The following is a 72,089-nucleotide window of genomic DNA, read 5'->3' on the forward strand; positions in this document are numbered from 1 at the left end:
CACCCCAGTTATTTGAACTAGCTCTATAATGGATATCAAGTGACATTCAGTTAACTATCTTTCTTTGGCAAGGCATTACTTGGACTTCTACCCTCTGCAGAGCTTGGTGCTGGGCAGACTCCTCTGCTAAGGAAACCAACCAACCAATTGATGATATTTATGGAGCTCTTACTTTTCAGCAGAGCCCTGTACTAAGTGCTTGGGAAAGTACAATTACAACCAGAGGAAAAGCACAATTACAACTAGAGCAAACCCAGCTTATTTTTCCAACTTTGGCAACAGCATATACGTACTGATGGCTTCAAATGCGTGCAACCAGCCTTTGAACAAAGTAAGCGGGTAGACCGCTTCCCCAACATCCGATGGGGTTGAGGAGAGGGTGAGGGCTTTATCAGTCACATAAAAGAATAACCGTGGTAGAAAATGGAAACTCTAACACCCTACATCTCCCTCCATTTTCCTTTTCGACTCAGTCTAGGACGCTCCAATGCATCTCTTTCCAGAGCAGAAAACTCCTTCATTCTGGCCTTTCTTTTCTAAATATTAGAGTATCAAAATAAACATCTTACAATGGGATTCTAGAAGGGCCACGGGAATGTGAACTGCTGTATGGAGAAATGAATTACGGACCACAAAACACATGTGGAGGTTTTAATACAAATTAGGACCTATTTATACTATACACAAATCGGCGTGATCGAATACATTCACCGTCTCTTCCCCATTTTGATTTAGCTTCTTTCATCACATTAGTCACTGGGAGGAGGAGCTAGCCGGCTCTGAAACCCTCTCTCCCATTACGATGTTGTTTCGATCGCTCAGAGTTTTGACTACGGTTGTTGCAGGAGACTGGAGCACTTTCCTTGAAAGCCTCATTCTCCCATCGGTGGGATCGCGGCCAAAGTATTTCACCTGCGTTGGACAAAGGAACTCAATCACTTTGACGTTTACAGCAACGGTTGGTTAGGCAACAAGTTAAAAAAACCCAGTATGCACGTCTACCCGACTTGCAGAAGGCAGAGACCGTTTGTTTTATTTGCTTCTACAGCACTTGGCTCAGCACGATGCTTGGTGCTTTAATGCAGTTTTATGGGGACAATTATAAAAATGATTAGCCTCTCATGAAAATGCCCTAGTAGATCATGCACGGGCCCGCAAGTCATAAAGACTTGGGTTCTAATCCCAGCTCAGACACTGCTCTGCTGTGTAATCTTGGGCAAGATACCTCACTTTTCTGAGCCTCAGTTACCTCATCTGTAAAATGGGGATTAACAATAATAATAATAATAATCATGATGGCGTTTATTAAGTGCTTACTAGGTGCAAAGCACTGTTCTAGTCCCTTCTAGACTGTGAGCCCACTGTTGGGTAGGGACTGTCTCTATATGTTGCCAACTGGTACTTCCCAAGAGCTTAGTACAGTGCTCTGCACACAGTAAGCGCTCAATAAATTTGATTGATTGATTGTTCTAAGCGCTGGGGAGGTTACAAGGTGATCAGGTTGTCCCCCAGGGGGCTCAGAGTCTTCACCCCCATTTTACAGATGAGGGAACTGAGGCCCAGAGGAGTTAAGTGACTCGCCCAAAGTCACACAGCTGCCAATTGTCGGAGCCGGGATTTGAACCCATGACCTCAGACTCCAAAGCCCGTGCTCTTTCCACTGAGCCACGCTGCTTCTCTGATTAAGACTGTGAGTCCTATGTCGGGCAGGGACGGAGTCCAATCTGATCGACTTGTATCTACCCCAGTAGATAGTATGGTGTCTGGTATACAGTAGGCAGTGTGGCCTAGTGGATAGAGCTCGGAGTCAGAAGGACCAGGGCACGAATACCAGCTCTGCCACTTGTCTGCTGTGTGACCCTGGCCAAGTCATTGGACTTCTCTGTGCCTCATCTGTAAATGAGATGAAAAATGAGATGAAAAAAAGCCCTAATCCGAGCGCTTAGTACAGTGCTCTGCACGCAGTAAGTGCTCAATAAACACGATTGAATGAATGAATGTAAAATGAGGGTTAATAATAATAATAATGTTGGTATTTGTTAAGCGCTTACTATGTGCAAAGCACTGTTCTAAGCGCTGGGGGGAACACAAGGAGATGAGGTTGTCCCATGTGGGGCTCACAGTCTTAATCCCCATTTTACAGATGAGGGAACTGAGGCACAGAGAAGTGAAGTGACTTGCCCAAGGTCACACAGCAGACATGTTGGGGAGGTGGGATTAGTGCCCAGGTCCTTCTGACTCCTAGCTCTATCCACTAGACTATGAGCCCCTTATGGGACGTGGATTGAGTCCAACTTGATTAGCTTGTGTCTACCCCAGTGTTTAGTACAGTCCTTGGCACGTAATTAGCGCTTAACGAATACCATTAAAAAAAAAAAAGAGTGCTTAAATACCATGAAGAAGAAAAAAATCACTGAATCTTACTTCCCTTGCCTAGTTCTCAAGCCTGGCCTGCCATTATGGGAAGTGAGCCAGAAGAACATGCTAGAATCCTTCGAGGTGGAGGTGTGAAGCCACCCATCCAACAACACCCTTTTCCCCAACTCCAATCTAGTCCATAACCATGCAGCCCTTGATAATAATAATAATAATAATAATAATTAATGCATTTATTAAGCGCTTACTATGTGCAAAGCACTGTTCTAAGCGCTGGTCCTCCCGCGGAGCCACTGGTGTCTCGTGAGGACGGCCCAGTAGAAAACCTCCCTTCCCCGAACCCTGTTCCTGGTTTGACAATGCTTCCCTGGGGCTCTTTCCTTCTTCTCTTCCTTCTGCTGCTAAGCAGGTCCCAGGCTGCCTCTACAGTCTAATGACCATATCATCATCATCAATCGTATTTATTGAGCGCTTACTATGTGCAGAGCACTGTACTAAGCGCTTGGGAAGTACAAATTGGCAACATATAGAGGCAGTCCCTACCCAACAGTGGGCTCACAGTCTAAAAGATATCATTCTTTTTGTATCTGTTAAGCACTTACCATGTGTTCTAAGCACCGGGGTAAACTACAAGTTAATCATGTTGGACACAGTCCCCGTCCCAGCTCTAAGTAGGAGGGAAGAATGGGTACTGAATCCCCATTTTACAGATGAGGAAACTGAGGCCCAGAGAATTCATCATCATCATCATCATCAATGGTATTTATTGAGCACTTACTGTGTGCAGAGCATTGTACTAAGCGCTTGGGAAGTACAAGAATTAAGTGACGAACCCAAGGTAATTTATTTATATTAACCCCCCTCTAATAATAATTACAATAATGGCATTTATTAAGTGCTTCCTATGTACAAAGCACTGTTCTAAGCGCTGGGGAGGTTACAAGGTGATCAGGTGGTCCCACGGGGGGCTCACAGTCTTAATCCCCATTTTCCAAATGAGGTAACTGAGGCCCAGAGGAGTGAAGTGACTTGCCCAAAGTCACCCAGCTGACAACTGGCAGAGCCGGGATTTGAACCCATGACCTCTGACTCCAAAGCCCGGGCTCTTTCCACTGAGCCACGCTGCTTCTCTGGCTCTAGACGGTAAGCTCGCTGTGGGCAGAGAACGCTATACTGTGCTATCCCAAGCGCTTAGTAGAGTGTTCTGCACACAGTAAGCGCTTAATAATTACAACTGACTGACCCAGTAGGCATCTAGCAGAGTCGGGATTAAGAGCCAGGTCCTGACTCTCAGGTTCATGTGCTGGCCACCAGGACGTGTTGCTCCTTGTAATAAATTTTAATTATAAATTACTTATTAAGTATTTATTAAGCACTTACTATATGCCAAGTACCGCCCTAAGTGATGGGTGAGCTGTAAGAGGATCAGTTCAGACTCAGTTTGTCTCACCCAGGGCAACCTAAGAGGCATTTCCTTGGCCATTGCTGCTGCAGACTCTGCAAAGTACCACAGGTCCCAAGCCATGCCATTTCGGCTCCAACTGAAGCTGAAAAGCTGTTTGCCAAAGGCTTCTACGCTGGTCAGGTGACATCACGAAAATGACAAACCCTTCAAGCGCTTAGTACAGTGCTCTGCACATAGTAAGCGCCCAATACGATTGATTGATTGACAAATCAATGTTTCACCAAAATTTCAGGCCCCTATATAACCCCACAGGCTACGCAATAGCATCATTAAAGACGGGCAATCGAGGTGCACACAACACTAATAAAAACTGCATGAACTGGGATTACACAGGATTTTGAGGTTTAAAAAACACACACTTAGGGGTAACGGTCAGCTTTTCAGAATTTTTAAAACGTGAGGCTAAAATTTTTTTAAAAAAATTAAGTGGGTTTTATTTTAGCACATTAAATACGATTCTCTGGTTTAGGAGCCCTTTGAAAAAGGGACGATAGGGGAACTGTGGGTTCTTGAACAACCCCGGGTAACTGAGGGAAACATGACTGGAAAGAGCCCGGGCTTTGGAGTCAGAGGTCAGGGGTTCGAATTCCGCTCCACCACAAGTCTGCTGTGTGAGCTTGGGCAAGTCACTCTTCTCTGAGCCTCAGTTACCTCAACTGTAAAAATGGGGATTAAGATTGTGAGCCCCAGGTGGGACAACTTGATCACATTGTATCCCCCCCAGCGCTTAGAACAGTGCTTTGCACATAGTAAGCGCTTAACAAATGCCATTATTATTATGACCAGAATACATTAGACCTCCCGCTCCAGAACCCAGATAGGTTTGCCATCCCCACAGAAGGAGCCCCCCACCCACCCCCCTCAGCTTCCACCCTCCTTATTTCTAAAACCCATACCTGAATTTCCTGGCCAACTTCTAATCCCAGGGCACTAGGGTGTCGAATCTGAAAGACAATTAGCATTCATCATCATCATCATCAACCGTATTTATTGAGCGCTTACTATGTGCAGAGCACTGTACTAAGCGCTTGGGAAGTACAAATTGGCAACATATAGAGACAGTCCCTACCCAACAGTGGGCTCACAGTCTAAAAGGGGGAGACAGAGAACAAAACCAAACATACTAACAAAATAAAATAAATAGAATAGATATGCACAAGTAAAATAAATAGAGTAATAAATCTGTACAAACATATATACATATATACAGGTGCTATGGGGAAGGGAAGGAGGTAAGATGGGGGGATGGAGAGGGGGACGAGGGGGAGAGGAAGGAAGGGGCTCACTTCTTCTTCACTTCTTCACTTAAGAATCCCAGGAGATGTTCATCACGTACATATCTATTCTATTTATTTTATTTTGTTAGTATGTTTGGTTTTGTTCTCTGTCTCCCCCTTTTAGACTGTGAGCCCACTGTTGGGTAGGACTGTCTCTATATGTTGCCACCTTGTACTTCCCAAGCGCTTAGTACAGTGCTCTGCACACAGTAAGCGCTCAATACGATTGATGATGATGATGACCCAGAGGAGAAGTGAATCCCACCACCCGTTTGAAATCCAAACCCACCCCAGACCAGCTCCCGTGGGCCCCAGGGGTGGGCCCACCGCAAAAGCGCCGGATGCTACCGCCGCCGATTCCGGGATGCCGGCAGCACATCGTCTCCATTAAATTTCTAAAAGTGAATCGGAACCCAACGCCGGTCTTGGAAGTTTCCAAAATGGAAATCAACAGGCCCTCCCCTTGACCCAGGTGAGACTTCAACTGCTCAAAACCCCCCTCATCTGAGCAGAGTGGCTCCCTCAGGAGCGCTGTTAGCTTGAGGAGTGAAGATGGCTAGAGCATGGCTCAATCATCATCATCACCATCATCAATCGTATTTACTGAGCGCTTACTATGTGCAGAGCACTGTCCTCTGTTCAGTCTGGGCCTCGTGGGCTCTTTGGGCAGAGTCCCCTGCTACCCTTACCCAGGTGACAGAACGGCTCTTTGGCCAACCCTGGGCAGGAGATGGGTGGCTCCCGGCTAAGACTACAACTGCAACGATCCAGAGGGAGTCTGATCTGAGTCTGGCTCTTGCATGTACATAACAATAATACTAATGATGGCATTTATTAAGCGCTTACTATGTGCAAAGCACTGTTCTAAGCGCTGGGGTAGATACAAGGTAGTCAAGTTGTCCCACGAGGGGGGCTCACAGACTTAATCCCCATTTTCCAGATGAGGGAACTGAGGCCCAGAGAAGTGAAGTGACTTGTCCAAAGTCACACAGCTGACAAGTGGCGGAGCCGGGATTTGAACCCATGACCTCTGACTCCAAAGCCCGAGCTCTTTCCACTGAGCCAATGGGCTTTCACAACAGGTGAAGGCAGCTTTGATGGAGACCCTCTCTCTTCGGCTAAAAGGGGTCTTTCCGATCTGGCAGCTTCTGAAACCAACGTCTGGTCTCGTCAATCAATCAATCGCATTTATTGAGCGCTTACTGTGTGCAGAGCACTGGACTAAGCGCTTGGGAAGTACAAGTTGGTGACATATAGAGACAGTCCCTACCCAACAGTGGGCTCACAGTCTAAAAGGGGGAGACGGAGACCAAAACCAAACGTACTAACAAAATAAAATAAATAGAATAGATATGTACAAGTAAAATAGCGTAATAATATGTACAAACATATATACATATATCCAGGTGCTGTGGGGAAGGGAATGAGGTAAGATGGGGGGGATGGAGAGGGGGACGAGGGGGAGAGGAAGGAACTGCACAATCCTAACGAAACTGATAAATGATAGCTTTGGACTATTTGTTACACAGTCATTATGTTGCCAATTTGTACTTCCCAAGCGCTTAGTACAGTGCTCTGCACATAGTAAGCGCTCAATAAATACGATTGATGATGATCTAGTGTGCCATCCCTAGACAGAAGTCCCCTGTACTGCTCCCACTTATGATCGGGCTGTTCAGAAGCAGTGTGGCCTAATGGATAGAGCCCGGGCATGGGAGTCCGAAGAACCTGAGTCCTAATCCCGGCTCCACCACTTGCCTGTTGTGTGACCTTGGGCAAGTCGCTTCACTTCTCTGTGCCTTCTCTCGTTTGTAAAATGGGGATTAAGACTGTGAACCCCATGTGGGACAGGGACCCCGTCCAACCCAATTTGCTTGCATCTAGTTCAACGCTTAGTACAGTGCCTGACACATAGTAAGCACTTAACAAATACCACAATTATTATTATTTATTATTATTATCATTCAGAACTCTTGTTAGGAGGAAGCAGGGATATGTAGGTCGAGGGAAGAAAGTAGGGGATGGGTTTCACGACGGGTCCCCCGTTCTCTACTTTCGTGGGTTTTGGTCCCATTTTGACCAGCCTCGTGCAAGAAACACTTAAAGAGTCTTCAGAAGAAGCCGTCACAAAAATACATCGCCCCAAAAGACCCCCACTTTAATTTTACCTTTCTTTGATCAAGCTGGGTGTTGTGAAGTAACACGGGAGTCATGTTTGAATACAGTTTTATCATCACTCCAATATCTCTGCAATTCCAGAAAAGTACTTGGTTACTCCAGTAAATATATATCTGCAGGTCTGTTCATAATGAATATGGCAATTGTCCTCTAAAATTTTTTTAAAAAATTGATCTATGATTCAGATTTTCCTATATTTACATTTCAATGTATCTAGACCCAGGCCCTCAAACTTTTCATTTCTGGTTGAAAATGAAGACTAGCTAAGTTTTCCACTTCAGTCTCTGTGAACCACTGTAGGAAAGACAAACATTCCCTTCGGGAAGAGGGAAATACTGAAAAACCTCCACTTCCTCTGGATTTTCCCTTCTCAATAAAACTACTTTTCCACAGAAAAAATCTGAAAAGGCAACTCTTCAAGAAGTTCCAACTGACAGAATTTTCTATGACCCACTGACATTTTTTGTCATGTGGAGAGTGATGGATGGGCCCGTAATCAATCAATCGTATTTACTGAGCGCTTACTGTGTGCAGAGCACTGTACTAAGCGCTTGGGAAGTACAAGATGGCAACATAAAGAGACAGTCCCTACCCAAACAGTGGGCTCACAGTCTAAAAAGCCTCAGCTCTTGGTCCAGACCACTCCAATTCCTCTGAGGGAGGTTTCCCGCTTCAGAAATATTTACACGTAGTTGGTTTTATGAAAAATATCAAGAGGGTTTTAATTCTATTTCTAGGATTTCTAGGATTTCTAGGATTTGGTGCATTTATAGGATTATGTCACAATTCTGGAATTGTAGTAACTTTCTAAGGTAATTTTTTTGGGGGGGCGGGGGAGAAATTTGCTTTGGATATTCTAAACGTAAACTGGTCTACACATTATATGCTGACTTAAAATGCCAACATTACTCTCAGAAAACACAGAATCTAAGAAGAAACTCCCATTCTGGGGCAAAACAGGATCACCTGAACATTCAAACAAACAGGAATCAGGCTACTCTGGACCCTTCTTTCCTCAGCCCACAGTATATGTTTAAAAATCTCTTAAAATTAACATTCAGTGGAGAAACATTTTCCCGCTGATCTTCTGGGGAAGGTGAGGATTATACAAAATTCTCTGAAAGCTATATTCAAACTATTGCCATTCCAAGGTAATTGAATTGGATTTATAGGCAAACAGCACAGAGCCACATGCTACTGTCTCTATATGTTGCCAACTTGTACTTCCCAAGCGCTTAGTACAGTGCTCTGCACACAGTAAGCGCTCAATAAATACGATTGAATGAATGAATGAATGAAATCACCTCACTTCTCTGCGCCTCAGTGACCTAATCGGTAAAATATAGCTATAATTCTGTTTATTCTGACGGTTGTCATTTTGTTAATACGTTTTGTTTTGTCGTCTGTCTCCCCCTTCTAGACTGTGAGCCTGCTGTTGGGTAGGGACCATCTATGTTGCCAACTTGGACTTCCCAAGCGCTTAGTCCAGTGCTCTGCACACAGTTAGCGCTCAATAAATACGACTGAATGAATGCTACTAAATCTTTTTCCATCATTACAATCTATTGGAAGACAAGAAAATGAAAAGGCAATGGGTTACGAATGATGTCCAAAGAAATGAGCGCCGAGGAGACCGTTGACACCTGGATTTCACGTGTTCTTAAAATAAACCACCCCACATTATAACTTACCTAATTTCAGTTATCGTGGCAGTATAGACAGCACCAAATTCCAACCGCTGCTCCTGCTGTAGAGGGCAAGGCACGGTATCAGTCGCGGATTCACAAAACAACTCACAAAAAGTAAATTACAACGCACACATCAAAGGCAAGGGCTCTTACGTCATCTTTGCAGATTTCATTAATGAACTCTGTCGCTTCATGCATAGCAGTGGGTGTCGGGGCGAAGACAGAAAACGTCTCTTCATCCACTTGACTGATGGTGACACCTTTCAAACAAACGAAAAAACCCCACAGAATTGATCATCACCCTCCACAGGAGTGCCTTGTCTGGACGACTCTTGCTTCTGTCCCATGCAAAGAGCAGAGAGGACGAAGTGAGGGGTGAGTGAAGATCTGGGCTTCGCTAGCTCTCCCCTTCCTTGCTGTGAGCCCACTGTTGGGTAGGGACTGTCTCTATATGTTGCCAACTTGTACTTCCCAAGCGCTTAGTACAGTGCTCTGCACACAGTAAGCGCTCAATAAATACGATTGATTGATTGATTATGGGTAGGCAGGGATCTAGAAGAACCTGGGCACAGTTGGAGCTGCACAGAGGCGGAGGTGGTGGGGTGGCAGTTGCATTCGTACAAAGCTGCTTTCATCTGGCAAACTGAGATGTTTCTATAAATGCGTGCGGTTCTAAGCCTACTCTTGCCTCACACGGGATAAACAGATTCACCCCTAGATTTGGGTCTGAACGGGAAGGGCGCTTCCCTGCCCTGCAAATATCAGAAGGTTTGCACATTAAGCACGGCCCAGTGGAAAAAGCAAGGCCCTGGGAGACAAAGGACTGGAGTTCTAATCCGGCTCTGCAAGTCACTTCACTTCTCTGGGCCTCAGTTATCTCATCTGTAAAATGAGGATTAATACCATGAGCCCCATTTGGGACAAGGACGGTGTCCAATCTGATTAGTTTATATCTACCCCAGCATTTAGAGCAGTGTTCTGCACATAGTAGCTGCCCAACAAATACAGTTGATTGATTAGCAAATACACAAAAAAGACCTTTTAAAAAATGAGTGTATATTCAGTTCTCACCTGTTTCAGCTTGAAGTTTTTTTATATTATATCCACCAGGGCCAACAAATTTAGCCCTTCTTGATAATGGCACCTGAACAGTTTCTGAAATGTAGAGCAGATATAATCACATTTGGGAGTGAATATGAATCTCAATGGTGCCCGTATTCTTGTCAGATATATGAAAGGTGCCTGTGCTATCCACCCCACCCTCAGCCCCACAGTACTTATGTACATATCCAAAATTTATTTCTATTAATGTATATCTCCCCCTCTAGATGGTAAGCTCATCATGTCTATCAAATCTGTCATATTGTCCTCTCCAAAACGCTTAGTACAGTACCCTGCACACAGTAAGTGCTCAGTAAATTAGACTGACTGATTTTAGAAAAGGATTTGGTAAAAATTGCTTTCATTTGCTAATATTGAACTATGAAATAAAGGGTGATGTGGGTACACAATTACCTACAACTGGTCCATTTTCTTTTCTGCTTGCTCGAGGCTTTGAAATGGTCCTGTTCATAATCTGTAATATTTCCCTCTTTGCCACTAGAAGGGAAAAACAGGACAATGAAAATGTATTATCCTGAAAAGAATAATCAGTTTTGGCAAGAATACTTATCTCTATTTTCAGAGCAGGACAAGAAGGGGCAAAGAAAGCTTTGCTGCTTAAAGGCCTAGGTTTGAAAGAAATGGTAATAGGCTGTAGACCACCTTTTTTAAATGGAATTATTTATTCACACTTACCTGTGGCTTGCTGAATAGCTTCCATTACAATTTTGATTGGTATCCCGGGTAATTTGATATCAGCCTGGAGTGGAGTGGAAGAGGCAGAAAAGAACATCAATAACATAACCAGTGACATTGTCTCCATTACCTTTACTAAAATTCCTCGAAGGTAAATTAAAAACATACCTGCAATGCAGTTATTCCCTTATTGGTGCCAGCCAATTTAAAGTCCATGTCACCATTATAATCTTCAATTCCCTTTAAGATCACAAGAAACCCATTATAGTATATTTTATAGAGCTTCTCGAGACTTTTAGACTGTGAGCCCACTGTTGGGTAGGGACTGTCTCTATATGTTCCCAACTTGTACTTCCCAAGTGCTTAATACAGTGCTCTGCACACAGTAAGCGCTCAATAAATACAATTGATTGATTGAGATGAAAAGGCCCACAGAATTTCATAAATTCACCAAGTGTGAAAAGTTTCAAAGGGCTTTTTTTGGTTTTAGCTCTGAAAGCGTACTTCCGAGTGCCTGCAGATTTTGAGTAAAATCTCTGCTAGATTCGTAAACTCCCTGTGGGCAGGTAATGGCTATTGTACTCTCCCAAGAGTTTAGTAAGGTGCTTTGCACAGGGTAGGCGCTCAATAAATACTACTGATTGATTTGCCTTATTTAGGATTTAAGTGCTTCTGGGTCTCTCCAACTTCCAAGTATTTTCCACAGGATAAATTTCCTGGTATTAAAACTCACACTTTTTGAAACTTGGGTAGGTATACCCAGGCAGGGGATGCGTCTGTTTATTGTTACAGTGTACTCTCCCAAGCGCTTAGTACAGTGCTCTGCACAAAGTGCTCAATAAATACAACTGAATGAATGAATACACCCAACTGAGCCTTCCTAGGTGATTAAATTACCTAAGGATGACTTTCTGATGAGAAAAGCAAGGTAAGTTATCTCTGAGGACTAACTAATAAATACATTAAGGTCTTCACCAACATATCTGGGATCTTTCAAGGGACGTTTACCCTTAGCTCTAGAAAAAAAAAAAAACAACACAAAACACTGCCAGGACACTTGCCAGGATATCTGTCATCAAACGGTAATCTTCGATTTCTCCTTTCTCAGAGTTGTTTTTGGCGATCAATCCGATTGCTACACCCGCGACAGCGGAGGAAACTGGAACTCCTGAAATTTGCAAGGGAACGGATTTCTCTCAAAAACTAACTTGGGTTACCTTAAATTTGACTTCATTTTAGTGGCATGAACAAAGCGCGGTTTTGAAAGGACACAGCCCTGCGGGGGTTTCCCAGCAGGGGTAATCGGGTGCAGCCCAGTCTCTGGGGCAGTGGTTTGGAGTTGCTTTTTGCTGGGGTCCCCCCCGCCATGGAAGCAATCAATCAGTTTGTGGCAGGACCTGCTGCTCATGACAGCTCTGATCTGATGAGATTGTGTGTAGATGCAGAGAAAGAAAGAGAGACAGAAATGATGAAGGGTGACGAGGAAGGGAGCCAAGGACGAGAAGGGTGTGAGGTTCTAGGGATAGACTGAGAGCCTTTAGTGGGACAGAGACCCTGATCAGTCGGCCTTTCTTGCACCCACTCCAGCTTTTAGTACGTATTTCAGCCTAGACTACCTAATTTTTCCATATCAAGTGCGCAGAGAATGCTAGATATTTTAAAGAATATACAAATATCTACGTACCTGCATCCATTAATGCTAAACTCCCACCGCATGCAGATGCCATAGAAGAGGAGCCTATAGGAGGAACAAAATGATTACAATATAGCTCTCAAACAATAAGGAAAGGTGTTTAATGTGTTTAGCCTTTTTAATTAGATACAACCACATGGTACAATCAAGGGCAAGTCACTTAACTCCTCTATGCCTCAGTTCCCTCATTTATTATTTATTATTATTATTATTATTTATTTTATTTTGTTAGTATGTTTGGTTTTGTTCTCTGTCTTCCCCTTTTAGACTGTGAGCCCACTGTTGGGTAGGGACTGTCTCTATATGTTGCCAATTTGTACTTCCCAAGCGCTTAGTACAGTGCTCTGCACATAGTAAGCACTCAATAAATACGATTGATGATGATGATGATGATGATTATTATTATTATTTGCAAAATGGGGGTTAAATACCTGTTCTGCCTTTCTCTTACACTGCGAGCCTGAAGTGGGAAAGGGATTGGGTCTGACCTCATTATCTTGTTTCTGCCCCAGTGCTTGGTACAAAGTAAGGGCTTAACAGAGACCACAATCATTGTCATTAACATTACTAATAAAAAAAGAATCATCAGGGGTTAACTTAGCCCCTTAAGTCATTTCTTAGGAAACTGCAACAAAAGTTAACCTGACTGGCTGCAGGAGGAACAAACCGAGAAGAAATCACATATTTACAAAACTCTCTGGGTAATTAAGCCGGGAAGAGAGGGGTTCGGGAATCCGTTGGCATTTTGTCTGTGAAATTAATCCCAGGGCTGAATGAGGAGCATTAATAACGGACAGACTGGAGGAGTCAGGTTTTAAAAGTCAGGAACAAAAGAGCTAGTAGAGGCTCTGGACGGGCTGGACTTGGCCCATACATAAGCCCCAAGTCAGGGTCGGGTGGATGTATTCTGACCCAGATTTAGACGTGTGTCTTGAGATGTGTTTGAAGGGGGCGGCGGGAAGATGGAACAGGATGTAGAGCTGATAAAGCAGCGTGGCTTAGTGGACAGAGCATGGGCCTGAGCATCAAAAGGATCTGGGTTCTAATCCTGGCTCCGCCACTTGTCTGCTGTGTGACCTTGGCAAGTCACTTCACTTCCTCTGTGCCTCAGCTCCCTCATCTGTAAAACGGGGATAAGAGTGTGAGCCCCATGTGGGACAGGGACTGGGTCCAATCTGATTAATCTATATCTACCCCAGTGCTTGGACCAATAACTGGCAAATGATAAGCGCTTAACAAGTACCATAATTATTATTATTATTAGAGCTGCAATTAAAAACTCATCTCCAGGGTGTGTGTGTGTGAGAGAGGGGGGAAAGGGGCGGGGGGCGGTTGGGGAAAGGGAATCAAGGTGGTTGTCCCTTTCAGATTTACCCAGCACACTTGTTTGCAGTTGCTACTAGATCGTCCCATTATGGCCTGGGGGACGGCATCAGTACGCACAACTGCCACTGTATCAGGCCAACGTGTAAGAGGTTTGGCTTATACGAAGCTCTGGTAATTGAGCTGTTGTGGGCCGGGATTGTCTCTCTTTGTTGCCGAATTGTACTTTTCAAGCGCTTACTCCAGTGCTCTGCACCCACTAAGCGCTCAATCAATACGACTGATTGACTAAATGAATGAATGGGCCGATTCGGTCGCTGAGCCACTGAAACAAAAGGCGAAATCTTCCTACCGTTGGACTCCAGGACTTCGGATGTGACTCTCATTGTGAAAGGAAAGTCTCTGGGAACAACTGGAATCAGAGCTTTCTCGGCAAGTGCACCTACGGGAAGCATGCGACACGGTAAGTATAAAATGGATCAGAGGTGTTCCAAAGTCAGCTCGGAAGTTGGTAGTGTCGCTCACCGTGTCCGAGCTCTCTTCTATTTACACCAGTGACTTTTCCAATTTCATTAGTGGCATAAGGAGGAAACTAAAAACCACACGCAAAACAAAAAACACACACACATACAAAAACAGGCTTTCAGTAATACACAAAAGAAGCCTTCGGAATTCGCACAAGCCATTTAATGCCCTCAGAAAGAAAATGAAATAAAGCAAATTGATAGGTTTAATAATGAAAAACCCACATTCTTTTACTTTTAGTATATTCACTGAAACAATTAAAGATGGGTTGAAAAATGCACTGCCAATCACGACGCTTAATTGAAATTTAAGTTTCACCAAGTATGTGTACTGGAAAAAAACCTTTTCCCCTCCCTTTTGATTTTTTTCTTCAAAACTCTGTGTAGCATTTTGGCAGCAATGCAGCCCTCTAGTAATAATAATAATGACGGTATTTGTTAAGCGCTTACTATGTGCAAAGCACTGTTCTAAGCGCTGGACTGCCTCTAGTAGTAGCCCAGAATCCCAAAATAACTCAAAACTCTTACCTCATAATGCAGCATGAAATTTTTATCTTTTACTCCGCTATAAATGAAAACCAAGAGTCTGTCAATTAAAAAGTCACGTAAATGTAACACCATTTGTTTGTAGCATAAACGTAAAGAGAGCCTTGTATTACCTAACTATAAATGAAATCAGCTTGAAACGAACACAGGAAGAATGCGATACTTTCGCTACCCTTTTCTCCCATGGCTGTTTGACATATTTTCCGCAGATATTCAGGAGGGATACGTTTCACTTTGATTACACACATTTTAAATCTAGATTTTTAGCTGTGAGACATTAAAAACAGTTTTGGAATGGGGCGAAAAGGGGTGAGCCTGGAGTTGTTGGGGTCCCGGACACTGGAATGGTCCAGGGGAATGACAGCTAATGCAAGTCGGGATACGATTTACGAAGCAGGAGAAATGCTCTGGACAAAGGACAGGACAATGTCCATTCAAGATTGCTCAGGAAACTACCCTAGAGGTCTCAAGAACGACCAAAATAATAATTATGAAGATGGCGGTAATAACAACAACAATGGCATTTGTTAAATACTATGAACAGGAAACGAACCCCCATTTCACAGGTGAGGAAACTGAGGCACAGAGAAATTAAGTGACTTGCCCAAGGTCATACAGCAGGCAAGTGGCAGAGCTGGGATTAGAATCCAGTTCCTCTGGCTCCCAGGCTCATTTCACCAGTAGGCTAAAGAATTCAGCCATTGAGAGTATTTCCATTACCCATTTGTGAAAAGGTGAATCACAAGACAACAGGGTATAAAAAGGCCCCGGGGTCACTTAATAATGACATGCATTAAGCACTTACTATGTGCAAAGCATTGTTTTAAGCGCTGGGGAGGTTACAAGATGATCAGGTTGTCTCACGTGGGGCTCACAGTCTTAATCTCCATTTTACAGATGAGGTAACTGAGGCACAGAGAAGCCAAGTGACTTGCCCAAGGTCACAGCAGACATGTGGCGGAGCCGTGATTTGAACCCATGACCTTTGTAGCCCAAATAAAATCCCATTATACATCTCTACAAGTGTCTTTTAGAAGTCTCTCTGTGTATTCCTTCATATTAGTCATGAGTGCTGGTGACTGTATCCTTAAAAAACATGAACTCACCTCACAGCAGACGTAATCAGATCAGACTTCAGACTGGATTCCAATGAATCGAAAGTAACAGTACAAAGAACCTAAAATGAGAAAATAGGCATTTCCTAGTATTCATCACCATCATCATCAATCGTATTTATTGAGCGCTTACTGTGTGCAGAGCACTGGACTAAGCGCTTGGGAAGTACAAGTTGGCAACATATAGAGACAGTCCCTACCCAACAGTGGGCTCACAGTCTAAAAGGGGGAGACAGAGAACAAAACCAAACATACTAACAAAATAAAATAAATAGAATAGATATGTACAAGTAAAATAGAGTAACAAATATGTACAAACATATATACATATAAACAGGTGCTGTGGGGAAGGGAAGGAGGTAAGATGGGGGTTCATCTATCAGCCACTTGATCAAAGCACTTAATGGGAATAGCAAGGCAGGAAAGAAATGGAAATATCTACTTATTGTTCCTAGCAGAAGAAGCAGTAGTCGATGGCTTCTTCTTCCATCTTAATCTTGACTCGACATTGAACATCATCATCATCAATCGTATTTATTGAGCGCTTACTATGAGCAGAGCACTGTACTAAGCGCTTGGGAAGTACATGGCTGATCAACCCCTTCTACCCTAGTTCTCTGTCCTAAAAGGATGGTGGAGATATGGGAAACGAAGACAGACCGTACTGTTCTAACTCCAGGGAAAGGGACACAGGTCAACTGCTTAAAAATGATTAAAATATAAAAAACAATCACAAAAATCAACTAATCCCAGCTCTGCCACTTGTCTGCTGTGGGACTTGGGGCATGTCACTTAACTTCTCCATGCCTCAGTTACCTCGTCTGTAAAATGGGGATTAAGAGTGTGAGGCCCACCCAGGACAGGGACTACATCCAACCTGATTACTTGGGATCTATCCCAGCGATTAGTACAGTGCCTGGCACACTGTAAGCAATTAATAAATACCATAAAAAAGCACGTTATGAGACATTATGAAACTAAACTAACAGAGAAGCTGGTGGATAAAGCAGTGGTCTGGGAGCCAGATGACCCGGGTTCTAACTCTCCCTCTGCTGCTTGCCTATGTGACGGTGGGCAAATCGCTTAACTTCTCTGTACCTCAGTTTCTTCAACTGCAAAATGGGGATTCAGTTACTATTCTCCCTCCTATTTTAACTGTGAGAGCCAGGTGCGACAGGGATTATATCCACCCAGTTTAATTTGTATCTACCTCAGTGCTTATAACGCTGCTTGACACATAGAAACCACTGAACAGGAACTGCAGTGCAGAACACTGTTACAGTGCACATTTTATTATTACCGTTAATAATATTTGTTAAGCGCTTACTATGTACCAAGCAATGTTCTATATCCATGAGGGCTTTGAGAGTTTTTAGCCTGGATGAATACGAATTAGTGGAAATGGTGACCGCGTATGATTTTTTAATTCAACGTTTGAAGTATTATAACATTTCGTTTATTATATTTATTATAACATTTCATTGTAGCATGAGAAAAAGCCACTTGATGCTGGCGAACATTACCTGAGTTTGGCCTCTTTGGAACAGCGCTGATCCGTGAAGGGTTTTAAACATGTCCACCTCACAGCTTATATCTCTGAGTGAAGTCAAATCTCGCCCATCACACCTTTAGTGAAAAAACACTGAATTACAGGGTCTTACAAGTAGGAATAATTTCCCATTTGATGCTTTCTGTTTACTAGCTCCACCTCCCCCTCAGTGGATCTCTGATTAGCAAAATAGGAATATTCTCTATCTCTCCCCATGAAAAAGAATTGACTTAACTCGGGCGGGTGGTTATTTTCAAGGCTATTGTAAAATCTAGAAAAGTTCAGCCGGACACATTTTTATGATCATTTTGATCCAAACGGGATAAGAATTACAACCACTGGATTATAAGATCTGAGGGCAGGGGTCTTGTCCTTTGCGTTTATTGAACATTCCCAAATGGCTGTCTCAGGCTATTCACATAATGGGCACTCAAGTAAATACTATGCAATAAATGAATAAATTTACCTTCTGTATTCATTCAGAACAATACTTCTAAAAACTTCCTTTGAAACCACATTGAAGGATTCTATTATTTCAAATGGATCAGCTTCGGGAAATTTTTCTGGATAGTCAAGACATAAGCCAAAAGAAAACTCTTCTATATTGGTTGGACAAAAGCTTCTATAAAGCAGCTACAAACCATTGACACACGCATCCAGGCTTTTGGAAGCACCCTCCGACCCCATGAACTTCTCAGGAGAATGATCTCAGGACTTTTAGTTCCCAAACAAAAGGCAGGTTGAATCAGAACCATGAAATCCTTGGGCAAAAGCATTAAGTGTCTAAGTACCAGGTATTTGTTGTTATTGGAGCCCTGCCTGCCCTTTACATGGACAATGAGGTTGGGAGTGGCTGCCTGTTGGACTAAGCTACTCACCAAACAACTTTGGCTCACCGTATTATGAAAAGGCACTGTTGGCAGCTTGAAAAGCAGCCCACACTCCCTGTCTTGGCAACTTTATCGTAACCTGGATATTGAGGATCAGAGAACTCTTTACTCTATATTACCACTAAACCTCCAACACTTCAAAGGAACAATAAACCTAATTTAAAGTCTTATATAACTTGCCCTCAGTGCTCATTTTCTCCTGAATGAAATTAAAGGAACTGACATAAAATGTTTAAATTAAACTTTTATTCTCTTCACGTGTCAGAAACTAGTTATTAAGGTATGCCTAAACATGAGATTTTTAAATAGTCTCATCACTTTTATTGAATCTTCCTTTTTCTTGAAATTCAGTTGAGAGACTAGGTACTATGAGTAAAAGGAAGTTTGGTTTAGACACATTTTAAATGTTTTTTTCTTCTACAAAGGATCATGTAAAAGGTTTATTTTTATACCTAAAATGTTGATTAAAAACAATTAATTTTGTTCTTTCCCACACAAGATAATAAAGTACCTCATTAGCTTTATTATCTTTAGTCAGAATTAACTCAAACTTTCAGTGTCGCATGAATAGTCTGTAAAACCTTGTATAATGCTATACTCATGTTCTTGGGGAATTAGGGGATTAGGGTCCCGGGAGCTGAGATTTTCCAGAATTCCAGATACTTTTTTTTTCTCTTAACAAGTCCCTATGTCCCCCAAGAGAGACAAAACTTCCTCTATACTTACAGGTGATTCACATCACATTAAGTCCTACTCCATTAAATTTATATGGGAGGGTTTGAACAATGAAGGGTAAACCTAATGATGAAGTCTTCCAAGAATTTTCTTTGGCAGTAGTAGCTTCTCAGCGGCTCAGCGATAGCTTTGTTACTGATTATTAACACATGGAAAAACACCACCAATAATGGCGTTGCTTTCTAAACGGCTAAACGGCATACTGAAACATACTGTCACTGGGAGGAAAATCAACCAGAGATTCATGTTGGATTGTGAGAGATTTTAAAACAGTCACCAATATCCCCATATTCACATATCAAGTCAAATCTCTCCAATCCACATTATGTGTGTTGGGTGAAGAATTAGAAACACCGTCATCACTGGGACAATGAGAACCCGAAGGACCAGTAATTATTAAACCAAAAAGACACAATTACCTTTCAGCTGCTCTTCGGTATCTAATCTGATTTTATTAATGGCTTCATCTCTAGAAATCTAGAGGAAAGTACAGTTGTTACAAGAAGATCAGACATTTCCTCTACTTTCCTTCACCCCCCACCCGGATTTATTATTTAGGTCCAGGAGCCTGGACCCAGTAACCCTGGAAACTCAGTTCTGAATGGCTCCTAAAGTGACATATTTGGGAACTGTCACCCAGGAAGGGAAGAGGCTATGCAGAGAACCGGAGCAGATGAAGCAGGGGATGGTGGTTGTCTCCTCGCACCTGGGCCCTACTTTTAGCCCCATAGCACTATCCTTATGCTCTGCCCTTTCCCCGAGCTATAATTTATTTTAATGTCTCTAGACTCTAAGCTCCTTGTGGGCAGGGATTGTGTCTACCATTCTAATGCTGTCAGCACAGTGCTCTAAACACAGTAAAGACCCAATAAATACCATTGATGATTGAGAGGCGTAAAGGGAAGGAAAATTTTGGAAATTAAAGGAAAAACCTTAAAACCCCCAGAAGAGATAAAAACACAACCTGAGCAAAGTCTGGGGTATTTCTGTCAGAGCAACATGAAGGCAGAAATACAACTTTTAAACCTGTCTGTATGAGTTGTGGCACAAAATAGACTACAAAATACTGCTAAATATGGATTCTTAAATGGTATACTTACTTTATCATGATTAAAATCTGTAAAAACTGCATAGATCTTCTCAGTAGCGAGGCTGTTGGCATAAAGACCAATTAGAAACAGTGTAGCAACTCCTACGACCTTCAGTGTTACAAATTTTTAAGTGATGAGCCCCCACCCTCGATCTATTTAATTGTACTTAAAAAAAAGTAGAAAATTCATTCATTCAATCGTATTTATTGAGCGCTTACGGTGTGCAGAGCACTGTACTAAGCGCTTGGGAAGTACAAGTTGATGTAAAACTTAACTGTAGATCTACTGGATTAAAACCATCAAACATTTGAGGGAGAACATGAACACACTTCAAAACCCGTGACGATGAGAAGACACCTCAAAATTTTGAAAAGGTAAAGGAATTCAAATTTAAAGATGACCAACATCCTGGCTCTCTACCAGTCGATAATCAGAAAATTCAAACAAGGTTACAGTGAACTTTGGAACACTGATGAAAGAGTTTCAGACCAAATGGAAAGACTACAGAGCAGTGCTTAGAGGCAACTCTTTATTCCGTTTTGGCTAACTGTCCTTTGGAAGTGCCCATGTTTTCCTGCAGAAAAGCACAATTCTCTCAGTCCCTGGGCAGCCTGACTATTCAGTGCCCCTGAGGCCACGGCACATAGGCTCGCCTGCTGACATTTTACGTTTGTAACCCTATCTTTGGTAACTTCACCCCACCTCCCCCTTCCCTCTACTTCTGTTTTCTTTTTTCAGGTATTTGATGAGCTGATCCTCTACTGCCACCCTTGCTCCATCCAGGCCGGGAACAGATTCTGGAATAATGTAAGCTTGTTATAGACGGGAACATTTCTGCTAATTCTGTTAATATTACACTTTTCCAAGCGCTTAGTACAGTGCTCTGCACATAGTAAGTGCTCAATAAATACGATTGATTGATTAGCCTTGGCATCTGAATGGCAAAGACCCAAGCGAGAAGCCAAGGCCCAAGCAGCCCGTAGTCCAGCTAGCCCCTAACGATTCTCTTTACAATTTAAAATGTTGTCTATCACCTCTGGCCGTCCCCTAGGCCCTGCGCCGACATTGCATATGTGTTTGTACGTATTTATTACTCTATTTCTTTATTATGTATTTTATTTGTACGTATTTATTCTATTTATTTTACTTTGTTAATATGTTTTGTTTTGTTGTCTGTCTCCCCCTTCTAGACTGTGAGCCCACTCACTGTTGGGTAGGGACCGTCTCTAGATGTTGCCAACTTGGACTTCCCAAGCACTTAGTACGGTGCTCTGCACACAGTAAGCGCTCAATAAATACGATTGAATGAATGAATTTATTTTCCCATTTAGAACGATACTCAGATACATACACAGTTTCCACCAAGACGTTCCTTTCAGGTGTCAAATAAATTCGTAATTTGGGTTGCACCTACTTCTGGACACACTTCACGATCTCCGGGGGAGCGGTAAACAACTTCTGAGGGGTCCTCTTGGCCTTTCCGCCTTCCTTTACCAGTTGTTGTATGCCTTGAATGATTTGTTGCGTATGCTTCACCCCCACTTTAATGGCATGACTGAAGTCCTGCTGCAACACGTTCTCGGCAGCGGCTTCCAGCATGACTATTAAGGTACAGAAAAGGGCTCAGTTTAATTAAAACCTCACCAGTGAAACTATTTTATATTAGCAGAGAATACTTATTAGCTTCCGATTCCACAAATCTGGAAAGACCACCCTTGAAGAATTAGCGACTGTCTTCCCATAATGCCCGTCAGTCTGGATCTGAGATTCTAGATTGCAACCTCAATGTGGGCAGTCAGGCAAATTTATTGAGCGCTTATGGTGTGCAGAGAACTGTACTAACCAACTCTATCACAAGGTACTCTCCGAAGCGCTTAGTATAGGGTACTGCACACAGAAAGCACTCAATAAATACTATTAATCGATTGATTCGGTGTAAGAAATGGTTGCATAACGGCTTTGTTCACGCATCTGGCGCTGTCAAATCGGGAGTACCACAGGTGCCAACTTTTCATTCTGAAGGGGCGGGAAGGAGGGGAGCGATTTTAGAGGGATGAGAACTGGGAGGTGACAACCTTTGAAAAGAGTCAATAGGCTAGAAAGTCACCATTTTGGAACTTTTCAACCCTAATTAAGAACTCTCAGGCTCTGTCACAGACCTGGGAAGATCAAGTTTAGGAGTCGAGCTCCAAAAGTAATGGGGCAATTGCCTCGGGGTCCCCACTAAGAGGGAACCTATGTGAGAGCTAGATTGCAGGGTTCTTAAAGAACATATCCCCCAAGTTATGGGAGAAGTGACCAGTTGTTTTGAGGGATTGGTTTACCTTGCAATAGCTTAGTCACTACCCTTGAATGTGAAATCACTTGCCTTTACACTTAAACGGAAAAGAGAACTAGAAGAGCAGTGAATGACAAAGGCCATTTACACACTACATTTAAGCCCACAGAATCCTTCTTACCATGCCTGGGAATAATTTATATAAAATGTGGGATTTATATAATAATGGGAGGAGGAAAATGAAGTAGTGACGGTACGTGCAACTTGGAAAGAGGTGTAACAAGATCCACATTTCCGCACTCTTCTGAGTCCTTGTGCCCAACTCTCCTTCAGGTAGGACGGCTTCACTTTTGATTTTACTTTTGAACACGACCGTCAAAATGTCACTTTCTGAGACAATCATTAATCTCGCCCCACTCCTAATGCAAAGTCATTAGGAGAGTGCTCTAGAAATACCATTAACTACACAGCGGCATTAAGGGAAGTCCAACTGGAATGAAGCCAATGGACTGGTAGGGTGGTGGGGAAGGATTCAGAGTCCTGGGGGTGAGGACTGGAAGGGGGTCAGTGGTTCAGCTAAGATCTTCAAGTATTTGTCCTCCAGTGGACTGCCAGCAAGACAGGAAAGTGACATTATCTGGATGAGAGAATGAGATCGGAGTGACTAGTCGATCACTCCGTTGTCTCCTCTACACTACAAACTCCTTGTGGGAAGGGAATGTGTCTACCAACTCTGCTATACTCTACTCTCCTAAGCACTTAGTACAGTGCTCTGCCCACAGTAAGCACTCAATAAATACAACTGACTCCAGGCTCGTTGTCTTCCTGCTTCCCATCACTTCTCTTCCAGCTGGACCCCATCAGTACCTCTTTGCTGAAGTCAACTGAGGGGTTGAGGAATGGCCACATTAAATTACACAATTACAAAATAATCCCCTAACTCATGCCCAGGTATACACTTTACACTCCTTGGAAATTAGTTTGTACACTTCAGAACTGGTCACTTTATTAAAGTAAAGCTACCTTTCCCAATAATGATTAAAACTGTGGCAACTTCCATTTCCTAACCCTTTCCAAGAGACGTTTCCTCAAAATTTTCAAAAGACACAGTGCAGGGCACTCTGCTGAACACGTAGCTTAAGGTGAGAGGCAAGAGTCACACAATAATAAATCTGATTTGAAAAAAACCCCAACGTACACTTGTTCGAGAAAAACACTGCAATGCGACAGCTGAGTTTTTTGGGGGACAGCACTTACTTCAGAACTAAACTGTGCTATTTCAATTACTTACCAACCTGACTCCGAGGTGCTCCAGCAACCACTAGATTTAAAGCACTGGATGCCATTTCTCTTCGAGTTGGGTTAACGACACACTCTCCGTTTATCAGTCCTATCCGTACTGCACCTAAAGATGTATTGCAAAGGTTACTTGCATTTTAAAATCAAGCAGGCGGAAGTGATTTCAAAGACTCTGCCTTCCTTGACAGTTGGGGTCTTTTTGACTAACATCTTCGTTTTCCTCTTCTCTATTTATTGCTACTGTCAAAATGTTTTTATTAAACACCCACCATCCCAATAGATGTTCTAAGCTCTCAGTTGCACGAACAAGTTCACCATTAATGAAATGAAGGAGCTCATAAATCATCATCATCATCATCAATCGTATTTATTGAGCGCTTACTATGTGCAGAGCACTGTACTAAGCGCTTGGGAAGTACAAATTGGCAACATATAGAGACAGTCCCTACCCAACAGTGGGCTCACAGTCTAAAAGGGGGAGACAGAGAACAAAACCAAACATACTAACAAAATAAAATAAATAGAATAGCTATGAACAAGTAAAATAAATAAATAAAGAGTAATAAATATGTACAAACATATATACATATATACAGGTGCTGTATATATGTATATACATATATACATATCTTTCCTACCTCTCCCAAGCTGTTATCAAGAGCAAACTGAAGGTGTTGCCTGTGGTGATTTGGGATAAAGCCCCTGGGCTTCCTTCACTCAAAACTCCAAAGGAGACTCCTTAGCCCCATCCCAAGCCTATGAACTGCCCTCCCAGTCAGAATTTTCTCCAAACTGAACCTTTGCGAGGTTACTGTGATGTCTATAACCCAGCCCGCACACTTTGCTCCTCTAATGCCGTCCTACTCACGAACCTCCATCTCGTCCATCTTGCCGCTGACCTCTTCCCCGCATCTGGCCTCTGGCCTGGAATGCGCTCCCTCTTCATATCCACAAACATTTACTCTGCCCACCCTCAAACCCTTATTGAAGGCCCATCTCCTCCAAAAGGCCTTCCCTATATCCTCCTTTCCTCTTCTTCCACTCCTTTCTGAGACGCCCTGACTTGCTCCCATTGTTCACGGCCCCTGTCCTCCCCCGGGCCTGGAATGCCCCCAATCCCTCTGCCCCTCCGCCAAGCTAGCTCTCTTCCTCCCTTCAAGGCCCTGCTGAGAGCTCACCTCCTCCAGAAGGCCTTCCCAGACTGAGCCCCTTCCCTCCTCTCCCCCTCGTCCTCCTCTCCATCCCCCCATCTTACCTCCTTCCCTTCCCCACAGCACCTGTATATATGTATATATGGTTGTACATATTTATTACTCTATTTATTTATTTTACTTGTACATTTCTATCCTATTTATTTTATTTTGTTGGTATGTTTGGTTCTGTTCTCTGTCTCCCCCTTTTAGACTGTGAGCCCACTGTTGGGTAGGGACTGTCTCTATGTGTTGCCAATTTGTACTTCCCAAGTGCTTAGTACAGTGCTCTGCACATAGTAAGCGCTCAATAAATACGATTGATTGATTGATTGATTGATTGTTCATCCCCTCTCCCAGCCCCAAAGCACATCCGTACATACCTGTAATTGTCTAGTTTATATTAACGTCTGTCTCCCCCTCTGAACTGTTAGCTCATCATGAGCACGGAACGTGTCTGTTTATTGTTGCATTGTTATTATTGTTTATTGTTGCATTATTATTATTCTAGACTGTGAGCCCGCTGTTGGGTAGGGACTGTCTCTATGTGTTGCCGACTTGTACTTCCCAAGTGCTTAATACAGTGGTCTGCACACAGTAAGCGCTCAATAAATACGACTGACTGACCACTCCTCAGTCTTTCACGTCTCTTCAAGGACTATTACTCAGCGGGGGCACCAGAAAACCGATGCCACCATCCCATGACTTACAGCCACAAGCCCCCGAATTGCTGTAGGTAGACTAGTATTACTGTCATTAATAATAATGACAAAAATACCAGTGATATTTGCTAAGTGCTTACAATGCCCTATGCACTGTATCAAGCATTGGGGTAGGTAACAAAAGAAAATCCACATCAGATACAGTCCCTGTCCCACCTGGGGCTAAGTAGGAGGGAGAACAGGAAATTTTACAGATAAGGAAACTGAGGAATTGAGAAGGTGACTTGCCCTAGGTCACACAGCAGGTAAATGGCAGAAGCAGGATTAGAATCCAGGTCCCCTAACTCCCAGGCCCATTCTCTTTCCACTAGGCCATGCTGCTTCCCGGAGAGGGAAGTGTTTGAAATGATAAAATACTGGCTCTTTCTAGAAGTTTAAACTATAAAGAGAATTTCTGGATTATAAACTTACCAATGGGGCCATTCCAAGGAATGTCTGACAGTGAGAGGGCTGCAGAAGCTGAAAGTCAAGAGGGATACAGGTTAAAACTTTAGCCCATTGCATAACTGTAGATCAATTGTCATCTCTGCTTTTATTTTACCTCCATTAATCGCCAAGACATCAGGTTCATTGACACCGTCTACTGCTAAGAGATTACAAAGGATCTGCCGTAAAAGACAATGAAAAAATGGTCAGCAACGTCCTTCAAAATATTTCCTAGATGGGTGAAAACACCCCCACACATAAAGAGGACTCGCCACTTCTTGGGTGACCATCACCGAGCGCTGATTGGCTAGCTGATGGCTCTGAGCTGATTCCTAATAATCAATCAATCATATTTATTGAGCGCTTACTGTGTGCAGAACACTGTACTAAGCGCTTGGGAAGTACAAGTCGGCAACACATAGAGACAGTCCCTACCCAACAGCGGGCTCACAGTCTAGAATAATAATAATAGTGTGGTATTGGTTAAGTGCTTACTATGTGCCAGGCACTGTACTAAGCATTGGGGTAGAGACAAGGTAATCAAGTTGGACTCAGTTCCTGTCCCACATGGGGCTCACAGTCTTAATCCCCATTTTACAGATGAGGGAACTGAGGCAAAGAGAACTGAAGTGACTTACCCAAGGTCACACGGCAGACAAATGGTGGAGTCGGGATTAGAACCCAGGTCCTTCTGACTCTCCAGCCCGGGCTCTACCCACTAGGCTTCTGCTTCCTAACACGGAGGGCGAGGCTGGGTGGGAGGGAAAGGTGCTGTGTGTCTCACCCTCATCTCCAGTTGTGCCCGTCTCTACATGTGTCACACTCTCAAAGAGGGCAGATTTTTTTTTTTTTGCTCAATTTCTACCAGTCTGTGTGTAATCAGCATGCTCACAAAAGTCCCAATTAAACTAATGGAGCAGTGTGGCTCAGCGGAAAGAGCCCGGGCTTTGGCGTCAGAGGTCATGGGTTCAAATCCCAGCTCCGCCAATTGTCAGCTGTGTGACTTTGGGCAAGTCACTTAACTTCTCTGCACCTCAGTTACCTCACCTGTAAAATGGGGATGAAGACTGTGAGCCCCCCCGTGGGACAACCTGATCACCTTGTAACCTTCCTAGCGCTTAGAACAGTGCTTTGCACATAGTAAGCGCTTAATTCTTACTACTTAATACTTAGTAAGTATTCCCCACAGCACCTGTATTGATGATGATGACGATTGATGATGATAATAAACGCCATTATTATTATAATGATGACTAATACGACTGAAAGTCCACCAGAAAAATACCGCGTGGCTTTCTATGATACTGGGGTCAACTCATCATCATCATCGTCAATCGTATTTATTGAGCGCTTACTGTGTGCAGAGCACTGTACTAAGCGCTTGGGAAGTACAAATTGGCAACATCTAGAGACAGTCCCTACCCAACAGTGGGCTCACAGTCTAAAAGGGGGAGACGGAGAACAAAACCAAACGTACTAACAAAATAAAATAAATAGAATAGATATGTACAAGTAAAATAGAGTAATAAATATGTACAAACATATATACAGGTGCTGTGGGGAAGGGAAGGAGGTAAGATGGGGGGATCATCATCAATCGTATTTATTGAGCGCTTACTATGTGCAGAGCACTGTACTAAGTGCTTGGGAAGTACAAATTGGCAACATATAGAGACAGTCCCTACCCAACAGTGGGCTCACAGTCTAAAAGGGGAAGACGGAGAACAAAACCAAACGTACTAACAAAATAAAATAAATAGAATAGATATGTACAAGTAAAATAAATAGAGTAATAAATATGTACAAACATATATACAGGTGCTGTGGGGAAGGGAAGGAGGTAAGATGGGGGGATCATCATCATCGTCAATCGTATTTATTGAGCGCTTACTGTGTGCAGAGCACTGTACTAAGCGCTTGGGAAGTACAAATTGGCAACATATAGAGACAGTCCCTACCCAACAGTGGGCTCACAGTCTAAAAGGGGGAGACAGAGAACAAAACCAAACATACTAACAAAATAAAATAAATAGAATAGATAGGTACAAGTAAAATAGAGTAATAAATATGTACAAACATATATACAGGTGCTGTGGGGAAGGGAAGGAGGTAAGATTGGGGGGTGGAGAGGGGACGAGGGGGAGAGGAAGGAAGGGGCTCAGTCTGGGGAGACTAATGAATGTCTGATTTTAAATTCAAGGGAGGAATAATTGCACCCAGAATCAATGGGTATAAAACAAATACCATTAAAAAAAACCCCAAAACACCAAAGTGGTGGCTGGTGGGGAATATGGCCAAGTGAGAGGAGGCTGAGCAGTGTGTCAGGTGAAGCCCGTCTTGTCTCTGGCCATGGTGGCCCCAAGGTCAATCTGGGTGGTCTGTGACACCTGAGTGCGTGGGGTGGGCTGGGCCGCTCATGTGTCAGTGCTCAGCACAGGGTTGGGGACACATTTTTATGTGCCATCCCGTCCCCCCGCCCCGTGTTTTGTGGGCACACCATGGGTGGGGGTTCTGGCATGCAGTAGCCAGTGGGGGCTTCCAGATCCCTTTAGACTGTAAGCTCGTTATGGGCAGGGAACGTGTCTACCAACTCTGATATATTGCACTCTCCCAAGCGCTTAGTATAGTGCTCTGCACACACTAAATGCTCAATAAATACAACTGATAAAAAAGAGAAAAAAAGCCACTGAGTTTGAAGAGGTTTTTCTTTAGTGTGATCATTTCAGCGTGGCTCAGTGGGAAGAGCGTGGGCTTTGGAGTCAGAGGTCATGGGTTCAAATCCCAGCTCCACCAACTGTCAGCTGTGTGACTTTGGGCAAGTCGCTTCACTTCTCTGGGCCGCAGTTCCCTCATCTGTAAAATGGGGATTAAAACTGGGAGCCCCCCGTGGGACAACCTGATCACCTTGTAACCTCCCCGGCGCTTAGAACAGCGCTTGGCACATAGTAAGCACTTAATAAATGCTATCGTTATTATTATTATTTTTCTGCGCTTAGAACAGTGCTTTGCACATAGTAAGCGCTTAATAAATGCCATTATTATTATTATTTCAGATTCGTTTATGTTAGCTTTTTGATGTCAATAAACAGCTACACACACACACATAAATAATGGTATTTGATAAGCACTTTCTATGTGTCAAACAGCGTTTTAAGTGCTGGGGTAGATACAAGATAGATCCCACTGTTGGGTAGGGACTGTCTCTATATGTTGCCAACTTGTACTTCCCAAGCGCTTAGTACAGTGTTCTACACACAGTAAGCGCTCAATAAACACGATTGATTGATTGATAGATAAATACCCCAATATCAGAAGTCTGAAAGAGGGAGAAAACACCAATCAATTGATACCGCTGAATAAGAACCACAATTAAGAGGCCTGCTGTGCCTTTTTTTTTTTTAACCTGTCAGAAAATAATTCTCAATTCTGAACTGGATTTCTGGGCTGAATTGTTTGGTTTGTTTATCTGCATGGAGCAAAACTATTTTCACGGGCAGTGGCAGCCTGGGGAAGTTACCTGGCTGATATATGTGCTTAAAATCAATAGGATTACATATCCAGTCCCACCTCAAAAGGTATCTTACACACATATCACTAACTAAATGCCCAATTTCCCCCTGGAATGAACACTGAAATCCATTGTCCACATTTTGGTAAAAGTAATACCAATTTTGAATGCGCTTATTACAGTGCTCAGCACACAGTAAGTGCTCAATAAATACGACTGGACTGAATGAATGAATGTATCATCAATATGACTAGGGCTGAAAATCCTAAAAGAACTCACCTGGGTATCATAAAAGTAGCCAGCAGGAAAGAGAGGCCTGATTGAGCGATCTGGAAGACATTATTAAATCAGAAGAGCAGGATTACTAATGAAGTTAATTTCACACTGTCATCATCATCATCAATTGTATTTATTGAGCGCTTACTGTGTGCAGAGCACTGTATTAAGCGCTTGGGAAGTACAAGTTGGCAACATATAGAGACAGTCCCTACCCAACAGTGGGCTTGTTCTATCTCGGCAAAGGGCTACACAATATCAGTCAATTGATCAATTTTATTAACCGAGTGCTTACTGTGTACAGGGCACTGTACTAATGGCTTGGGAGAGAACAATATAACGGAGTTGGAAGACACGTTCCCTGCCCATAAGGAGCTTACAGTCTAGAAGGGGAGACAGACATTCATAGAAATAAATTAATGGACATAAGTGCTTATGGGGGTGAATAAGAGTGCAAATCCAAGCGCAAGGGCAACACAGAAGGGAGTGCGAGAAGAGGAAATGAGGGTTTAATCAGGGAAGGCCTCTTGGAGGAGATACTTGGTACTCAATCAATCAATCAATCACATTTATTGAGTGCTTACTGTGGGCAGAGCACTGTACTAAGCGCTTGGGAAGTACAAGTTGGCAACATATAGAGATGGTCCCTACCCAACAGTGGGCTACTTGGTTCGATATACTTGGTAGAGCGTTACTGGCAGTGTCTATTTCCCTTGGGTTAAAGGGGACAGGAATGGGAGGCTTCCTGTGTTGTGCTGATTCATTCTGGTCCTCTTCAGCAGGATTCCCTGCTCTGGTGTCAGGACAGGATGAGGTCAAAGAGTTGGGTGGTGACACACTTAATTCTAGTTCTCAGGCCGCTAATCAAATAATAATAATTATCGTATTTGTTAAGCGCTTACTATGTGCCAAGCACTGTTCTAAAATACGGAAGTAGGGAATGGAGATTTTACGGGAAAAGAAAACCTACTGACTTGTAGTATTCCTCAAATCCATTCAACATATTTATTTCCTGGGGCTAGTACTCTGAATTATGAAAATCACTTTTACTTTGTAAAGGACTACTCCAATTTAGGAACAATCAACAATAACGGTCAATTCCCCAGAACCAGTAAGGGGAGCACATACAAAAAAAAAACCCCAACAAAAACTCATTCCCAGAATCCTGCCCATTTTGTAAGGGAGAAGGTGATGCTTTAAGCAAGCAATTCCACACCAAAAAATGCATCCAAATCAGCAACGCTGAAAAATACTGGCACAGAATATAGCTGTGCTTCAATTTCATAACATTGAGAGGAAATGATCATTAGCAGTCCAAGTACTGTTTGGGATTTTAGACTGTGAGCCCACTGTTGGGTAGGGACTGTATCTATATGTTGCCAATTTGTACTTCCCAAGCGCTTAGTACAGTGCTCTGCACACAATAAGCGCTCAATAAATACGACTGATAATGATGATGATGATTATTTTCAGTATGTTACCCGACCTATTATTCGACTCGTAAGAATTTCTTTGTCAGAAGAACCGAGCTCTCTTCTAAGATAATTTGTGGGAATTCTTCCTGCCGCGGCAGCCTTTTGGCGATAGTCGACCTAGAGGGATGAATGAAAATTCCACATGAATCTCACAGACGGTTTCTACGGCGACAGTAATCTTCTACTTCCCTGAAGAGACTGGCAATTGATGCTAGATGTGTGGTAATACTTTATGGTCTAAGAGAGTGCTCTTAGAAAAAAATTATTTGAACTGCTAAATATTTGGGACATACTGCATTTGCAAGGCTGGCTCTAGGCATTTTCTAATCATTAATAAAAATAACAACATTATTTGTTAAGCACTTACTCTGTGCCAGGCACCGCTCTAAACGCTGGTGAAGATATAAACTTATCAGGTTGAACACAGAGCCTGTCCCACATAAAGCTCACGGTCTTAATCCCCATTTTACAGTGGAGGGACCTGAAACCTAGAGAAGTGAAGTGACTTGCCCAGGGTCACACAGCGGACAAGTGATGGAGTCAGGATTAGAACCCAGGATTAGTTTCTGACTCCTGAATCAGTATTATGCATGTTCTTGTCCTTTATGGGTATTTTAATGTAAATACTGGTAAACTGAATTTCCTTCCAAGGAAGTGGTTTTCCTGCTCAATCCCAAGCTTTTCTCGGCTGCCCCTGTTGCTACCCTGTTACGAGGGATCAAAGCCAAAGAAGCAGCGTGGCCTAATGGATAGCGCATCGGCCTGGGAGTCCGAAGGACCTGGGTTCTAATCCCAGTTTTGCCACTTGTCTGCTGTGTAACCTTGGGCACGTCACATCACTTCCCTGGGGTTCAGTTACCTTTTCTGTAAAATGGGGATTAAGACTGCGAGCCCCGTGTGGGACAGGGACTAAGTCCAACCTGATTAGCTTGTATCTACCCCAGCGCTTAGTACAGTGCCTGGCACAAAGTAAGCGCTTCACAGATACACACAAAACCAAACAAAAAACCAGCTGAAAGGCTCCCAGGGCCGGGTAGACACACAAGGCAAGGCGTATGTGGCTCCTGGATACTTAAATCACCCACCAACTGCTCCCGAGGTGAATTTAAATGTGGTTTCTTTTCTTTGGAAAAACTCATTAACCAGAAGACGGAGTGAACCCAACATGGTTTGACTTCTGAGATTTACCTTAATTCATTTAATTTGTTACGAGGAATGGTCAACCTGCAAATGATACTGAATTATTCTCTTGTAACAAAAATAATGAGCCAATTTGTGAAACTGCCAAAAACACTTGAAAAAGACCCTTGAAGGTGGTGCGGATTTTACACTTTGGGTTCATCAGAAGCTGGGGAAAAACATACAACATTCTGATATGACCACATAGAAGCCAAATAATAAAGAAAAGCGGCTACTTACCACCAAAGGCATAAACTGAGAGGGGGAAGGTTTGGTTTTGCTGACTGCCGTGACCATCACTGATGTGTCTCCTAGCTAAATTTGAAACAAACAGAATCCCGGTAAGTAACCGTTACTTCTCATTCTCATTTTTAATTTACCGCTCCTGATACAGAGAGTACTAGTGGAGGGACAGCAGATGTTTCTCTATGGCTACAAGTAAGGGAAAAATTTGTGAACCCTCTTTCTCCACGCCCCCCCGGATGAAAACAAGTGATAACAATATTGCACTAATTCAAAAGAGGCTAAAAGTCAGTTCTTTTCATTGGCATGACTCTCCTGTCTAAGGACAAGTCTTCTCCTGTCCTTCTCCTTCCTTCCTCCCTTCAAGGCCCTACTGAGAGCTCACCTCCTCCATGAGGCCTTCCCAGACTGAGCCCCTTCCTTCCTCTCCCCCCTCTCCATCCCCCACATCTTACCTCCTTCCCTTCCCCAAAGCACCTGTATATATGTCTATATGTTTGTACATATTTATTTCTCTATTTATTTTACTTGTACATATCTATTCTATTTATTTTATTTTGTTAGTATGTTTGGTTTTGTTCTCCGTCTCCCCCTTTTAGACTGTGAGCCCACTGTTGGGTAGGGACTGTCTCTATATGTTGCCAACTTGTACTTCCCAAGCGCTTAGTACAGTGCTCTGCACACAGTAAGCGCTCAATAAATACGATTGACAAAATCACCCACTGCTGGGTAGGGACTGTCTCTATATGTTGCCAACTTGTACTTCCCAAGCGCTTAGTACAGTGCTCTGCACACAGTAAGCGCTCAATAAATACGATTGATTGACAAAATCATTTAATTTTCAGAAACAAAGGGCCTTTACTTAGACCAACTGTCCTCCATTTTCATAAAGAACAGATCGACAAAAGAATGGATTTTGTCAGATTAGTGGTCCCTCCAGTTCAGAATTCTGTTTCCCAGTGATTACAAAATATGCTGAGGAACCATAATACCCTCATTGACCTAGTTTAGCCCCTCTATGTCAGCTCGTTGTGGGCAGGGAACGCGTCTACTGACTCTGTTGTTATATTGGACTCTTCCAAGCATTTAGTACAGTGCACTGCACACGGTAAGCGCTCAGTAGATTGCGAATCCGTTGTGGGCAGGGAATGTGTCTATTGTTATACTCTACTCTCCTAAGCGCTTAGTGCAGCACTTTGCACACAATAATTGCTCAGTAAATACGACTGAATGAATGAAAACCGCCGACTGATTATGTTTTCAGCCTGCTCACCTTCTTATAGTAAAGATTTCCACATGCACCTGATGTATATGTTTGTACATACTTATTACTCTATTTATTTATTTATTTTACTTGTACATATCTATTCTATTTATTTTATTAGTATGTTTGGTTTTGTTCTCTGTCTCCCCCTTTTAGACCGTGAGCCCACTGTTGGGTAGGGACTGTCTCTATATGTTGCCAATTTGTACTTCCCAAGCGCTTAGTACAGTGCTCTGCACACAGTAAGCGCTCAATAAATACGATTGATGATGATGATGATGCAGTATTATTTCCTTCATATTACTCCCGCTATCTTCCAACTGCTCACTACCTGATGTGGGATGAAGTATTATTTCCTTCATATTAATCCCGCTATCTTCCAACCCTGGTTACTTCTGGCATTTATTAGGGGCTTACGATGGGGTAAGCACTGTGCTAAGTGCTGGGTAAAATCTGAATGTAATATAACGGACACGACTGATTGATTTTGTATTACGGTACTCTCCCAAGTGCTAAGTACAGTGCTCTGCATATAATAAGTGCTCGATAATCACCACTGATAATGATGCTATATGGCAGAACTGAGAGAGGACACAGCTTCTCCCCCGAAAATATTTAAGAGCATAAGTGAAAATATTAAGAAAACATTTAAGCCCCTAAGCATTTATTAGGGGCTTACGATGGGCTAAGCACTGTGCTAAGTGCTGGGTAAAATCTGAATGGAATAGACACAGTCACTGTCCCACATGGAGCGTACGATCTAGGCAGGGGTAGAGAGATAAGAACAAGATAAAAATAGATGGCAGTCGACAACAAGCAAGAGTTAAACCAAGAAAGCAAAGTCAAAACAAGTATCCCACGCTGTATATATGTTTGTACGTATTTATTACTCTATTTATTGATTTATTTTATTTGTACATATTTATTCTGTTTATTTTATTTTGTTAATATGTTTGGTTTTGTTCTCCGTCTCCCCCTTCTAGACTGTGAGCCCACTGTTGGGTAGGGACCGTCTCTATATGTTGCCAACTTGGACTTCCCAAGCGCTTAGTACAGTGCTCTGCACACAGTAAGCGCTCCATCAATACGATTGATTGATTTTGTATTACCGTACTCTCCCAAGTGCTAAGTACAGTGCTCTGCATATAATAAGTGCTCGATAATCACCATTGATAATGATGCTATATGGCAGAACTGAGAGAGGACACAGCTTCTCCCCCGAAAATATTTGAGACAGCAGAGACTCAGCATTTCAGAGCAGTTTTTTGTTTATTGTGGAAGGGAAAGGCCTCGATCTCTGAATTCTCATTTCATCTTATGGCTTTATAAGACAAATAAATGCCATTATAAAAAAAAAAAACCACAACTCTTCTGAGGAAATCAGCCCCAGGCTTCACAACTTAAAAAAAATAAATAAATGAAATTTTAAACCTAGAGCTTTACCTTCACCACAGCACAGCCATCAGCAAATCTGGCAAGTTTTCCTGAAGATATTTCTAGTTTTCTGTCAAAAAGAAAAACAAGGGCAATGCGATCCAAATCTGTCCACGATACTATGTTTACTGTGATCATCAGTGAGCCCAAACTCTTTTAAACAATTAAAAAAAAAGGGATCTGGGAAAGACCAGAGTGGCCAGAGGAGAAACTTGGGGTCAGAGGGAAGCAAGGTGAATAGTTTTAGCAAGATACTTTGGGCTCTAGACCTGTATATATGTTTGTATGTATTTATTACTCTATTTATTTATTTTATTTTATCCCTTCCTTGTTCTAATTCCCTTTCCACATTACTACTCTATTTTATTTGTACATACTTATTCTATTTATTTTTTTTTGTTAATACATTTTGTTTTGTTCTCTGCCTCCCCCTTCTAGACTGTGAGCCCGCTGTTGGGTAGGGCCCGTCTCTATACGTTGCCAAGTTGGACTTCCCAAGCGCTTAGTACAGTGCTCAGCACACAGTAAGCGCTCAATAAATACGATTGAATGAGTGAATGGACTGTAAGCTGGTTGTGGGCAGGGACTGTGGCTGTTTACTGTTGTGCTGTACTCTCCCAAGCGCTTAGTACAGTGCTCTGCACACAGAACATGCTCAACAAATACGACTGTCTGACTGTATTGAGTCGAACCCCTGATGAGGTTGCTACTTAGTAGAGGAAGAATGAAAGGGAAAAGCCGCTGAGACATTCAAAAGGATCATCGCGATGGGCTGGGGGATAATAATAATAATAATTATGGTATTTGTTAAGCGCTTACTATGTGCCAAGCACTGTTCTAAGCACTAAGGTAGCTCCCCCTCCCCACAGCACCTGTATATATGTATATGTTTGTACGTATTTATTACTCTATTTTATTTGTACATATTTATTCTATTTTGTTAATGTTTTGTTTTGTTATCCGTCTCCCCCTTCTAGACTGTGAGCCCGCTGTCGGGTAGGGACCGTCTCTAGATGTTGCCAACTTGGACTTCCCAAGTGCTTAGTACAGTGCTCTGCACACAGTAAGCGCTCAATAAATACGACAATGAATGAATAGACTGTAAATTGGTTGTGGGCAGGGTATATGTATATATATTTGTACGTATTTATTACTCTATTTATTTATTTTACTTGTACATATCTATTCTATTTATTTTATTTTGTTAGTATGTTTGGTTTTGTTCTCTGTCTCCCCCCTTTAGGCTGTGAGCCCGTTGTCGGGTAGGGACCGTCTCTCTATGTTGCCAACTTGTACTTCCCAAGCGCTTAGTACAGTGCTCTGCACACAGTAAGCGCTCAATAAATACGACTGATTGATTGACTGTGGCTGTTTACTGTTGTGCTGTACTCTCCCAAGCGCTTAGTACAGTGCTGTGCACACAGTAAATGCTCAACAAATACGACTGTCTGACTGTACTGAGTCGAACCCCTGATGAGGTTGCTACTTGGTAGAGGAAGAATGAAAGGGAAAAGCCGCTGAGGCACTCGAAAGGATCATCACGAATAATAATAATTATGGTATTTGTTAAGCGCTTACTATGTGCCAAACACTGTTCTAAGCGTTAGGGTAGATATAGGGTAATCAGGTTGTCCCAAGTGAGGCTCAGTCTTAACCCCCATTTTACAGGTGAAGTCACTGAGGCCCAGAGAAGTGAATGCCATTATTATTAATCAATCAATCAATCGTATTTATTGAGCGCTTACTGTGTGCAGAGCACTGTACTAAGCGCTTGGGAAGTACAAGTTGGCAACACATAGAGACGGTCCCTACCCAACAGTGGGCTCACACTCTAAAAGGGGGAGACAGAGAACCAAACCAAACATACTAACAAAATAAAATCAATAGAATAGATCTTTTAGACTGTGAGCCCACTGTTGGGTAGGGACCGTCTCTATATGTTGCCAATTTGTACTTCCCAAGCGCTTAGTACAGTGCTCTGCACACAGTAAGCGCTCAATAAATAGGATTGATGATGGTATGTACAAGTAAAATAAATAGAGTAATAAATCTGTACAAACATCTATACATATATACAGGTGCTGTGGGGAAGGGAAGGAGGTAAGATGTTATTAGTGGTCAGATTGCGAGCCTGAGCCTCCTTGCCTCTCCCACGTCATCATCAATCGTATTTATTGAGTGCTTACTATGTGCAGAGCACTGTACTAAGCGCTTGGGAAATACAAATTGGCAACACATAGAGACAGTCCCCCTGCCCTGCCCTGCCCCTGTGTCCCCGACCCCTTTCCATCCCAAGCACTGGGGGAAGCAGCGGGGCTCAGTGGAAAGAGCCCGGGCTTGGCAGTCCGAGGTCGTGGGTTCTAATCCTGCCCCCGCCACTTGCCTGCTGTGTGACTTTGGGCAAGCCACTTCACTTCTCTGGGCCTCAGTTCCCTCATCTAGAAAATGGGGATTAAGATTGTGAGCCCCCCGTGGGACAACCTGATCGCCTTGTAACCTCCCCAGCGCTTAGAACAGCGCTTGGCACATAGTAAGCGCTTAATAAATGCCATCATTATCATTATTATTCACTTCTCTGTGCCTCAGTTCCCTCATCTGTAAAATGGGGATTAAGACTGTGAGCCCCACGTGGGACCACGTGATCGCCTTGTAACCTCCCCAGCGCTTAGAACTGTGCTTGGCACATAGTAAGCGCTTAATAAATGCCATCATTACTATTAGTGTTAACTTCTCTGTGCCTCAGTTACCTCACCTGTAAAATGGGGATTAAGATTGTGAGGCCCCCCATGGGACCACCCGATCACCTTGTAACCTCCCCAGTGCTTAGAACAGCACTTCGCACATAGTAAGCGCTTAATAAATACCATCATCATCATTATTATTCACTTCTCTGTGCCTCAGTTCCCTCACCTGTAAAATGGGGATGAAGACTGTGAGCCCCCGTGGGACCACCTGATCGCCTCGTAACCTCCCCAGCGCTTAGAACAGCGCTCTGCACATGGTAAGCGCTTAATAAATGCCATCATTATTATTATTCACTTTTCTGTGCCTCAGTTTCCTCATCTGTAAAATGGAGATTAAGACTGTGAGCCCCACGTGGGGCAACCTGATTACCTTGTAATCTCCCCAGCACTTAGAACAGTGCTTTGCACACAGTAAGTGCTTAATAAATGCCATCATTATTATTATTAACTTCTCTGTACCTCAGTTCCCTCATCTGTAAAATTGGGATTAAGACTGTGGGCCCCACGTGGGACAACCTGATCGCCTTGTAACCTCCCCCCCAGCGCTTAGAACAGCGCTTGGCACATAGTAAGCGCTTAATAAATGCCATCATTATTGTTATTCACTTCTCTGGGCCTCAGTTCCCTCATCTGTAAAATGGGGATTAAGATTGTGGGCCCCACGTGGGACAACCTGCTCGCCTTGTAACCTCCCCAGCGCTTAGAATAGTGCTTTGCACATAGTAAGCGCTTAATACCATCATTATTATTCTTATTCACTTCTCTGTGCCTCATTTCCCTCATCTGTAAAATGGGGATTAAGACTGTGAGCCCCCCATGGGACAACCTGATCTCCTTGTTCCCTCCCAGCGCTTAGAACACTGCTTGGCACATAGTAAGCGCTTAATGAATGCTATCATTATTATTATTGACTTCTCTGTGCCTCAGTTACCTCATCTGTAAAATGGGGATTAAGATTGTGGGCCCCACGTGGGACCACCTGATCGCCTTGTAACCTCCCCAGCGCTTAGAACAGTGCTTGGCACAGAGTAAGCACTTAATGAATGCTATCATTATTATTACTCACTTCTCTGTGCCTCAGTTCCCTCATCTGTAAAATGGGGATTAAGACTGTGGGCCCCACGTGGGACAACCTGATCGCCTTGTAACCTCCCCAGCGCTTACAACAGTGCTTGGCACAGAGTAAGCGCTTAACTAATGCCATCATTATTATTATTATCAGTATTATTCACTTCTCTGTGCCTCAGTTCCCTCATCTGTAAAATGGGGATTAAAACTGTGAGCCCCACGTGGGACAACCTGATCACCTTGTAACCTCCCCAGCGTTTAGAACAGCGCTTGGCACATAGTAAGCGCTTAATAAATGCCATCATTATCATTATTATTCACTTCTCTGGGCCTCAGTTCCCCCATCTGTAAAATGGGGATTAAGATTGTGAGCCCCCTGAGGGACCACCTGATCACCTTGTAATCTCCCCAGCGCCTAGAACAGTGTTTTGCACCTAGTAAGCCCTTAATAAATACCATCATTATTATTATTATTAACTTCTCTGTGCCTCAGTTCCCTCATCTGTGAAATGGGGCTGAAGACTGTGAGCCCCCCGTGGGACCACCTCATCACCTTGTAACCTCCCCAGCGCTTAGAACAGTGCTTGGCACATAGTAAGCGCTTAACAGATACCATCATTATCAGTAGTAGTAGCAGTAAGCGCTCAATAAATAGGATGGAATGAATGAATGAGTAAATGAATGAATGAATGACCTTCCGTCTAAGTCGACGGCGACGGCGCTGCTGCCACTGCCCCCAGCTCCGCTGGCGCCCCCCAGCGGCCGCGCCGGGCCCTGCCCGAAGGCGGCCCGAAGGCCCCTGCGCGCCGCCAGCCCCCGGCACGAGCCCCAGCCGCCGTACGCCGCCATGACACCCCGGCACCAGTCCGCGCCGCGAGCCCCCTCTCCGCTCCCTGATTGGCCGACGCAGAGGCACGTGGGGGGGACCCGGGGGCAGTGACGTCAGAACGCGCTACGGCGGCCGGCGACGGACACGCCTCGGGGAAAGGAGAAGCGGAGGGCGCGCTCTCGGCCGCCCCCTAGCGGCCCGGGCGGAGCCACGTGGGCGGGAGGAGCACGTGGTGGGGCCTCGGCGCCCATCGCAGCGGACAGGGTGGGGGCTTTTCATTCATTCATTCATTCATTCATTCAATCATCATCATCAATCGTATTTATTGAGCGCTTACTGTGTGCAGAGCACTGGACTAAGCGCTTGGGAAGTACAAGTTGGCAACATCTAGAGACAGTCCCTACCCAACAGTGGGCTCACAGTCTAAAAGGGGGAGACAGAGAACAAAACCAAACGTACTAACAAAATAAAATAAATAGAATAGATATGGACAAATAAAATAAATAAATAAATAGAATAATAAATATGTACAAGCATATATACAGGTGCTGTGGGGAAGGGATTCAATCATTCAGTCAAACGTATTTATTGAGCGCTTACCGTGTGCAGAGCGCTTGGGAAGTACAAGTTGGCAACAATCTTCATCCCCTCCCCCCGCCTCACCTCCTTCCCCTCCCCACAGCACCTGTATATAATAATAATAATAATGGCATTTATTAAGCGCTTACTATGTGCAAAGCACCGTTCTAAGCGCTGGGGAGGTTACAAGGTGATGAGGCGGTCCCACGGGGGGCTCACAGTCTTCATCCCCATTTTACAGATGAGGGAACTGAGGCCCAGAGAAGTGAAGTGACTTGCCCAAAGTCACAAAGCTGACGGCAGAAGTGATGTAAGGACAGAGAAGCGGGCTGTTCTCCTTCCATCTATGTCCAACCCTCTCCGCCCGAAGCTGTGGTGATGCTGGGAGGAAGAAAGACGGAGCTGAGCGAAATGACCACGTGAGTGATGTGCAAATATTAATAATAATGACAGCATTGATTAAGCTCTTACTCTGTGCAAAGCACCGTTCTAAGTGCTGAGTATTCTTTGTGAAGAATTAAAAAAAAAACTTTTTTAAATGTTCCAGGGTGGTAGCGGGTAGAAGGGGTGCTGGAAAAAGCGGGCGACTGGCAAAACCCTTCTCAATCAATCTATCAATCAATCAATCAATTGCATTTACTGAGCGCTTACTGTGTGCAGAGCACTGTACTAAGCGCTTGGGAAGTCCAAGTTGGCAACATATAGAGACGGTCCTACCCAGCAGTGGGCTCACAGTCTAAAAGGGGGAGACAGAGAACAAAACCAGACATACTAACAAAATAAAATAAATAGAATAGATATGTACAAGTAAAATAAACAGAGTAATAAATATGTACAAACATATATACATGTATACAGGTGCTGTGGGGAAGGGAAGGTTCTGAAGACTTACTTCTTCCAATCAGTCAATCAATCAATCAATCATATTTCTTGAGCACTTACTGTGTGCAGAGCACTGGACTAAGCGCTTGGGAAGTCCAAGTTGGCAACATAGAGAGACGGTCCCTACCCAACAGTGGTCTCACGGTCTAGAAGGGGGAGACAGAGAACAAAACCAGACATACTAACAAAATAAAATAAACAGAATAGATATGTACAAGTAAAATAAATAGAGTACAAACATATATACATACATATATGTGTATATACATATACATGTACATATACACATACATATATGTGTATATGCGCGCATGCACATACACATACATACACACGCACACATGCACATATACATGCACACATACCCATGCACATATACACACATATGTGCATATATGTACACATACATATACACATATACATATATGCACATACATACACACATACATACCCATATATACCCATATATACACATATACATACACATGTATGCACATATGCACATATACACATACATACATATATACATATATACACACATACACATACATATATACACATATATGCACATATACATACATATTTACACACATGTACACACATATATGTACAGGTACATATACATATATACATAGATACACATACATATACACACACATACACACACATATATATATAATGTACACATACATATATACACACATACATATATACACATACACATATACATATATATGTGTATACATACATACACATATACAGGTGCTGTGGGGAAGGGAAGGTTCTCAAGACTTACTTCTTCCAGTAAGTTGTGCATGTAATAAGTGCTTAGCAAATACCATAGTAATAATTATTATACAGCAGGGTGTATGATCACACAAACCTGGCAAGGACCTGCAAGCGTTCCTTGTCCATATCTATTCTATTTATTTTATTTTGTTAGTATGTTTGGTTTTGTTCTCCGTCTCCCCCTTCTAGACTGTGAGCCCACTGTTGGGTAGGGACTGTCTCTAGATGTTGCCAACTTGGACTTCCCAAGCGTTTAGTCCAGTGCTCTGCACACAGTAAGCGCTCCATAAATACGATTGATGATGATGATGATGAGAGGACTTTTGGATATTTCTTTGACCAGTAGCAGAACTGGCCAAATTGGGGGGGGGGGGGGGTTCTTTTTATCTCCTTTCATCCTCAATCTCCCCGAGCACCCTTCTCCTCTCCCACCCAACCTTTCCACCTTCCTCCATCCCCGAACCACCAGGATGGCGAAGCGGCTAGAGCCCGGCCTTGTAATCGGAAGGTCACGGGTTCCAATCCCGGCTCCACCGCCTGTCCGCCGTGTGACCTTCGGCAGGTCACTTCACTTCTCTGTGCCTTGGAACAACTTAAAATAATAATAACAATAATAATAATGGCATTTATTAAGCGCTTACTATGTGCAAAGCACTGTTCTAAGCGCTGGGGGGGAATACAAGGTGATGAGGTTGTCCCACGGGGGGCTCACAGTCTTAATCCCCATTTTACAGATGAGGTAACTGAGGCTCAGAGAAGTGACTTGCCCAAGGTCACACAGCAGACATGTGGCAGAGCGGGGATTCGAACCCATGACCTCTGACTCCAAAGCCCACGCTCTTTCCAGTGAGCCATGCTGCTTCTCTAAAATGGTCCCCCGGGTGATGGGACAGAAAAGAGGGATGAGGTTAAATCGCCGTCGCCAATACCAATTCACAAAAATCTTCCTGGAATGGCAAAAAAATAAAATAAAATAGGGACTTCTAATGTTTGAATACATCACCTCTGCGAGTGTTAGGTAAAAGAAGAATAAGTAAGCCTGTTTCTCGTTAACTTCTCGTATGTGGGGATGTATGCTTTGGGAGAAGTTCGATTCAATCGTATTTACTGAACACTTCCTATGTGTTAGAGAAGCAATCAATCAATCAATCGTATTCATTGAGCGCTTACTGTGTGCAGAGCACTGGACTAAGCGCTTGGGAAGGACAAGTTGGCAACATATTGGTCCCTACCCAACAGTGGGCTCACAGTCTAAAAGACTGGGGGAAATCCTGACTCCACCACTCGTCTGCTGTATGACCTTGGGTAAATCACTTAACTTTGCACCTCAGCTTTCTCATCTGTAAAATGGGGAATAAGGGGTAAGTCACTTAACTTTGCGCCTCAGTTACCTCATCTGTAAAATGGGGATTAAGACTGTGAGCCCTACGTGGGACAGGGACTGTGTCCAATCCGATTACCTTGTATCTACCTCAGTGCTTATCACAGTGCCTGCCACATAGTAAGCCCTTAACAGACACCGCAATTATGATTAAATAAGGATGACTGTCTTAATCTGCATTTTACAGATGAGGTAACTGAGGCACAGAGACAGTCCCTACCCAACAGTGGGCTCACAGTCTAAAAGAGTGGGCTCACAGTCTAAAAGATGTCTAAAAGCAATGGTATTAATGATTGGGCCGTTGAAAATTTGATGGGCTAGTGAAAGTTTTGGTTGGCCAGAGGGAATTTTGAACCCTTCTGGAAGGCTGAAAAAGCTCAAGGTCCAATTCTTGCCTCTTTCTCTCTCGGTATCCTTGGATATTTCTAATAAACAATGCACTTTCGCTGCCTTTAAATAAGTCTCTAGGGAGGAAGTAGATCCGCTCCGGACGGACAGGGGATGACAAGTGTGGGTTGGAGCTGTGGAAAAGATATCGATCCTTTCTCGAATGAGATACGGCGTAACGCTTTGAACTCGACTGAAAAAAATAGCACTTTCTAGATTCATGACATTATCATCAATAACAGAGCAAGCAACCACTATCTCTTTGTCTATTTGAGCCCTTTAAGGTGGCTTACAACCGGAAATTCTTCCGTCTGAGTTCTGAATAGGCAAAATATTTGGGTTTTTTTTTTGGTGTGGGTTTTTTTGGGGGGTGAGAATGATATTTCTTCAATATGAGTTCAGTTAGGCCTCCTATAAATGTGGGGATTATGGTTTTAAGAGACCCACATTCAAAGTTGTACTAAGGCAGGCACATCTTAACCAGCCCTGCAGACACATCCATTTCTTTCGACAGTAAGTTGAGCCCTGTTTCAATCAATCAATCAATCAATCGTATTTATTGAGCACTTACTGTGTGCAGAGCACTGTACTAAGCGCTTGGGAAGTACAAGCTGGCAACATATAGAGACAGTCCCTACCCAACAGTGGGCTCACAGTCTAGAAGGGGGAGACAGAGAACAAAACCAAACATATTAACAAAATAAAATAAATAGAATAGATATGGACAAGTTAAATAAATAAATAAATAGAGTAATAAATATGTACAAACATATATACATATATACAGGTGCCTTAGGTGTACTAAGTTCCAGAGAGGCTCTTTTAATCAATCAATCAATCATATTTATTGAGCGCTTACTGTGTGCAGAGCACTGTACTAAGCGCTTGGGAAGTACAAATTGGCAACATATAGAGACAGTCCCTACCCAACAGTGGGCTCACAGTCTAGAAGGGGGAGACAGAGAACAAAACCAAACATATTAACAAAATAAAATAAATAGAATAGATATGTACAAGTAAAATAAACAAATAAATAGAGTAATAAATATGTACAAACATATATACATATATACAGGTGCCTTAGGTGTACTAAGTTCCAGAGACGCTCTTTTAATCAATCAATCAATCGTATTTATTGAGCGCTTACTGTGTGCAGAGCACTGTACTAAGCGCTTGGGAAGTCCAAATTGGCAACATATAGAGACCCAACGGTGGGCTCACAGTCTAGAAGGGGGAGACAGAGAACAAAACCAAACATATTAACCAAATAAAATAAATAGAATAGGTATGTACAAGTAAAATAAATAAATAAATAGAGTAATAAATATATACAAACATATATACATATATACAGGTGCCTTAGGTGTACTGAGTTCCAGAGACGCTCATTTTCAGAAGAACATTTCCAAATTCCTTACAAAACAGAGCGGCAGCCTGTATCACAGATAACAGGGTGCAGATCCCATAGTCTTGGAGTTGAAGCTGTTGTTCCAGGGCTGTTCTCCATCCACTAGGCTGTGATACACCTCAAAGCGCTTAGTACAGTGCTCTGCACACAGTAAGCGCTCCATAAATACGATTGAATGAAAACGAATGAATGATCTTGAGGCCCTTCCCCGACTCCCCCAGAGGGCGAGCAGAGGGAATTTAACAGATCAAGCGCTTAGTACAGTGCTCTGCACACAGTAAGCGCTCCATAAATACGATTGATGATGATGATGATTAAGCGCTCAATAAATACGATTGCATGAAAACGAATGAATGATTTTGAGGCCCTTCCCCGACTCCCCCAGAGGGCGAGCAGAGGGAATTTAACAGATCAAGCGCTTAGTACAGTGCTCTGCACACAGTAAGTGCTCAATAAATGCGATTGATGATGATGATGATTAAGCGCTCAATAAATACGATTGGATGAAAATGAATGAATGATTTTGAGGCCCTTCCCCAACTCCACCAGAGGGCAAGCAGAGGTAATTTAACAGATCAAGCGCTTAGTTCAGTGCTCTGCACACAGTGTGCGCTCAATAAATACGATTGATGATGATGATGATTAAGCGCTCAATAAATACGATTGAATGAAAACGAATGAATGATTTTGAGGCCCTTTCCTGACCCCACCAGAGGGCAGAGGTAATTTAACAGATCAAGCGCTTAGTACAGTGCTCTGCACAAATTAAGCGCTCAATAAATACGATTGAATGAAAATGAATGAATGATTTTGAGGCCCTTCCCCGACTCCACGAGAAGGCAAGCAGAGGGAATTTAACAGATCAAGTGCTTAGTACAGTGCTCTGCACACAGTAAGCGCTCAATAAATACGATTGAATGAAAACGAATGAATGATTTTGAGGCCCTTCCCCGACCCCACCAGAGGGCGAGCAGAGGGAATTTAACAGATCAAGCACTTAGTACAGTGCTCTGCACACATTAAGCGCTCAATAAATACGATTGAATGAAAATGAATGAATGATTTTGAGGCCCTTCCCCGACTCCGCCAGAGGGCGAGCAGAGGTAATTTAACAGATCAAGCGCTTAGTACAGTGCTCTGCACACAGTAAGCGCTCAATAAATACGATTGATGATGATGATGATTAAGCGCTCAATAAATACTATTGAATGAAAATGAATGAATGATTTAGAGGCCCTTCCCCGACTCCACCAGAGGGCGAGCAGAGGGAATTTAACAAATTAAGCGCTTAGTACAGTGCTCTGCACACATTAAGCACTCAATAAATACGATTGATGATGATGATGATTAAGCGCTCAATAAATACGATTGAATGAAAACGAATGAATGATTTTGAGGCCCTTCCCCGACTCCACCAGAGGCCAGAGGTAATTTAACAGACCAAGCGCTTAGTACAGTGCTCTGCACACAGTAGGCGCTCAATAAATACGATTGAATGAAAATGAATGAAAGATTTAGAGGCCCTTCCCCGACTCCCCCAGAGGGCGAGCAGAGGTAATTTAACAAATTAAGCGCTTAGTACAGTGCTCTGCACACATTAAGCACTCAATAAATACGATTGATGATGATGATGATTAAGCGCTCAATAAATACGATTGAATGAAAACGAATGAATGATTTTGAGGCCCTTCCCCGACTCCCCCAGAGGGCGAGCAGAGGTAATTTAACAGACCAAGCGCTTAGTACAGTGCTCTGCACACAGTAAGCGCTCAATAAATACGATTGAATGAAAACGAATGAATGATTTAGAGGCCCTTCCCCGACTCCACCAGAGGGCAGAGGTAATTTAACAGATCAAGCGCTTAGTACAGTGCTCTGCACAGATTAAGCGCTCCATAAATACGATTGAATGAAAAGGAATGAATGATTTAGAGGCCCTTCCCCGACTCCCCCAGAGGGCGAGCAGAGGGAATTTAACAGATCAAGCGCTTAGTCCAGTGCTCTGCACACAGTAAGCGCTCAATAAATACGATTGATGATGATGATGATTAAGCGCTCAATAAATACGACTGAATGAAAACGAATGAATGATTTTGAGGCCCTTCCCCGACCCCACCGGAGGGCGAGCAGAGGGAATTTAACAGATCCGTTGGGTTTCTGGCCACAAACTCCCTAGAAAATTTCGAATCTCCTTCCAAAATGGGGTTTCTCTTCATTTTATTTAGAGGACACCCACGCTGCTCCTTCTGCGCGCCCTGAATTCCTTGGTTGTTCAGGGAATTCAGTGGTTAGTCCAGTGCTCTGCACACAGTAAGCGCTCAATAAATACGATTGATGATGGTTAGAGAAGCAGTGTGGTCTAGTGGTTAGAGCCTAGGCCTGAGAGTCTGAAAGGCATGGGGTCTAACCCTGACCCTGCCACCCAGCGCTTAGAACAGTGTCCGGCGCTTAGAACAGCGCTTTGCACACAGTAAGCGCTTAACAAATGCCATCATTAATAATAATAATAATAATCACGGCATTTATTAAGCGCTTACTATGTGCAAAGCACTGTTCTAAGCGCTGGGGAGGTTACCAGGTGATCAGGTTGTCCCACGGGGTGGGGTGGGGGGGGCGCACGGTCTTAATCCCCATTTTACAGATGAGGTAACTGAGGCCCAGAGAAGTTAAGTGACTCGTCACACAGCTGACTATTGGCGGAGCCGGGATTTGAACCCAGGGCCTCTGACTCCAAAGCCCGGGCTCTTCCACTGAGCCACGCTGCTTCTCATTATTATTATTTGTCGGCTGTGTGACCTTGGGCAAGTCGCTTCACTTCTCTGGGCCTCAGTTCCCTCATCTGTAAAATGGGGATTGAGACCGTGAGCCCCATGTGGGACAGGGACTGTGTGTCCAACCCAATTACCTTGTATCTACTCCGTTGCTTAGTACAGTGCTTGGCACACAGTAGGCACTTAACCAATACCATTCATTCATTCATTCATTTATTCCATTGTATTTATTGAGCGCTTACTGTGTGCAGAGCACTGTACTAAGCGCTTTGGAAGTACAAGTCGGCAACATATAGGGACGGTCCCTCCCCCACAATGGGCTCACAGTCTAGAAGGGGGAGACAGACAACGAAACAAAACATGTAGACATGTGTGTGTAGAGACATTGATTTATTGATTTATTTATTACTCTATATTTATTTATTTATTTTACTTGTACATATCTATCCTATTTATTTTATTTTGTTAGTATGTTTGGTTTTGTTCTCTGTCTCCCCCTTTTAGACTGTGAGCCCACTGTTGGGTAGGGACTGTCTCTATATGTTGCCAATTTGTACTTCCCAAGCGCTTAGTACAGTGCTCTGCACATAGTAAGCGCTCAATAAATACGATTGATGATGATGATGATGATTGATTTACTCATTCATTCATTCAGTCGTATTTATTGAGCGCTTACTGTGTGCAGAGCACTGTACTAAGCGCTTGATTTACTCCCCCCTAAACAGTACGGAATGAAGAGTAGGGGTTATTATTATTATTATAAATGGGTTGCATTGTAGAATCAGACTCCTTCTGGCCTGGGAATCAGAGGACTTGAGTTCGAATCCCAGCTCTTCCGTGAGGAGCAGCGTGGCTCAGTGAAAAGAGCCCGGGCTTGGGAGTCAGAGGTCATGGGTTCTAATCCCGCCTCCGCCACGTGTCAGCTGTGTGACTTTGGGCAAGTCACTTAACTTCTCTGGGCCTCAGTTACCTCATCATCATCAATCGTATTTATTGAGCACTTACTATGTGCAGAGCACTGTACCAAGCGCCTGGGAAGTACAAATTGGCAACATCTAGAGACAGTCCCTACCCAACAGTGGGCTCACAGTCTAAAAGGGGAAGACAGAGAACAAGACCAAACATACTAACAAAATAAAATAAATAGGATAGATATGTACAAGTAAAATAAATAAATAAATAAATAGAGTAATAAATATGTACAAACATATATACAGGTGCTGTGGGGAAGGGAAGGAGGTAAGATGGGGGGGATGGAGAGGGGGACGAGGGGGAGAAGAAGGAAGGGGCTCAGTCTGGGAAGGCCTCCTGGAGGAGGTTTACCTCATCTGTAAAATGGAGATGAAGACTGTGAGCCCCACACGGGACAACTTGATTACCTTGTATCTACCCCATCGCTTAGAACAGGGCTGGGCACATAGTAAGCCCTTAATAAATACCATCACTGTTATTATTATTATTATTGTTATTGCCTGCTGGGGGACCTTGGGCAAGTTACTTAAGTTCTCTGCTCCTCAGTTTTCCCCTTTGTAAAATGGGAATTAAAGCCTAATTCCTCTTACCTAGACTGCGAGCCCCTTATAAGACAGAGACTGATGACCTTGTAGCTACCCCAGCGCTGAAAACAGCAGTTTGCATCTAGTAAGGATTTAACCAATACCATTATTATTATTGTTATTATTAGTATCGAATCATCATCATCATCATCATCAATCGTATTTATTGAGCGCTTACTATGTGCAGAGCAATATCGAATGGAAACAGGAAGTTTAAAGAGGGAGATTGGGAACTTTGTGTAGACTATTCCCACTATCAATCGATCTGTTGTGTCCAGTACAACAGAGCGGGTAAGCACATTATCTATTCTATTTATTTTATTTTGTTAGTATGTTTGGTTTTGTTCTCTGTCTCCCCCTTTTAGACTGTGAGCCCACTGTTGGGTAGGGACTGTCTCTATATGTTGCCAATTTGGACTTCCCAAGCGCTTAGTACAGTGCTCTGCACATAGTAAGCGCTCAATAAATACGATTGATGATGATGATGATTCCCTGTCCACAGAGAGCTTAAAGTCTAAAGGGGGAGAACATACGGGGAATGTGTCTGCCAACTCTGTTATATTGTACTCTCCCAAGTGCTTAGTACAGTGCTCTGCACAAAGTAAGGGCTCAATAAATACCATTGATTGATTAATTGAGATGGTGGAACAGAGGCCCGTCTTGTGGTTGGAAGCAGGAGGAGATGGTGGAAGAGAGACCTGACTCGTGACCGATATAATCATTGTAGGTGATTGGGTTGAAAACCTGGGCCATCTTTTGTCTCTCTGGAGACTTTGCATCATCAGTCGTATTTATTGAGCGCTTACTATGTGCAGAGCACTGTACTAAGCGCTTTGCACCATTTCAAGTCCCCGGGCAGCCTCTTCCTGCGGGGGAAATGGTGGCTGAGTCACTGACCCCTCGTCCCCCTCTCCACCCCCCCATCTTACTTCCTTCCCTTCCCCACAGCACCTGTATATATGTTTGTACACATTTATTACTGTATTTATTTATTTATTTATTTTACTTGTACATATCTATTCTATTTATTTCATTTTGTTAGTATGTTTGGTTTTGTTCTCCGTCTCCCCCTTTTCGACTGTGAGCCCACTGTTGGGTAGGGACTGTCTCTATATGTTGCCAACTTGGACTTCCCAAGCGCTTAGTACAGTGCTCTGCACACAGTAAGCTCTCAATAAATACAATTGATGATTTATTTTACTTGTACGTATCTATTCTATTTATTTCATTTTGTTAGTATGTTTGGTTTTGTTCTCCGTCTCCCCCTTTTCGACTGTGAGCCCACTGTTGGGTAGGGACCGTCTCTATATGTTGCCAACTTGGACTTGCCAAGCGCTTAGTTCAGTGCTCTGCCCACAGTAAGCGCTCAATAAATACGATTGATTGATTGATTGATTGACCCCTGAAACAAAAGCCCGTGCCTTAAATGGGGCAGAGCGAAAGGCAGGTGGAAAACATTTCACGGCTTCCCCCACGTCTTCATGGCGCGAAAGGGAACTGACTCACACGCCGGCTAATTTTAGGGGGGATTTGACACCGGTGGTTTTTGTCAGCTCCCTGGGGCTGAAAAACGTTCAGCTAAAATGCCAGGGATGATCTTTTTCTTCAAGGCCCTACTGAGAGCTCACCTCCTCCAGGAGGCCTTCCCAGACTGAGCCCCTTCCTTCCTCTCCCCCTCGTCCCCCTCTCCATCCCCCCCATCTTACCTGCTTCCCTTCCCCACAGCACCTGTATATATGTATATATGTTTGTACATATTTATTACTCTATTTATTTATTTATTTATTTATTTTACTTGTACATATCTATTCTATTTATTTCATTTTGTTAGTATGTTTGGTTTTGTTCTCCGTCTCCCGCTTTTCGACTGTGAGCCCACTGTTGGGTAGGGACCGTCTCTAGATGTTGCCAACTTGGACTTCCCAAGCGCTTAGTACAGTGCTGTGCACACAGTAAGCGCTCAATAAATACGATTGATGATTTATTTTACTTGTACATATCTATTCTATTTCATTTTGTTAGTATGTTTGGTTTTGTTCTCCGTCTCCCCCTTTTCGACTGTGAGCCCACTGTTGGGTAGGGACCATCTCTATATGTTGCCAACTTGGACTTCCCAAGCGCTTAGTACAGTGCTCTGCACACAGTAAGCGCTCAATAAATACGTTTGATGATTTATTTTACTTGTACGTATCTATTCTATTTATTTCATTTTGTTAGTATGTTTGGTTTTGTTCTCCGTCTCCCCCTTTCCGACTGTGAGCCCACTCTTGGGTAGGGACTGTCTCTATATGTTGCCAACTTGGACTTCCCAAGCGCTTAGTACAGTGCTCTGCCCACAGTAAGCGCTCAATAAATACGACTGATGATTGATTGATTGACCCCTGAAACAAAAGCCGGTGCCTTAAATGGGGCAGAGCGAAAGGCATTTGGAAAACATTTCACGGCTTCCCCCACGTCTTCATGGCGCGAAAGGGAACTGACTCACACTCCGGCTAATTTTAGGGGGGATTCGACACCGGTGGTGTTTGTCAGCTCCCTGGGGCTGAAAAACGTTCAGCTAAAATGCCAGGGAGGCTCTTTTTCTTCAAGGCCCTACTGAGAGCTCACCTCCTCCAGGAGGCCTTCCCAGACTGAGCCCCCTCCTTCCTCTCCCCTTCACCCGCCTCTCCATCCCCCCGTCTTACCTCCTTCCCTTCCCCACAGCACCTGTATATATGTTTGTACATATTTATTACTCTATTTATTTTACTTGTACATATCTATTCTATTTATTTTATTTTATTAATATGTTTGGTTTTGTTCTCTGTCTCCCCCTTCTAGACTGTGAGCCCACTGTTGGGTAGGGACTGTCTCTATATGTTGCCAACTTGGACTTCCCAAGCGCTTAGTACAGTGCTCTGCACACAGTAAGCGCTCAATAAATACGATTGATTGATTGATTGATTGATTCCTCCCGCCTGCCCGTCCTGGGATCCCGCAATATTGGCAGGCTGCTGCAAAATAGGCCACACCACATCATCGTATTATACGGTGGGTGCAGGGTAAGACCTTTGGCCGGGATCCACGAGGGCCATCAGTGGCCACCCTAACCCCAGTGGTCCGTTAACACGGCACGCGGCCACCAACTCTACTAATGATTGGAGTCCTGGGTTCAAATCCCGGCTCCGCCAATTGTCAGCTGTGTGACTTTGGGCAAGTCACTTCTCTGTGCCTCAGTGACCTCATCTGTAAAATGGGGATTGACCGTGAGCCCCCCCCGTGGGACAACCCGATCACCTTGTAACCTCCCCAGCGCTTAGAACAGTGCTTTCCACATAGTAAGGGCTTAATAAATGCCATCATTATTATTAGAGGAGGTCTCTGAACAGGGAATGGGCCCCGGGAAGAGTCAGGCTTGGGATGAAATCTTCTGAGGGAAAATCACCTACAATTTATGGTCAGCTGGTTATTGATTTATTGAGCGCTTCCCAGGTGCAGAGCACTGTACTAAAGGCTTGGAAGAGTACGATAGAATAATATAACAGACCCATTCCCTGCCCCCAAAGAACTTACTGCCCCTGCCCCCAAAGAACAGTGCTCTGCACATAGTAAGTGCTTAATAAATGCCATTATTATTATTATTATTATTATTATTATTATTACTGGCCTGCCCCTGCAGACATAACCACATGGCACAGTGGTTGGAGCCCGGGCCTAGAGTCGGAAGGTCATGGGTTCTAACCCGGGCTCCGCCACTTGCCTGCTGTGTGACTTCACATCTCCGTACCTCAGTTCCCTCATCTGTTAAATGGGCATTGAGACTGTGAGCCCCACATGGGACAGGGACTGGGTCCAACCTGCATAGCTTATATCTACTCCAGTGCTTAGTACAGTGCTTGGCACAGAAAGAGCTTAACAAATACTATTATTGTTATTATTATTGGGTTCAGGGTTCGAGCTGTAGACTGTGAGGTCATTGTGGGCGTGGAGTGTGTCTAGTGTCGTACTCTCCCAAGCGCTTAGCACAGTGCTTTGCACACAGTAAGCGCTCAATAAATACGACTGAATGACCGAATGAAAGGATTTTCCTGCTCCAGCTACTAGGCTGCAGGAAGAGGGCTTCCTGCACAGAGGACAGCTGGAATCTGGGAATTCCCAGCCTAGGATAGACTACATCTTGCTTGGCGATCCTCCACATAAAAATGAGAATACATCCTCAACAGCACTAAAGTCGTGTTTACGCCCCTTCTAGACTTTAAGTTCCTTGTGGAACTTAAAGTTTCTTTTAGACTGTGAGCCCACTGTTGGGTAGGGACTGTCTCTAAATGTTGCCAACTTGTACTTCCCAAGCGCTTAGTACAGTGCTGTGCACTGTGTACTGAGCACAGTAAGTGCTCAATAAATAAGATTGATTGATTGATTGATTGTGGGCAGGGAACGTTTCTACTCTGTACTACTTCATACTCTCCCAAGAACTCAGTACAGTGCTCTGCATGCAGTGAGAGCTCAATAAATACCACTGATCGATTTCTAGTCTGCCCTTTGCTTTTTATTTTTTAAATAGTATTTAAGCACTTACTATGTGCCAGGCACTGTACTAAGTGCTGGGGTAGATGCAACTTAATCAGGTTGGACCCAATCCCTGTCCCAATGGGGCTCATAATCTCAATCACCACTTTACAAATGAGGGAATTGAGGCGCAGAGAAGTGAAGTAACTTGCCCAAGGTCACGCAGCAGAGAAGTGGCAGAGCCGGGATTAGAACCCAGGCCCTTCTTATTGCCAGGCCCATGATCTATCCATTAGGCCACGTTGCTTTTGTCTGCTGTTGTGGAAGTAACAGATGTAACATGCCGGTCACGGAGCGTAACATAATGTTATCGTTCGGGACATTTTATGGATATCCTCAGGACTGTCAGTCAGTCAATCATATTTGTTGAGCACTTACTGTATGCAGAGCACTGTACTATTCATTCATTCATTCAATCGTATTTATTAAGCGCTTACTGTGTGCAGAGCACTGTACTAAGCGCTTGGGAAATACAAGTTGGCAACATATAGAGACGGTCCCTACCCAACAGTGGGCTCACAGTCTAAAAGGGGGAGACAGACAACAAAACAAAACATATTAACAAAATGAAATAAATAGAATAGATATGTACAAGTAAAATGAATAAATAGAGTGATAAATCCGTACAAACATATATACATATTGGCCTGCCTGCAAAATGGTGGACGGGCAAACTCAGCCCAGGGCGAGAGTCTCCTTCCATTCATTCATTCATTCATTCATTCAATCGTATTTATTGAGCACTTACTGTGTGCAGAGCACTGTACTAAGCGCTTGGGAAGTCCAAGTTGGCAACATATAGAGACGGTCCCTACCCAACAGTGGGCTCACAGTCTAGGAAGGGTCACCAAGGGTCACTCAGGGCCAATGTAAGACTCTCAGGCCTGCCACTGGTGGCTAATCCCAGAATTTAGCGCTTAATCTCAGCGCTTAGAACAGTGCTTTGCACATAGTAAGTGCTTAACAAATGCCATTCATTCATTCATTCAATCGTATTTATTGAGCGCTTACTGTGTGCAGAGCACTGTACTAAGCACTTGGGAAGTCCAAGTTGGCAACATATAGAGATGGTCTAAGCACTTGGGAGAGTACAATATAAGCACATGGGTTCCCAGACGGTCCAGTGTATAATCAATGGTATTTATTGAGTGCTTACTGTGTACAGAGCACTGTACTATAAACACTTGGGAGTGTACAATACAACAGAGTCGGTAGACACATTCCCTGCCCACAAGGTTATAGTCTCGAGGATCTATAACCAGCTGAATGGCCATGCTAACCATAGGTCAGAATCTAGAATACAGCTCACCAATTCCTACTAGTAATGGTAGGCGTAGTAGTAGTAGCAATTTCTGAGTTTCCACTGGGTGAAATGCACTGTACCAAACACTGGGGAAGTACAGAAGAAAGAAGTGACATTTTTCTACTCACAAGGAGCGTACCCTCAGTGAGAAAGTTTACAGAAGGAGACAGAATTGGAAGGAAAAGATTCATTCATTCATTTATTGAGCACTTACTGTGTGCAGAGCACTGTACTAAGCGCATGGGAAGTACAAGTTGGCAACATATAGAGACGGTCCCTACCCTACAGCGGGCTCACAGTCTAGAAGAGGGAGAGAGAATTCAAATCAGTCAATCAGCAGTCTTTATAGAATGTCTACTGAGCACTGTACTAAGCGCTTGGTAGACTACAAGTGAGGTAGAGGAACACAGCCAACCGATGTTTTCCGCTTTTGTGCACTTGAAAAGTTTACAAAAATGGAAAATAAAAGCAGTGCAACTTGACAGATGTATGCAAGCGAGAGTGAATCCCTGAAAGGTTTTTGGAAGCTGACAGCCGAGTCCCCATTTTTACTGGACATTTAGAGACAAATGCCCTTTCCAGTCCCCTTTTTTCCCTTGCTCCTTCACAGGGAAAGGAGGGCTAGTTAAAATTTCGGGTGGGCTGATACATTTCTGGTACTTATTTACAAGGTGCGAGGAAAATGTGCAGAATGAAGACCAGGCACTCTGAGGGGCTCAATCAATCAATCAATCGTATTTATTGAGCGCTTACTGTGTGCAGAGCACTGGACTAAGTGCTTGGGAAGTACAAGTTGGCAACATGTAGAGACAGTCCCTACCCAACAGTGGGCTCACATCGGGTTCAGGATATGAAAGAAGAGCCTTTGTTATGGGAACAAATCCGAGAGCTTCTCCTCAGGTAGATTGGAGGGGCTCCCAAGAGGGAACTGTTGGATAAACTGTGACCATTCCCTCTGTGAATCCAGATTCTGTGAGGGGATGTATTCCTGCCTCACTCCGGAGGAAGAGCGAATGTTGAAAGAGAACAATAATAAAGTGTGTTTTATTTTCTTTCTCCAAATCCAAAGGCTTGGTCTAGGAGGGATGAGCTAAAGGCATTAAAGAAAACATTTATTGAGGTAGGAAGGGATGCATCATCGTGGTTCTCTTCCAAATTCAGAATTAGATAGTGGAAAAACCCCATTTATTTTGGGTTTGTGCATCTGCCAGCAAACTTGGGAAAAGAAAGGACATGCCAAGTGAGGATATGGGTTAGGGAATGAACCACACATGACATATGACCGGGGCTTTTAGAGCGAAATCTATTTTATTTTCGGGTCTTCAATAACTTTAATTTGTGGCCGTCTCTGTATTTTGTTTAACTGTAGTAGTTAAAATGGAAAACTTGGGATACTGCAGTACATAGTCAACATTTAAAGGCAGGAAATTGAAAAGTTGAGGTTTCCAGAGGCACACTGACTTAGATTGCACAAGTTGTAGGCGGGGTGTCAGTTTCCCATCGATCTGTTAAAAGAACACCCCTACTCTTTATTCTGTATTGGGTAGGGGGAGTCAATCAATGTCTCTAAGCAAAGCTGACTTGAATATCCATTTGGTGTCTAATTGACTTGTTTTATTGTGGAAAAAGAGGTGGAGAAAATGTTAAAGCAACAGCCAAAGAGAAGAAGCTTTGTGTTTCAGACTTTTCCCGTCCAAAGCGGAACTCCTCATATTCCCACCCAATCCCTGCTGTCCCCCTTGACTTTCCCATTACTACAAGACAGGTCATCGTTCCCGTCTCACAAGCCCGTAACCTTGGCATTATACGCAATAAATACAATTAATTGATTTATATTTTGTCTCATCTATCTCATATAATAATTATGGTATTTGTTCATTCATTCATTCAGTTGTATTGAGCACTTACTGTGAGCAGAGCACTGTGATAAGCGCTTGGGAAGTACAAATCATCAACATATACAGTCCCTACCCAACAGCGGGCTCACAGTCTAGAAGGGGGAGACAGACAACAGAACAAAACAAGTAGACAGGCATCTATTTGGTTATTTGTTAAGCGCTTACTATGCACCAGGCACTGTACTAAGCACTCAGCATTCAACCCACATATTCAGTGTGTCACCAAATCTTGGTCGATTCAACCCTCACAACATCACTACAATTAGATTGCACAAATTGTAGGTTGGGTGTCAGTTTACCATAGATCTGTTAAAAAAACACCCCTACTCTTTATTCTGTACTGTTTAGGGGGAGTAAATCAATGTCTCTACACAAAGCTGACTTGAAAATAGGTGTATATATGTATATATGTTTGTACATATTTATTAGTCTATTTATTTATTTATTTATTTTGCTTGTGCATATCTATTCTTTTTATTTTATTTTGTTAGTATGTTTGGTTTTGTTCTCCATCGCCCCCATCTTACCTCCTTCCCTTCCCCACAGCACCTGTATATATGTATATATGTTTGTACATATTTATTACTCTATTTATTTATTTATTTATTTTACTTGTACATATCTATCCTATTTATTTTATTTTGTAAGTATGTTTGGTTTTGTTCTCTGTCTCCCCCTTTTAGACTGTGAGCCCACTGTTGGGTAGGGACTGTCTCTATATGTTGCCAATTTGTACTTCCCAAGCGCTTAGTACAGTGCTCTGCACACAGTAAGCGCTCAATAAATACGATTGATGATGATGATGATGGAGAAAATTTCCTTTCTTCTCCATCCAACTGCTACCACGTTGATCCAAACACTTATGCTATCTTTCCTAGATTACTTTTTCAGTCTCTTTGCTGATGTCCCAGCCTCCTGTCTATTCTCACTCTGGGCCAGAAAATGCTGGAAGAGCATTAGTTGTCTTAGGATCTGGCAAGAAAAGGAGATTGGGAAGAAAACAGACACCAATGTGACAGAGGAAATGGAAGAAAATCTCCCAATTCTGTGACCGTATCTCAGTGGGTGTAATTTCTTGTTTGCCTGTCTCCTCTTCGGGTCTTTCTAGGCCGTAAATTCGTTGTGGGCAGGGAATGTGTCTGTTAGAGAAGGAGCATGGCTCAGTGGAAAGAGCACGGGCTTGGGAGGTCATGGGTTCTGATCCCGGCTCCGCCACTTATCAGCTGTGTGACTTTGGGCAAGTCACTTAACTTCTCTTTGCCTCAGTCCCCTCATCTGGAAAATGGGGATTAAGACTGTGAGCCCCATGTGGGACAACCTGATGACCTTGTATCTCCTCCAGTGCTTAGAACAGTGCTTGGCACATAGTAAGAGCTTAACAAATACCAAACTTATTATTATGATTATATTGTTATGTTGTACTCTCCCAAACGCTTAGTACAGTGCTCTGCTCACAGTAATTGCTCAAGAAGTGCGATTGACTGCCTGACTGACAGTCATCTGCTGTGTCTTTGATTTCTCTTTCTTTTTAGATTTTGCCTGGCGTAGTGATTAGAGCACGGACCCGGGGGGCAGAAGGTCATGGGTTCTAATCCTGGTTCTGCCACATATCTGCTGGGTGACCTTGGGCAACTCACTTCACTTCTCAGTGCCTCAGTTCCCTCATTCTGTAAAATGGGGATTGAGACTGTGAGCCTCATGTGGGACAGGGACTGTGTCCAACCCGAGTTGCTTGTGTGCACTCCAGCATTTAGTACAGTGCTTGGCACAAAGCAAGCGCTTAACAAATATCACAATTATTATTATTATTTTGAGATTCCCCCCTGAAGGACAGGAGCTCTGTCTAATATCCGTCTGTGTGATGAAGATGATGATGATGTATATATGTATATATGTTTGTACATATTTATTACTGTATTTATTTATTTATTTATTTTACTTGTACACATCTATTCTATTTATTTTATTTTGTTAGTATGTTTGGTTTTGTTCTCTGTCTCCCCCTTTGAGACTGTGAGCCCACTGTTGCGTAGGGACCGTCTCTATATGTTGCCAACTTGTACTTCCCAAGCGCTTAGTACAGTGCTCTGCACACAGTCTGCATTCAATAAATACGATTGATTGATTGATGATGACAATGTTATTATTATTGATGATGATGATAACAATAATATTTGTTAAGCACTTTCTATGTGTCCAGCACTGTACTAAGTGCTGGGGTAGATACAAGATAATCAGGTCCCATATGGGGCTCACGTATTAAAGCGCTAAACAAATACTATTCAAAAATAGTAGGAGAGAGAAGAGGTGTAGAATCCCCCTTTTTACAGGTGAGGGAACTGAGGCCCTGAGAAATAAAAGCGCTTAGAACAGTGCTTTGCACATAGTAAGCGCTTAATAAATGCCATTAAAAAAAAAAATTAAAAAAAATGATTTGTCCAGTATCACACAGAAGGTAAATTTTAGAAGCAGGATTAGAAATCCAGCTAGTGAGACTGTCAGGTTCTTGCTGTTTCCATTAGGCCATGCAGCTTCTCTACTAAGACCACGCTGCTTCTCTCTCTGAGTGCTTAGTACGATGCTCCGCACACATTAAGAGCTTAATAAATATTATTACTGCTACTCTCTTCCACCGCCAGTCTCCTATTCCATTTCTGTCTTTCCCCCCTCCTTCCCTTTCCTTGTTGTCCCCACTCTTTTCCCTCCTCCCAGTGCAAGCTTGGATTCTGTTTTCTGGAAGTCCCGATCCTCCTCATAATTCCCCTTTCTCTTCCCCGATCCACCCGGTGGAATTCCCGGAAAGCTTTGCATCCCCATCTCGCTTCAAACCACAAAACATCTTGCCGCCTGACACGTGCGTGGGGCCAAAGGCAAAAATGATCCTCTAGGCTCCCCTTTTCCATTCTCATTCAGCCAGGCACTAGCGCTCCACGTAAAGAACGGCACCGATTCATTCTTAAACCTTTATTCGTCCATTCCCTCGTAGGGCCAAAAAACCGAGCGAAATATGGAACATCTGTGTTCGTATTACTAATGTTTATTTAGTTTTATTTTTATTTTTTAAAATGAAATTTTTTTACTGTTTGTATTGTTTATTGTTTATAAATAAATAAACAATAAAAATTGTTTATTTTCAATCCCCAAACTGGTAACATTAAGACAACGGGTCTTATCTAGTTGCGATTTTTCTAGACTACATACCTCAGATTGCTGTTTGGCAGATTAGAAGATAATTAAAACCAGAAACTGATCATTTTTGTAAACCAATGCAACAGTTTCATAGGAAGATAAAATAAAATATAGGGAAAATCCATGACATCCACATTTTTTGTGTCTGCTTATGAGCTACATGTGGTTATTTTTACATACATCAACGGGTGCTATCTTCTTTGGGATGAATCAACTGCAGGGGAGAGCTAACGAGGTGTTTCTTTCCCTGTTTAATCTTGTTATCAGGCTAAACTTATATCCCTTCTACATAAAAAATTCCTATAATGAGATTTGATATCAGCAAGAGATTTAGTCATTTTCTGCACTCCAGTGCCTTTTGCGATCAAACAAGTTTCTTGGTTTCAGTGGCTTTGAGGTATAAAATCTTGTCTCTTTAAATGGACTTTTGGAGAGATTTTAGAAACTGATATGTTGTCTGCTGGAAATTTCATTTTTCATACCTCTGTTTTACCTTGTGTCTTTCGGATGGCTTTCTGTTTTCTGGGAAAATGGTTGCTTTGGTGAGTGACTATAATAAAGATGATGAAAAATAATGTTCCTAACCTTCGCGGGGGCCTCATGCTACACAAAGTGAACTTTCTCTACTTGAAGTAAATTCTCGAAGATGAGTATGAGAGCAACATGGCTTAGTGGATAGAGCACGGGTCTGGGAGTTGAAAGGACCTGGGTTCTAATCCTGGCTCTGCCACTTGGCTGCTGGGTGACCTTGGGCAAGTTGCTTTAATAATAATCATAATAATGAGGGTATTTGTTAAGCACTTACTATGTACAAGGCACTGCTCTAAGCGCTGGGGGGATACAAGGTGATCAGATTGTCCCATGTGGGTCTCACAGTCTTCACCCCCATTTTACAGATGAGGTAACTGAGGCACAGAGAAGTGAAGTGACTTGCCCAAGTCACACAGCTGATAAATGGAGGAGCCAGGATTAGAACCCATGACCTCCGACTCCCAAGCCCAGGCTTTTTCCACTGAGCCACGCTGCTTCTCTAATTTCTCTATGCCTCAGTTCCTCAGTTCCCTCATCTGTAAAATGGAGATTAAGACTATGAGCCCCATGCAGAACACGAACTGCGTCTGACCTGATTATCTTATATCTACCCCAGCGCTTAGTACAGTGCCTGACTCAAAGTCAGTGCTTAACAAATGCCATTAAAAAAAATGGAGAAAACTCAAATGACCACATAGGATTTTAAGAGACCATCCATTTCAATCCCTGTCTCCAGGCAGGACTAGATTTCAGTCATAATAATAATGATGGCATTTATTAAGTGCTTACTATGTGCAAAGCACTGTTCTAAGCACTGGGGAGGTTACAAGGTGATCAGGTTGTCCCGCGGGGGTGCTCACAGTCTTAACCCCCATTTTCCAGATGAGGTAACTGAGGCACAGAGAAGCGAAGTGACTTGCCCAAAGTCACACAGCTGACAGTTGGCGGAGCGGGGATTTGAACCCATGATCTGTGACTCCAAAGCCCATGCTCTTTTCCACTGAGCCACGCTGCTTCTCATTTCATATCTCTGTCATTTCAAACAGATTAGAACCTGCCCTGTTTTTACAGATCTCCAGGAAAAGAGATTGTCAACGCCTTGAGGGCAGAGATCATGTCTTCTGTTGTACTCTCCTAGAGTGCTTTGCACAACTTTGGAATTTAATCCATTAATCAATGATATTTATTAAGCGCTCACTATGTGCAGAGCACGGTACAAAGTATTTGGGGGAATGTAATACAACAGAATTAGCAGAACATGTTCCCTGCCCAGAAGGAGCTTAAACCTCACCTCCTCCTGGAGGCCTTTCCGGAGTAAGCCCCGCTTTTCCTCTGCTCTCCCCCCCCACATCGCCCCCACTCTCTTCCTCTGCTTTACCCCCCTCCCCGCTCCACAGCAGTTGTGTGTGTATATACATATATTTATAATTTTATTTATTTTATCATGTGTATATATCTATAATTCTGTTTATTTCTATTGATGCTATTGATGCCTGCTTACTTGATTTGATGTCTTTCTCCCCCCTTCTAGACTGTGAGCCCATTGTGGGCAGGGATTGTCTCTATCTGTTGCTGAATTGTACTTTCCAAGCGCTTAGTACGGCAGCCTGCACTACACCAGAGGCTGGAGTGGCATGTAAAATGGCCTGGTGGACCACTGAACGGAGGGATTGCACTGCTCCTCTATTTCTCTCTCTCTCCCCATCCCTTTCTTTCCCTCTCCTCTTCCTCCCTCCCCTCTCTTTTCCTCTCTCTCTCTCCTCCCCCTCCATCTTGTTGCCTTCTCTTCTCTGTGCCCCCACCCCAGCCCCTTCCCCACCTCTGCTCTGGTCCCAAAGGGCACTTCTCGCTCACTTCTTAAGGTTTAAGCTTTAAAAATTCCCATGGATTTCCTTTTTATGGTCCTTTCCTTTGCTTCCTTCATGCCCTCTCCGGGCAGTATTTCTTAATTCCTGTGTTTGTCCCGCAAACAGACACCTAGAGAGACTTTCAACCATGTAAATCCATAATCTCTGGGGCAGCTTATCACCAAACTAGGAAAGGGAATGCAAACAAATTATGCTGTCGCAGCGATATGGGTTTACAGGTGGATCAGGTGAGTTGTCCCAACTAATCTTGTTATCACAGCTTCCCTCTCCAATTCTCTAGCCCCGGAACTGGGCAGGTTCAAGTGACATGCTGAGGACAGAGAAGCAGCCGTGACTTTAGGCTTCATCCTATCATCCTGTTCGGACAGGATAAGAGGGGCTGCTATGGCCGCTGGCCACGAGACTTGTTCCTTGTGCTTCTCATAGCTCTACTGAAAGATTCACAGATCTGTCATGTCAAGAGCTGTGGATGGGATTGGCACTCTGAGTGGATAGTTGTCCACTCAGAGTCAAGGCTTCCCATCTCCCTTCTCTCTGATCTCCCATCCTCATGTCTCTCCCCACTTCAATCCATACTTCATGCTGCTGCCCGGATTGTCTTTGTCCAGAAACGCTCTGGGCATGTTACTCCCCTCCTCAAAAATCTCCAGTGGCTACCAGTCAATCTGCGCATCGGGCAGAAACTCCTCACCCTGGGCTTCCAGGCTGTCCATCCATCCCCTGGCCCCCTCCTACCTCACCTCCCTTCTCTCCTTCTCCAGCCCAGCCCGCACCCTCCGCTCCTCCGCCGCTAATCTCCTCACCGTTAGGCCTCGTTCTCGCCTGTCCCGCCATCGACCCCCGGCCCACGTCCTCCCCCGGGCCTGGAATGCCCTCCCTCTGCCCATCCTCCAAGCTAGCTCTCTTCCTCCCTTCAAGGTCTTACTGAGAGCTCACCTCCTCCAGGAGGCCTTCCCACACTGAGCCCCTTCCTTCCTCTCCCCCTCGTCCCCCCTCCATCCCCCATCTTACCCCCTTCCCTTCCCCACAGCACCTGTATATATGTATATATGTTTGTACATATTTATTACTCTATTTATTTATTTATTTATTTATTTTACTTGTACATATCTAGTCTATTTATTTTATTTTGTTAGTATGTTTGGTTTTGTTCTCTGTCTCCCCCTTTAAGACTGTGAGCCCACTGTTGGGTAGGGACTGGCTCTATATGTTGCCAACTTGGACTTCCCAAGCGCTTAGTACAGTGCTCTGCACACAGTAAGCGCTCAATAAATACGATTGATTGATTGATTGATCTCCTCCAAGAGACCTTCCCTGGCTGAGCCCTCCTCCCTCCCTTCTGCGTCTCCCTGACTTGCTCCCTTTATCCGTCCTCCCCGCCGGCCCCACAGCACATATCTGTCATTTTATTTATATATATTTATATCTGTCTCCCCCTCTAGACTGTAAGCTCATTGTGGGCAGGGAATACATCTGTTATATTGTTATATTGTACTCTTCCAAGCACTTAGGACAGTGCTCCACACAAGTAAGCACTCAATAAATGCGCCTGATGGACTGACTACCGAGAGAGCCATGTCAGCCTATCTGAGGTTCACAGTAATGGCTCTTGACCTACAGCATGTCTTGAATTCTTCAAAGATTGAATGGGGCTCCATAATAATTATGGTGATTATGGATTATGGATTATGAGAAGCAGCGTGGCTCAATGGAAATCCCAGCTCCGCCACTTGTCAGCTGTGTGACTGTGGGCAAGGCACTTAACTTCTTGGTGCCTCAGTTTCCTCATCTGTAAAATGGGGATTAAGACTGTGAGCCCCCTGTGGGACAACCTGATCACCTTGTAACCTCCCCAGCGCTTAGAACAGTGCTTTGCACATAGTAAGCGCTTCATAAATGCCATTATTATTATTATTATTAAGCTCTCGCTATGTGCCAGATACCATGAAGCTATGTCAGTCTGGACCGTTTCTGTTCAATAAAATTAGAGAAGCACCGTGGTCTTGTACATATTTACTATCCTATGTATTTTATTTTGTTCATATATTTTGTTTTGTTGTCTGTCTCCCCTTTCTAGACTGTGAGCCCGTTGTTGGGTAGGGACCGGCTCTATATGTTGCCGACTTGTACTTCCCAAGCGCTTAGTACAGTGCTCTGCACACAGTAAGCGCTCAATAAATACGATTGAATGAATGAATAAATAACGGATAGAGCCTGAGCCTAGGAGTCCGAAGGACCAGGTTCTGATCCCTGCACTGCCACTTATCTGCTGTGTGACCTCGGGCAAGTCACTTCACTTCTCTGGGCCTCTGCTATCTCATCTGTAAAATGGGGATTAAGACTGTGAGCCCAATGTGAGACAGGGACTTTGTCCAATCTGATTAGCTTGTATCTATCCCAGCGTTTATTACAGTACTTGGCACATAGTAAGTGCCTAACAAATACCATAAAAAAATTAGGCTTCTTTTGTTAAAAAGAATCAGTACAGTTGCTAGAGAAATGATAGAGGAACAATTCTGGCAATTTACTTTTTAAGAGGGTTTCCCGTAAGAAAAGTATAGTGCCCAGTAGGCTCAGGATCAGTATTTCAAAATTTCAATTCCCATTTCCAGGTGTTCTGCCTGGAGTAACACAAAAGATTTTGGAAATGAGCTCAACGTTGGGTTTGGGCATATTCTATCCCAAAATGTTTGAGGAAACCCAACTCCCCACTAGGTATAGGTGGACAGGGGATTGGGGAGTAGGGAGGGAAGTGGAATTAGCAATCAATCAATCAATCGTATTTATTGAGCGCTTACTATGTGCAGAGCACTGTACTAAGTGCTTGGGAAGTACAAATTGGCAACATATAGAGACAGTCCCTACCCAACAGTGGGCTCACAGTCTAAAAGCAATGATAAAAGAGCAGGGGAGAAGATAATAATAATAATACTAGCATTTGATAAACATGTACTGTATTCCAGGCACTCTTCCATGTCTGGGGGAGATACAAGATCTATAGTCTCTGTCCCACGGAGGGCTCACGATCTTAATCCCCATTTTACAGATGAGGGAACTGAGGCACTGAGAAGTGACGTGACTTGCCCATGGTCACACAGCAGACCATCATCATCATCATCAATCGTATTTATTGAGCGCTTACTGTGTGCAGAGCACTGTACTAAGCGGTTGGGAAGTCCAAGTTGGCAACATATAGAGACAGTCCCTACCCAACAGTGGGCTTACAGTCTAAAAGGGGGAGACAGAGAGCAAAACCAAACATACCAAGAAAATAAAATAAATAGAATAGATATGTACAAGTAAAATAAATAAATAAATAGAGAAATAAATATGTACAAACATATATACACATATACAGGTGCTGTGGGGAAGGGAAGGAGGTAAGATGGGGGGGATGGAGAGGGGGACGAGGGGGAGAAGAAGGAAGGGGCTCAGTCTGGGAAGGCCTCCTGGAGGAGGTGAGCTCTCAGGGATGGAACCTGGATTAGAATCCAGATCCTTCCGACTCCCGAGACCGTGCTCTATCCACTTAGCCACGCTGCTTCTAGGAGTTCTGGGAAGACAGGGTTTTCTGGTGAGGGTGAAATCGGGGAACTTGGAGAAGGCAGCAGGGGCAGGAGGGTGGGGACCCGCCTTTTTCGGGGGGGGTTCCACATCTGCCGGCCATTCTCCTGCTCCCCAGGGCCAGCTCTCACCCTGGCCCTCTTCTTCTCCAAGCTTCTCCCAGCTGGCTTTCTCCCCTGCCCTAAGGCTGGACAGACGTTGGCCGTAGGAGTTTCTGAGCTCCAGCCAACAACTGGGCCACATCACCCCTAGGCTAAAAATGCGGGAAACATTTATTTTGGAGATTAAGGGTTGGAAGCACCCGACCGGTTGACCTGGATAATTCCCGGTCCTGGAGATCTCTGAGAAGGACAAAGACGTGTGCTTCGCTACGGTGATTTAGTTGTCTTTTTCGGACTGGATGGTGGGCAGCGGGGCAAGATGATCCCTGAGTTTTCTTCTCATCTCTGAGGGAAGCAACGTGGACTAGCGGAAAGAGCACAGACCTGGGAATCAGAGGACCTCAGTTCCCCTTCTGCCACTTGACTGCTGGGCAACCTTGGACAAGTCACCAACTGGTCTTTGCCTCAGTTTCCCCATCAGTAAAGTGGGAATTAAGTCCTTCCTCCTACTCTTACTTAGTCCCTCCTATTCCTACTACTTGTCCCTCCTACTTAGCCTGTGAACCCCAGGTGGGACAGGGACTGCATCCGATCCGATGGTCTTGTGTCTTTGTGTCTGTGGCTCAGTGCAGTACTTGGCACAGAGTAAGCGCTTCACAATAATTATATTATTTGTACTATTATTCTTGGGGTGGAGAGGGCCTTTCCCTAGCTCCTACTCGTGGTTTTGCTGCTGTTCCTTCTGTCACCATGAGCCACCTCCACCACAGGAGAGAAGATCAGAATGGAAGTTCTGTCGAGGGGGTTAAAATTGTGTGTGGTTTGCTGTGGTGATGGTAGATTGGGCCAGAAGACACGGTAATCATCACAATAATTATGGTATTTGTTGAGCGATTACTAGATGGCAGGCACTATACTAAGTGCTGAGGTAGAGCACTGAGGTGTGTACAAGATAATAGGGTTGGACACAGTCCTTTTCCTACACTGGGTTTGCAGTCTTCATAATAATAATAATAATAATAATAATGGCATTTGTTAAGCGCTTACTATGTGCAGAGCACTGTTCTAAGCGCTGGGGGGGGCGGTTACAAGGTGATCAAGTTGTTCCACGTGGGGCTCATAGTCTTCATCCCCAATTTACAGATGAGGTAACTGAGGCTCAGAGAAGTTAAGTGACTTGCCCAAGGTCACACAGCAGACATGTGGTGGAGTCGGGATTCGAACCCGGGACCTCTGACTCCAAAGCCCGTGCTCTTTCCACTGAGCCACGCTGCTCCTCGAGCCATGGGGATGCTTCACCCCCAGCAGGGCTCAAAAGAAAGAGCATGGGCTTGAGAGTCAGAGGTCATGGGTTCAAATCCCGGCTCTGCCAATTGTCAGCTGTGTGACTTTGGGCAGGTCATTTGACTTCTTTGGGCCTCAGTTACCTCATCTGTAAAATGGGGATGTAGACTGTGAGCCCCCCGTGGGACAACCTGATCACCTTGTAATAATAATACTGATGGTATTTGTTAAGCACTTACTATGTGCAAAGCACTGTTCTAAGTGCCGGACAATAATGTTGGTATTTGTTAAGCACTTACTATAATAATAATAATGATGATGGCATTTATTAAGTGCTTACTATGTGCCAAGCACAGTTCTAAGCGCTGGGGGGATACAAGGTAATTAAGGTTGTCCCAGGTGTGGCTCACAGTTTTAATCCCCATTTTACAGATGAGGTCACTGAGGCCCAGAGAAGTGAAGTGACTTGCTCAAAGTCACACAGCTGACAAGTGGCGGAGCCGGGATTTGAACCCACGACCTCTGACTCCAAAGCCCGGGCTCTTTCCACTGAGCCACGCTGCTTCACTACCTCCCCAGCGCTTAGAACAGTGCTTCTAGGAGTGAGTGAGTGCTTAGTGAGTGCTTAATAAATGCCTTCATTATTATTATTATTATTATTATTATTATTATTATTATTATCTCTGCAGCGTGGCTTAGTGGAAAGAGCCCGGGCTTTGGAGTCCAAGGTCATGAGTTCAAACCCCGGCTCCGCCAATTGTCAGCTGTGTGACTTTGGGCAAGTCACTTAAATTCTCTGTGCCTCAGTACCTCATCTGTAAAATGGGAATTCATCATCATCAATCGTATTTATTGAGCGCTTACTATGTGCAGAGCACTGTACTAAGCGCTTGGGAAGTACAAATTGGCAACATATAGAGACAGTCCCTACCCAACAGTGGGCTCACAGTCTAAAAGGGGGAGACAGAGAACAAAACCAAACATACTAACAAAATAAAAGAAATAGAATAGATATGTACAAGTAAAATAAATAAATAAATAGAGTAATAAATATGTACAAACATATATACATATATACAGGTTCTGTGGGGAAGGGAAGGAGGTAAGATGGGGGGATGGAGAGGGGGACAAGGGGGAATTAAGACTGTGAGCTCCCTGTGGGACAACCTGATCACCTTGTAACCTCCCCAGCGCTTAGAACAGTGCTTTGCACATAGTAAGTGCTTAATAAATGCCATTATTATTATTATTATTATTATTGTCTGCTGTGTGACCTTGGGCAAGTCACTTCACTTCTCTGGCCCGCCTGTCAAATGGGGATTGAGACATGGGAGACAGAGACCGCGTCCAACCCGCTTTGCTCATATCCACCCCAGCGCTTAGTAAAGTGCCTGGCACGTAGTAAGCGCTTAACAAACACCGCAATTGTGATTGTTATGGACCACGCGCACCCCAGTTTAGAACAAAGGTGACTTGAGAGTGAAGCACCCAATGGAGACCTGATCCGCCACTTTTTCCTGGTGGTGGGAAATTCTGTCCTTGGCCGGTGTGGGTATAAAGGGGACTGGCCAAGGACTTGTCGAGGACTGTTGTGGCTACTTGTTGTTGCCAAAGAGGTTGTGTAGGCAGCCTGCAGATGGCTCCCGTTAGCTAAGCCCACACTGCCTCACGTCTACTGCAGTGACACAATCAGGAAAAGTTTGAGGAAAAGAGGAGCATCGGAGAGTTATTGGAATAAAACCTACTCTTCATCAGGGCAGAACCTCGGTAGGGGACCCATTGAAGTTAAGCACACAATCCAGCGCTTAGAACAGTGCTTTGCACATACTAAGCGCTTAACAAATACCATTATTATTATTATCACCACTTCCGCACCAACTATGCCCTCGTGTTCATTCATTCAATCGTATTTATTGAGTGCTCACTGTGCGCAGAGCACTGAACTAAGCGCTTGGGAAGTACAATTCGGCAACAGAGACAAACCCTACCCAATGGGTTCACAGTCTAGAAGCGGGGAGACAGACAACAAAATAAGTAGATGGGCATCAATGACATCAATGTAAATAAATAGAATTATAGATATATGCACATTATTAATAAAATAAACAGAATAATAAATATGTACATATAAGTGCTGTGGAGCGGAGGGGGGGTAGAGAAGGAGGAGGGAATAGGGGCGATGGGGAGGGGAGGAGGAGCAGAGGAAAAGGGGGGCTCAGTCTGGGAAGGCCTCCTGGAGGAGGTGAGCTTTCAGTACCATCCTTAGCTCTACCTGAAGTCCAACAGGATTGGTTCGCAGCGTGGCTCACCGGAAAGAGCCCGGGCTTTGGAATCAGAGGTCGTGGGTTCAAATCCCGGCTCTGCCGACTGTCAGCTGTGTGACTTTGGGCAAGTCACGTAACTTCTCTGAGCCTCAGTTCCCTCATCTGTAAAATGGGGATTAAGACTGTGAGCCCTCCGTGGGACAACCTAATCACCTTGTAACCTCCCCAACGCTTAGAACAATTTGTACTAATTTCCAATTTGTACTTCCCAAGCGCTTAGTACAGTGCTCTGCACATAGTAAGCGCTCAATAAATACGATTGATTGATTGATTGATTAGAACAGTGCTTTGCACATGGTAAGAGCTTAATAAATGCCATCATTATTATACTAGATCAAGGTGTTGGCTCTAGGCTCTAACACCTGTCTTCTGTGTGACCCTGGGCAAGTCACTTCACTTCTCTGGGCCTCAGTTCCCTCATCTGTAAAATGGGGAATAAGACTGTGATCCCTATGTGGGACAGGGTCTGTGTCCAACCCGATTAGCTTGTATCTACCCCAGTGCTTAGAACAGTGTCTGGCACATAATAAGTGCTTAACAAATACCACAAGTATTATTATTATCATTATTACTAACACTGACCTGTGCTTCTCCCAGGAAGGGAGCAGTTTAAGGCCCTACTGAGAGCTCACCTCCTCCAGGAGGCCTTCCCAGACTGAGCCCCTTCCTTCCTCTCCCCCTCGTCCCCCTCTCCATCCCCCCCATCTTACCTCCTTCCCTTCCCCACAGCACCTGTATATATGTATATACGTTTGTACATATTTTTTACTCTATTTATTTATTTATTTTATTTGTACATATCTATTCTATTTCTTTCATTTTGTTAGTATGTTTGGTTTTGTTCTCTGTCTCCCCCTTTTAGACTGTGAGCCCACTGTTGGGTAGGGACTGTCTCTATATGTTGCCAATTTGTACTTCCCAAGCGCTTAGTACAGTGCTCTGCACACAGTAAGCGCTCAATAAATACGATTGATGATGATGATGATCCCCATTTTACAGATGAAGTCATGGAGGCCCAGAGAAGCGAAGCGACTCGCCCAAGGTCACGCAGCAGACAAGTGGCGCAGCTGAGATTAGAACCCAGATCCTTCGAAGTCCCTGACTTGTGCTCTATCCACTAGGCCACGCTGCTTTGGTCTCTGATTCTTATCCTTAGAGGAGCCTCAGATGGCTACCACGCATGTATCACTTGGTGGGCAACCAAGGTTTGAAAGGCCCAGTGTTTTGCTCTGGAGAGCCCTTTGTGGACCCCCCCAGTTGTCCTGGGATTTCACGGGAGTCAGATGAGGGTCAGCCCTTTTTGGGTGGCGGTGGCAGACCGCCAGCTCTTCTCCCCCACACCCCCCCGACTAACTATCCCACGTGTTTTCTCCGTCAGAGGCATGCGGAGTCATGCCTCCATTTCCCCGCCGCAGGCCGGGGGCCATTTCTTCACTGTTGTTCCAGGGCCTGCGGCCGGGTGGGAGGCTTTCTTCAGGGATTAATGCGCTGGACGAATTAGTAACCCAAGTGGTAATTAAGCAATATGATAGGACAGACGTGGG

At 43.7% G+C, this 72,089-nt stretch overlaps 1 protein-coding gene across 1 annotated transcript; it reads right to left on the minus strand.

Moving 5' to 3' along the window:
- Positions 1-634: 634 nt before the first annotated feature.
- PNPT1 (polyribonucleotide nucleotidyltransferase 1) lies at positions 635-40,202 on the minus strand. Its single transcript, XM_038751617.1, has 28 exons — positions 40,048-40,202; positions 35,551-35,611; positions 32,841-32,915; positions 31,433-31,538; positions 29,950-29,999; positions 26,278-26,341; positions 26,148-26,195; positions 23,817-23,930; positions 21,662-21,848; positions 20,257-20,308; positions 19,576-19,633; positions 17,998-18,094; positions 17,506-17,608; positions 15,974-16,044; positions 14,850-14,886; positions 14,323-14,389; positions 14,150-14,239; positions 12,466-12,519; positions 11,843-11,949; positions 10,950-11,021; positions 10,782-10,845; positions 10,500-10,583; positions 10,056-10,139; positions 9,138-9,244; positions 8,988-9,043; positions 7,287-7,365; positions 4,738-4,785; positions 635-912 (listed from the first exon to the last, which is right to left on the minus strand). Exons 1-28 carry the CDS (start codon positions 40,200-40,202, stop codon positions 754-756), a joined length of 2,349 nt encoding a protein of 782 aa, XP_038607545.1. The 3' UTR covers positions 635-753.
- Between the last annotated feature and the right edge of the window lie 31,887 nt (positions 40,203-72,089).

This window comes from Tachyglossus aculeatus, chromosome 9, assembly GCF_015852505.1.
Source record: "Tachyglossus aculeatus isolate mTacAcu1 chromosome 9, mTacAcu1.pri, whole genome shotgun sequence".
Classification (NCBI taxonomy): domain Eukaryota; kingdom Metazoa; phylum Chordata; class Mammalia; order Monotremata; family Tachyglossidae; genus Tachyglossus; species Tachyglossus aculeatus.

What these genes read in the sequence shown, in the direction of transcription:
- PNPT1 (XM_038751617.1), bottom strand. Translation starts at nt 40,202, where the DNA reads ATGGCGGCGTACGGCGGCTGGGGCTCGTGCCGGGGGCTGGCGGCGCGC. An exon ending in ATGGCTGTGCTGTGGTGAAG is followed by an intron (nt 32,916 to 35,550) that starts GTAAAGCTCTAG and finishes TTTCAAATTTAG; the next exon opens with CTAGGAGACACATCAGTGAT. An exon ending in CAGATTTTAATCATGATAAA is followed by an intron (nt 19,634 to 20,256) that starts GTAAGTATACCA and finishes ACTTTCCTCTAG; the next exon opens with ATTTCTAGAGATGAAGCCAT.